The following is a 72,089-nucleotide window of genomic DNA, read 5'->3' as shown; positions in this document are numbered from 1 at the left end:
GTAAATGCAATTAACATGCAGTTAGGTCTCCAGAAACATTAAATTCAATTTACAATTAAAAAAATATATTATTTGCGTAAAAGTAAGCGTCTTTTTTTCACAAAGGTTAAGTAGCTACTTTTTCATTTAGCAGCACCAAAATTACTACACCTTCTTGTCAAATGCACAAACAGAGCTCTTGGCCTGAAGTCATCTTCTGCAGCCACTTCCTGTAGTTTCCAGTCAATATTTACGCGGTTAAACGGTCTTCGTTCTTGTGTATGTTGGCGTACCGTTTGCTTGTTAAAGGTTCCAAATTCCAAAACAAGCAACAGAACATCAATATTTCACTCCATTTACACAGACTCATGCCAATACCGTCATTTTTGACAAATGTTTGTTCTGCCATTGCCATTAAAGTGCTCATCCCTAAATCACTCCAAAGGCAGGAATGGAAAAGAGCAAAAATCTCAGAGTATTTTTCACTCAGCAGCCCGTCTGGAGGCACTAATAGCAGTGGGAAATGAAACGCTCCACACAAATAAACATTTATGTGCTCTGTAAACTCTTCTGAGGGAACAGCGAGGAAAATCACTCCTTTGTATCATTGTTCTCCGAGCGATCAGACGGCTGCTTTATTTTCTCTGAGCTAAAGCTGCTTTTCAGTCCTTTTTATTCTGCCTGAGAAAAGACCAAAGACATTGATTCCGACTTCTCAACAAAATCAGTACATTCTCGCTCTGAACCGGATCGATAATTTTGAACTCTTTTATAGATTCCACTGATGACAAAAAGTGTACACTAGAGTTTCAAAACTCTGGGTTCAGTCTTCACCCGTCATTCAGATGAAAGCTGCCTCTTTATTCACAACGCTTTCGAAATTGAAGTGACTTTAGAAGAAAAGGTCATTTGTGTTTTAGACTTTGTTACAAAACTTTTCTTCATGCTCTGAGGTAGACATATTTGTGAGCAATGCTTAATTCTCTTTTTCTGAGCATTCCATAAAGTGATGTATTTCCAGATGAAACAGAATATTAATAACTGGATTTGCTGATTTTGGAGGTCTACTCCCTCAGAAACACCAGCTGCACTCACTTTTAAACTGAGATGTGAAGGGTGAAGGTCAAGTTTACTCTCAAGAACATCTTCACATATCCCAATTGTGATGGTTCTTACCATAACCTTTATTACATTAACATAAATCTGCATTATAACAATAACGTGGCCATTGGTTCATATTAGGTGCTCTTTGAAGTCTTGATGACATCAGATGAAATTTGATTTGTTTCAGAAGTAGAGTTAGTTTTTAGAATCCAATGGAAGATTATGCAGACAAGCATTTTCTTTATTATTAAATACAAAAAAAATGTAAACAATGTTTATGAAAAACATCAAGAATGTGTACTTTAAAGGAGTCAAACTGGATTTCAAGATATGTTAATTGTTCCAGTTCTATTAAATTTGAAGAAAGTGGATAAATCAGATACAGTGCAAATGCTGTCCATAAAACACAATTTTAGATTGCAGTTCTGTCATGCTCTAGTGTGGTTTGAATGTAATGCTGCTGTATAATCTCAGTAATAGAAGCCAAATAAAACTTACAAAATTTGGTTTATTAATTCACTTCAATTTTGTATTCAATGGGGGCCAAACAAATACAGATGTGTTACCTGTTAAATATGTTCATATATTATAATATTATTATTTAGACCACATTTAGGCATCTCATATTTAAATATGATTTATCCACTTCTTTTACATCTGGCAGCACAAATGCATCCCTGTCTGATTGCATTCATCTTGCTTTACTTGCTTCAAATGCAAATGTAGGACGATTCATTTTCTGGTGTCTCATTGCAATCAGGCACATCAGATGAGTTTATGTTTGAATATTTCAAATATTTCGTCAGGTTCAACGCCTCTTGTTTACTTTGAATGGAGTGATTCAAGCATTGCTGAAATGAATTGTGGGTCCATCGTGTCGCGTTGGATCCGTTGCTCATGGCAGAAGTGGAAAACTTTTCAGGCATCAGCCAATCAGATCACCTTATGCAAATACCCTGGTGCAGATGCTACCCAATGGCGCTCATTGGGAACCCCCAACTTTGGGGGTCGAAAGCAATTGAACCCCAGGTGCCCTTGAGCAAGGTAATCGAACCCCCAACTGCTCCCCGGGCGCCGCAGCATAAATGGCTGCCCACTGCTCCGGGTGTGTGTTAACAGTGTGTGTGTGTGTGTGTGTGTGTGTGTTCACTGCTCTGTGTGTGTGCACTTTGGATGGGTTAAATGCAGAGCACGGATTCTGAGTATGGGTCACCATGCTTGGCTGAATGTAACGTCACTTTTTTTTTTTTCATGCAACACCAAAAAAACTAATGTGACTGGCTGCTGTCACTATGATTGTCGGGTCAGTACAAAGCTTCAGAAATGCCCTGCATCAAATCTCAACGCGACTCCCCATATGAATGTACCATTAGGGCTTCAACAACTGAGAGCAAGGCAGTCTTAGTTGAATGTCCACTTCTGAAACCAGACTGGTTGAGGTACAAGGTAGAGACTTGGTTGAACACAACTCGTTCAAGTGTTTTTGCAAAGAAAAGAAAGGAAACTGGTCTGTAGTTCTCTAAATGAGATATTTAAATATTGAAAGAACTGTATCTATTTTCTGGGCAATAAAAGTGAAAAATAGTGGAAACGTTCAATGAACAGAGAACACCAGGGGAGGTTGTGTGTAGCTCTCACATTGTAATCATATTTATATTTTCAGTGTGAGAAAGACTTGAATCATCATTTAGCTGTAAGTGATTCAAGCAGTGACGTGTCCATCACCGTCATTACACACACATATCTCCAGTCACACCTAATGCTTCCAGAGAAAACATTAATTCCAAACAATTTATTCAACAGCTTTGTTATACACTTCACATAATTAAGCACAAGTTCAGCTTGATAAGCCTAAAGTACTTAATCGCTAAACCAAGCACGTAGTCAGCTCTGTGGTGAAATTCAGCTCTTGCTAGCAGTGGTTCCTTTGCACATTAAAGCAGTCTTAATTTCAAAGAGCTACTTAATTATTTCATGTGACAAGGGGGGTATTAAAATCATAACTCCATCAATTATAGATCTGATCATTTACTGTTGAGGTTAACTACTGTATGCAGTGATGTGTGTTGAGAGAGAAGCTTTTAAAATGGAACTGGGTTAAATTGAACAGAGAGCAATGAACAGTGACAAGTGCGCTAACAATGCAATTCAACAATACTTACTTAATAGTTATTTTCTTCAGAGACTATGATATTACAATACAGAGCAAACTGTAACCCTATAAAGCACATAATAATAATAACACACACATGTACTAAGCTTGGAAACTAGTGTCACACACTGATACTGTAGCATACATATGTGTAATTAATGCTGTCATTAGCCTAAGAGACACCAGAAGACACAAGTTAAATGTCAGAGGTTAAGCAGACCAACACATCAGAGTAAACAAACCGCTAAGAGAGCAAGTGGTTTCCAATCACATCAAAATATTGATTCAGATTTGTATTCAATTTATTTGTTTAGTTACACAGCTAAATATTTGTATATTTCAAACATTCTGAAGTATTTCTATTAATTTAAAATTTTTATCATTTAGATTTTTGATATGTAGAAAAAAACAATAGACTCTAAATGTTTATATACAAGTGCATCTCAATAAATTAGAATGTCGTGGACAAGTGCATTTAGTTCAGTAATTCAACTCAAATTGTGAAACTTGTGTATTAAATAAATTCAGTGCACACAGACTGAAGCAGTTTAAGTCTTTAGTTCTTTTAATTGTGACGATTTTGGCTCAGATTTAACAAAAACCCACCAATTCACGATCTCAACAAATTAGAAAATGGTGACATGCAGTCAGCTAATCAACTCAAAAAACCTGCAAAGGTTTCCTGAGCCTTCAAAATGATCTCTCAGTTTGGTTCACTAGACTACACAATCATGGGGAAGACTGCTGATCTGACAGTTGTCCAGAAGATAATCATTGACACCCTTCACAAGGAGGGAAAGCCACAAACATTCATGTCCAAAGAAGCTGTTCACAGAGTGCTGTATCCAAGTGTAGCGGGACCTTGGCCCTTCACACTTGGGGCAAATATAGAAACACTGCCTCTAGCGTCACATGACTATGCCACCCTACTTAATAGGGAACTATAGATGTTACTAAGAATTGGTAAAAGATACACAGGAACGTAATTAGCAAGAATGGGCTAGAGACGTGGATACCAATAATACAAAAGTTTTTATTTAAATACAATCATTTGTAAAATATATAAAAGCTGAGAATCATCAACAGACACATGCAAAGGAGACCATAATCCAAAGGAGGCCGAGGCTTGATGGCAGACACATGCCCAAGGCTTCAATATCACTCTCCACACCCCGTGTACAAGTAACAGCACCCACACTGCAATAAACTCAAGAAATAATCACACAGCACTCTGTAATGAGCTCTCTACCACCACGTACGGGCCTACTAGTGGTCTGCCCCCAAAGCCTCAGCTCCTGTAATAAGAGTGTAAAAGTATTTATGGTCTCAATAAACACGCTCACTCAAACATGCACAAATAATAAACATTTAGATCAACAAACAAGAAAATACTACAGAAAATGAAAATATGAAAAAACAAAATTTGGTGCTGGCATTGGGTATTACTCTCACTGACCTTCTACCAGCACCCTTCGAAGGAACTCACGAATCAAAATAAATACAACACTGCAAAACACTCAAAATAAACAAATCAAATCACTCAATACACACAAACCATTATAAATGAAAATACTGCTAAATTTGAATGTACATAGTGTGGAAGACACGCATCGTTTAGAGTGGTTAATACTGGAGAACGGGCGTCACGTTAGGCTGCGCAGTGCGCACACACATACACGCACACACACGTGTGTTGGAGAGAGAGTTGTTGTAAGGAACGTGGGCTAACTTATATTTAAAGCAGCAGCGTCAAGTCAGTGTTGCTCACCAGGCATCACAGAACATCTATTCGTCCTTTCATTCACAAACTCGGCGTATAGAGGACACGGGACACAACATCCCTCTACCAGTGTCCTTACCGACTCTGCTCTTTATCAGTGAATGGTGCACGTTCCTGGTCTTGGAAAGGTCATCTACAGGCGCAATCGTGTATACTACACCACCCTCTTTGGGTGCCCTTGTCACTTGATAAACCACCGGGCTCCACAGGTCCTGGATTTTATGACGGCGGTACACCAGCTGACCCTCCACCAGTGGTTCATCTCGGACCTGCTGATCGTGGTGGGCCTTGCGCCTGTCGGCCATTACCTGCAACCGTTCCCGTGCACCGGCGAAGGCTACCTGCAGCTTGGTTTGATGCTCCACGACCCAGTCATGCACACTACCCTCTCTTGGCTGGGGGTCCCTACCCAACAGGAAATCCACGGGTAATCGCGGCTCTTGACCGAACATCAAGAAATGTGGCGATTCTCCAGTGGCCTGATGGGGAGTGCTATTATAGCTGAACACAACCTGGGGGAGACAAGCCACCCAATCCCGTTTCCTGGAGACTGGCAGTGTGCGCAACAGATTGTGTAAAGTGCGATTAAAACGTTCACACTGACCGTTTCCAGCCGGGTTGTTACGGGGTCGTACGAGACTTCTCCACACCATATAAGTCACACAGCTGGTGGATCAGTGAGGATTCAAAATTTCGACCCTGGTCAGAATGGAGACGGCCCGGAACACCGAACCGATAAAACCATTCTGTCACCAGGACTTGGGCCACCGTCTCGGCTCTCTAATCCCTGGTTGAAACGGCCAAGGTATACTTACTAAAAACGTCGGTCATAACCAAGACGTTTTCAATTAACAGAGCGTGTGGGCTCCAAAACAGTGAAATCCACCGCAAGGATGTCATTTGGCCTAGATGACAGTATCCGCCCCATAAACCCCTGAGCCAGTGGTCGGGTGTCCTTGGCTGCCTGGCACCGATCACATTCTTGACACCAACTTGCCACATCAGCGGATAATCCCGGCCAATAGCACCTCTGTCTCACCAACTCCAGGGTGCGCTCTCTGCCCTGATGTCCGTGTTGCTGATGTAGCAGTCTTAGCACCTCGGACTTCAGGGCCGCGGGCAATACTAATTGCAACATCTCTTCCTTACCCTCAGGGCAGTGAACCCAGCAATGAAGTATACCATCTTGCTCAACCAGACGGTCCCATTGCTTGAGCAATGTTAGGGCTGCCCTGGAAAGTCGACGCCGTTCATCCGACCGTGGGCGTGTACCTCGCCTCCAGAATGGCAACACCTCCTGAATAACAGAATCAACTGCCTGCAACGAACCCAACTCGCCAACAGAGTACCCAGGAAGCGTAGACACAACACATTGGGTCACTACTTGAGCTGGATCTGACCTGACCAATGACCGCAGTGACTCAGGGATTTCCAAGCCTGGAGCCAACCCATCCAACACACCTGGGTCCGAAAGGTCCCGCCGGGATAGTGCATCTGCGTTTCTATTACTCTTACCTGAATGATACTTAATGTCAAAATCAAAAGCCGCCAGTTGAGAGGCCCAACGCTGCTCGGTTGCACCAAGCTTTGCAGAGGCCAGGTGGCTAAGGGGGTTATTATCTGTAAATACCACACACTTACTACCCAACAAGTACTCGCGGAATTTCTCGGTCATGGCCCACTTGAGCGCAACAAACTCCAGCTTCATAGAGCTATAGTTGGACATGTTGCGCTCAGTGGGCCGTAGACTACGGCTGGCATATGCCACCGGTCTCACCTTACCTTCATATTCCTGGGAGAGGACAGCCCCCAGACCTTGGTAGCTAGCGTCCACCTCCAAAATGAAGGGCTTGGAAAAATCTGCATATGCAAGGACTGGAGTGGTAGTAAGCTTCTCTTTTAACCCCTCAAAGCTCACCTGACACCCTTCACTCCTGGCGTTCTCAAAGTTCCTTGCTGTCTGCTTACCCTTTAAACTGGCAAACTCCCCGACCAGCTTGTACCCACTAGCTAAATCCATAGTAGAGAACCAACAGGCCCCGGTCAACGCATCCAGCGACTCCTCAATACGGGGTAAGGGAAATGCGTCTCGTCTAGTCTTGGCATTTAACTGACGATAGTCCACGCACAGACGAAGACTACCGTCCTTTTTTTTTACCAACACAATTGGAGAGGCATACGGGCTACAACTCTCCCTGATTACCTGAGACTCCAACAGCTGATTAATGTGGGATCTAACAACCTCATACTCTGAAGGAGGTACACGGCGATGTCGCTGCCGTACGGGGATGTCATCTAACAGTGGGATATCGTGCGAGATAAGACTGGTACAACACAACTCACCATTGTGCTCAGAAAACACTGTCTGATACTTATTAAGCAACGTCCTAACCTTGTCCTGTTCTGACTCTGGCAATGCGGACAAATTCAATGCTGCAATCTGCTCCGAAACAGTAAAACGGGCCACTTGAGTACCTTGGGAATAGGCGCTAACTGTAATGGGTCTAACTTCAGTTATACCCGTAGGTAAACTGACAACATGTACTCTAACCAGGGTACCCAGTCCTCGGCGGCGGAAAAGCAGGACATCGGAAGTGCCTATATTGATCACCGGCACATAAACTGAGCCTCCAATCACTCTCACTAAGGCGGGAGAAGCTAACAGCCCCTCAGGCAACCCCGATTCAGAGGGCTCAAACAGCACTGTACTACCTGCTAGCTGTTCTCCACAAGTTGCCGCAACAAACTTAATGGTACCGCCGGTAACGCGACATGCCCGGGGACCCCGCACCCTTACCCTAGTCATGTCGACGGATGCCCGCTCGCTGCCTTGGTGGCAGTGTTGTAAGGCTTGAAGAACTGAAAGTGGTGCACTAGAAACAGGAGGGAAATTAAACAAAGCAGGGCCATGGTGTCCAAAGAGCTCCTGGTAGCATCGCCCGAGTACGTTCATCCCCAACACACCAGGGACTCGAGAGCGCAAACCACCAGGAGGAACCCTGACCACCAGCACCCCACATCGTGTCACCTTCCTACCACAGAGCTCGACGTCCAACTCCATATAACCAATATACGGGATGGAAAGACCGTTGGCGGCCCTCAGCTGCAACCATGAACATGACCTCAACTGCTCTTGACCCCGTGACTCAAAATACTTAACAAAACAACTTTCCGTAATGGTTGATACCATCGAACCCGTATCGATTAGACAAGGGACTAACACACCCCCAATTGAAACATCCAAATGTGGACAAGGGGACATTAAATTTGGACTAGAATCAAACGTCTTACCGTCGGAGCCGAACTTTTCCCCAACCGAGCTTTGACTCTTCAGCACGGTGGGAATTAGTTTCCCGACGCATCAGATCGAAGTTGCCTACCCTTCCCAACGGCCGGGAACGCAACGGCGATCGGGACGTAACACGTTCCCCCTCACATTCCCGTGCAAAGTGTCCTGGCTTTTGACACCGCCTACAGATAACGGGCCCACCACGGAAAGGCTGGGTGCGAGAATTGGGGCCCTGCAACCGGGCAAAACTCTGGGTGAGCTGATTTAACTGCTCCTGTTGTAACTTTAACATTTCTCTCAGCTCTCTCATTTCGAAGTTTCTAGGCGAGCTATTACCTCCTTGCACTTCGTACTGAAACCCGTGTGCCACAGGGATGGAAAGACTTCGACCCCTTGCCCCCCCCGGCATTCCCTCCCGCTCCCATCGGATTGCTTCCCCTCGCACTTCTAAGAGCGTGGGGCTGGCGGCGAACTAACTGTTTCAGTTCACGGCGAAGGGGAAACGTCGCACACATATTCTACAAATTGATCTCTCAATAGAATTTCCGCATTTGACATGACAGTAGGGGACTTCTGCTTGACTTTTTCTAGGAGACCCATCAGGGCCAGGGAAAATTCCAGCAAAGTTTCCCCATCCCGCTGTCTCCTAGAGAAAAAGGCCTCCTGTAGGGCAACATAGGACTGGGAGCAACCGTACAGCTCTTGCAAAATTAAATAAATTTTCTCGGGGTCTCCACGCTCAGCTACAGGGCGATGCCGAATCTCGTCACGCGCCTCTCCTGCTAGATGATCAAACTGAAAAAACGCTGATCAGCCACAGACAGATGACGTGTTCTTATACAGGCTTTCGCCTTCTCTATCCAATCATTTATGCCGATACCCGGCCTACCGTCAAATATTGGACATTTTCGATTCTTTGGGATAACCACAAGCCGCTCAGTTAATGTGGCACTACCACTTACTGGTTGATCAGCAGAGGGCACAGAAGATTCCCTAGAAGGGCCAGCTATTGGACTCGAAGGGGCAGCTCGGCTCTGGTCTTGACGCAATTTCTCATTATCTGCCCTAAGCTGAGCAACTAGATCCCTCAATTCCCGCATTTCCTCCTCCATTTTATAATTTTTTTTTTTTTTAATGAGACTTACCAGAGCAACCTCTGTAAGTAAATGACACAGAGACGGAAAAATCGCTGTTGAACCGCTCCAAATCCTCTGAAATGACGCTGCTGCTTTGTCTTCAACACTAAACTTAAACAAAAAGAAAGAAAAACAAAAAACAAAAAAAACTAATACACAATCACACAGTGTACACGTTCACACAATTACAATAAGCATCCACGTCTTCAGCCCAAAAGGGAAACTAACCCTGCCGACTACGCCAGGATGTAGCGGGACCTTGGCCCTTCACACTTGGGGCAAATATAGAAACACTGCCTCTAGCGTCACATGACTACGCCACCCTATTTAATAGGGAACTATAGATGTTACTAAGAATTGGTAAAAGATACACAGGAACGTAATTAGCAAGAATGGGCTAGAGAGGTGGATACCAATAATACAAAAGTTTTTATTTAAATACAATCATTTGTAAAATATATAAAAGCTGAGAATCATCAACAGACACATGCAAAGGAGACCATAATCCAAAGGAGGCCGAGGCTTGATGGCAGACACACGCCCAAGGCTTCAATATCACTCTCCACACCCCGTGTACAAGTAACAGCACCCACACTGCAATAAACTCAAGAAATAATCACACAGCACTCTGTAATGAGCTCTCTACCACCACGTACGGGCCTACTAGTGGTCTGCCCCCAAAGCCTCAGCTCCTGTAATAAGAGTGTAAAAGTATTTATGGTCTAAATAAACACGCTCACTCAAACATGCACAAATAATAAACATTTAGATCAACAAACAAGAAAATACTACAGAAAATGAAAATATGAAAAAACAAAATTTGGTGCTGGCATTGGGTATTATTCTCACTGACCTTCTACCAGCACCTCTTGAAGGAACGCACGAATCAAAATAAATACAACACTGCAAAACACTCAAAATAAACAAATCAAATCACTCAATACACACAAACCATTATAAATGAAAATACTGCAAAATTTGAATGTACATAGTGTGGAAGACACGCATCGTTTAGAGTGGTTAATACTGGAGAACGGGCGTCACGTTAGGCTGCGCAGTGCGCACACACATACACGCACACACACGTGTGTTGGAGAGAGAGTTGTTGTAAGGAACGTGGGCTAACTTATATTTAAAGCAGCAGCGTCAAGTCAGCGTTGCTCACCAGGCGTCACAGAACATCTATTCGTCCTTTCATTCACAAACTCGGCGTATAGAGGACACGGGACACAACATCCCTCCGAAGCACGGGAATGCCAGAGAGGCAGGCGAAGAAGAGCAGCCGCCACTTAAGGCTCATACAGCGAACGATCCCCGCAACTCTCAAAGTATCATGAGACACGGGACTGCAGTAAAGGCATGTAACAGGAGAGCCGGAGCTGCCAACGGCCGCAAAGAATTCTGAAAGCGCAAGCGCTAGGAGAAAGAGGGGCGGTCCCACGGGCAATGACGCGACACCAAACCGGCAAACACACACACACAAGAGTGACTACAGGTTCTCTTTTATACGGCACTACCCAGCCTGTGATTGGACTCGCACTACCCCACGCACATTAATCTAATTACAGTGGGCTATATACGTCTCACTACACAAGCATGTTAACAGAAAGCTGGGGTCAAGGCATCAAGAGCCACCACACACAGACGTGTGAAGGAATTTGGCTACAGTTGTCGTATTCCTCTTGTTAAGCCACTTCTGAACCACAGACAATGTCAGAGGCGTCTTACCTGGGATAAGAAGAAGAAGAATTTGACTGTAGCCCAGTGGTCCAAAGTCTTCTTTTCAGATGAGAGAAAATGTTGTATGTCATTTGGAAAGCAAGGTCCTAGAGTTTGGAGGAAGGGTGGAGAAGCTCGTGGCTCAAGTTGCTTGAAGTCCAGTGTTAAGTTTTCACAGTCTGTGATGATTTGGGGTGCAATGTTGGTCCATTGTGTTTTTTGGAAACCAAAGTCACTGACATTCACTTGCAGAACGCAAGCTTCTAGAGGCACATAAGTCTGAAGTAATACATTTAAGGGTGCAGAGCCAGTGGTGGTTTTGTAGACAAACATCAATGTCTTGAATTTTATGCGAGCAGCTATTGGAAGCCAGTGCAAATTGATAAACAGAGGTGTGACGTGTATTATTTTCGGTTCATTAAAAACCGAAGAGAGCATTGCAATAGTCCAGCCTGGACAGAAAAAGAGCTTGAACAAGGAGTTGTGCAGCATGTTCCGAAAGAAAGGGCTTGATCTTCTTGATGTTGAATAAAGCAAATCTGCAGGACCGGACAGTTTTAGCAATGTGGTCTGAGAAAGTCAGCTGATCATCAATCATATCTCCAAGGTTTCTGGCAGTTTTTGAAGGATTTACGGTTGATGTGTCTAAATTGATGGTGAAAATGTGATGAAACGATGGGTTTGATGGAACCACAAGCAGTTAAAGGAATTAAAGGTGATGGTCCTTCATCCAGCAAGAAATGTCTGTTAGACATTTAGACATTAGACATTAGTGGAGAAGCTCGTGGCTCAAGTTGCTTGAAGTCCAGTGTTAAGTTTCCACAGTCTGTGATGATTTGGGGTGCAATGTTGGTCCATTGTGTTTTTTGGAAACCAAAGTCACTGCACCGATTTACCAAGAAATCCTGGAGCACTTCATGCTTTCTTCTGCTGACCAGCTTTTTGAAGATGCTGATTTCATTTTCCAGCAGGATTGGCACCTGCCTATACAGTGCCAAAAGCACCAAAGGTTGGTTAAAAGACCATGGTGTTGGTGTGCTTGAGTGGCCAGCAAACTCACCAGACCTGAACCCCAGAGAGAAACTATGGGCTATTGTCAAGAGGAAGATGAGAAACAAGAGACCAAACAATGCAGATGATCTGAAGGTCACTGTCAAAGAAACCTGGGCTTCCAGACCACCTCAGCAGAGCCACAAACTGATCACCTCCATGCCCCGCCGAATTGAGGCAGTAATTAAAGCAAAAGGAGCCCCTACCAAGTATTGAGTACATGTACAGTAAATGAACATACTTTCTAGAAGGCCAACAGTTCACTAAATGTTCTTTTTTTTTATTGGTCTTATGAAGTATTCTAATATGTTGAGATAGTGAATTGGTGGGTTTTTGTTAAATGTGAGCCAAAATCATCACAATTAAAAGAACCAAAGACTTAAACTACTTCAGTCTGTGTGCACTGAATTTATTTAGTACATGAATTTCACAATTTGAGTTGAATTACTGAAAGAAATGAACTTTTCCACGACATTCTAATTTATTGAGATGCATCTGTATGTATATGTATATCATATGTACTGAAATAATTACTTGTACTTAATTCAATTAATTATAATTGTCACTAAATATTTCATGTTAATTTAATTTTGTTGGTGCACTATATTTAATTGATTTAATTGATTAATTAATAATCTTAATATAATCATTTTTACACATTTACTAGGTTTAATTAATTTTCATAAGTTACTTTTAATAAATCAGTCGACTCAATATTTTTGTATTATACATAAATTCAAGAAAGTGGAGAACTCAAATTCAACAGATGACACAATATTTGCCAACACATTAACTTGTACTTCTAAATATAAATGTTTAAACCTGATACATTGTTTTTGTTAGCATTTTCAAAAACAACAACAACAAAAAAAAACGCTGATAAAGGTATTACATTATTTTCCTAGTTTATAACATTGATTCACAAATAAACCAACAATACAAAAAGAGGGAATGAAAACTGATGGAGCAGAATATAAATGGAAAGCTTGTTGCATATGAGCACAAACATGCTTGAAATTGCTGTAAAATCATATATTTTAAGTTGAGAAAGATGTAATGGAGGGTCAGAAATGACCAGTGCTTCCTCCTCCTCAGATCAGGAGCAGAAGTGGGTTTTCCCGGGAATCCACCTCCCGGATCACAAATCAGTCGACATGTTTAACTCTTCTCTGGTTCTTAGAGGTCATGAACGTGCCTTCAGCAAACCATAATCCAGTACTGTTAGAGAATCAGTCAGGATCATACAGAGCTCAGAATCACCATGGCAGGGATAATGGCACTGAATAACCCAGGGCCAGTCTGCACAGCCGCTCCATCCTCCACTCCAGAAAGGTCATGTGTTTTATTGAGCTCCCACACGGTCTTCCCTGTTTGGGGGAAATTTTCCCTGTGTATCCAATCTATGAGTCAACTGACATAATGGCCCACTTCATAAAGGCCCAATTTAGTGTTTGACAACATATTACATCTTACCTGATCTCTCTCTCTTTCTCTCTTATAGAGCTATTTTATGATCATATAAGACAAGTTTGGTCAGATTATAGAGACTAACCAGGTTATTTGGTGGCTACTTGCTACTTTTCTGGAAAGTTTTCTTCAGTGATTATATCTGACATAAAATCTTACATAGCTACTACAATTTATTACCAAGACAGCTTATTGTGGTAAATGTATTCAGGGTTTTATTCACCATACTGAAATTACTGTTTTAGGACTGTTTAGATTTATTAAATTAAATTAAATTAAAATCTAATTTAAACTTTTGAACCCTTCTCTGTTTCTTATTATTGTTACGATCAGAACCCAGGGAAACACAGGGGACGAGAGATCCAAACGCAGTGTGGTTTATTTAATGGGTAATCCAAATCAGAATCCAACAAGCAGGGGTCAAAACCATAAATCCATCCAAAAACAAACAACAGGGAAAGGAACAGGAACAGGAACTCGGAAGACGAGGAAACTCGGAAGGCGAGGAAACTGGTTGATGGAATGAAAGGACTCCATGAAGACAAACAAACAAAAAAAACGGTTAATATAGGCAGGGTAATGACTATCAAGTGAAGACACCTGAGTGCAATTAACAGGAGTGCAATTACTGTGATGAAGGGACAAGGCTTTGTGGGAATTGTAGTGCCTACGGTGAGGTGCCTATGGGGAAGTGAGACCACTAGTGGAGACTCAGGGAAACAGAGACCAGACAGCGTGACAATTATTTACATGGCAAAGTATTTAGGCTTTTGAAAAAGGTAGAATTTCTGTAATGCCTTTAGTTTATGTTTATATTTAAAATATTAAATATAATACATATTATTTAAATATAGCCTACTAAATAAATAATTTAAATAATAATAAACATTGTATTAGCATGTACTATATATTAGCCTATTAAAGCAATTTGACAATTTGAATGGGTTTATTGTCATGAACACTCTCTAAATGATCCTTAAACAGGCTTAATTTGATTTAATTGTTAATTTACATGCCACTTTAAGGTGCTTGTTTCGCCATTTATAATCACGTGGTTCTTTATTTTAAAACTTGATGTAATTTATTTGTGTTATTATCTTTTTTTTTTTTTTTTTACTTTTTTTGTACAAAACAATCATCCTCAATAAGGTAAAGCACCTTGATATCTTTAAGACCGATTGAGTAAGGCAAAAATTATGTGAAAGATTGAAATCATAGTGAAATTAATGGTTAAAATCAAACTTTTGAAGCTTGTTATCTCAATTAGATTTTGAGACTTTAGCCTGGATATCACAGAGAGGATCACATTTATTCTATTTGTTTTCACTGTGCTATTTAAATGCTACGCGAAAATATATAACATTTTAAAAACACCAAACATAGAGGTACCGTTGAGAGCCCAGCGGTGCTGCTGTCAAATCTGGTGCTGCTTCGATGAGAAAAACAACGCCGTGAGATTTTCTCCAATGGCGTTAACGAGCGTAAGCACGTGGGTAAACAAGGAAGTACTCTCGGCATTTGGCGGGTTGAGTGGAGAAGACGCGCAAAAATGGCGGGTGAGTGTGAAACCTCTCTAAAATAGCGGCTCATTGTTTATTGCTGCTGCTGTTGTGAAGCGTATGTGTGTTTATGTGATGTTAGAGCTCGAGCGGTGCTGTGTGCTGATGCCTGCGAGCAGATAGATGAGAGAAGAGAGACTGTAGAGTTTTAGCCGCGGCTAAATGCTAATCATCACACCGATGAGCAGCACATGTTTGTTTACATTCTGTGAGCTGTCAGTGTGACGAGCATTAGATATGTTCATGTCTGTGTATCTGAGATTATTAAGAGTAATTTATATATTTGCCAAATAACCGTAAAGATACAAGATGTGCTAAAAGATGTATTCATGGCTAGATAGTGATATACTCGCATACACTTGGGTCCAATACAGATGCTGCTATTTAGCATTTTAGTACATTTTTGTCAGGGCAGATGATCACTATAGGAAGTCTGAGTTGTATAGCTAATGAAATGATAGATGTGTTTCTCTTTGTCTTTCCTCCAGCTGTGAATGACATGGAGAAGAAGCTTGCGGAGTATAAATGTGATACCAATGAAGCTGTGTGTCTGAAATTAGGTAAATCATCACTTTAAAAAGAAAAATGTAATCTAACACTCTAAATTAAGCAGTAGACTGAATCTTTTGTTGTATGATCATTTGTTTATATTCAGAATGCTTTTATCCTGCTCAACAATAGAAATCAGCATGAAGTGAAGTGTTTTTATTTATTTTATTATTGAGAGTGAGGAGTTGTCGTCATAGTACAGAGCCCCTCCCCTCGATATCACAGTCTCCGCCATGTTGGCAGGACACCGGTGGCCAAACAGGATTGTTTACGTGTGTTGTTAACTCTGTAGTAGAGGAGGTTCTCGCAATTCTGCACTGTTTTACCATGCCTGGAAGTTACTGTTGCGTTAAAAACTGCTCCAGTACCTCACACGATACATATGGAACACAAAGGAACAATCGAATACAGTTTTTTTAGGTTACACCAAGCGGGACAAACAGCGGTATTTGGAGAAGCTCTCAGGCATCCAAAATATCGACCCATACGAGCTCCCTGCAGCGGAATGGCACAGAGACCTGGACCATACCTCCACGCACACATGTGGACATTGTGAATTATCTTGTTTTTGGTGTAAGTTACTACACAATACAGGAGTTTAGAAGCCACAAGTCTTTGGAAAGTTAAGATTCTTTCTGCTGTGGCTGGGTCCATCTACAAGCCTCCAGGTGGTGAAAACAGCGTTGTACTGGCCAAAGTAAGTTTATTCACATGCGTTTTAGCGTGTTGTAATTACACATTGCATTTAGCTGACACTTATTGACCAAAATGACAAAGTAACTTAAATAACCAATAAAAAATATAATAAAATATTATATTATAGTGTTCCTGTAGCTCAATTGGTAGAGCATTGCGTTACCAAGCGCAAGGTTGGGGGTTCGATTCCCTGGGAACACATGATAGGTAAAAATTGATAGCCTGAATGCCCTGTAAGTCGCTTTGGATAAAAGCGTCTGCTAAATGCATACATTTCTAATTTTTTAACTGCGACCGTTTCGTAAAGACTAGATTGTAATGAGATGTTCAATGTACACAAATGTTTGCAACATGTTTTGATGTAGGCTAAAGCTGTGTATGTTTAGTTATAATTTGATTTTAGCCCAATGACACGTATTGTACCAGGTTTTTGTGTTGGGGGCTGCAAAGTGGACAAACCAGTTGTGGGTTGGCCAGGGTAGTTAAATGTGTGATTGCAAGATGTAAATGTCCTGGTTAGATTAAAGCCATTAACAGTGTGAATGCAAGGTGACTTACATCGTAAACAATAATTCACAATGTCCATATGTGTGCATGGAGGTAAATGGTCCAGGTCTCTGTGCCGCTGCAGGGAGCTCGTATGGGTCAATATTTTGGATGCCTGAGAGCTTCTCCAAATACCGCTGTTTCGCGCTTGGTGTGAGCTTGTTCCTGTAAGGTCCCCTTTCTTTCGCCTTAACTTTTTGCATTGCTTTACTTTCTCCCTTTTCTTTCTCGTATTCGTAGATCCGTCTCTGTTCCGCCGACATAATAAATGCGCAAAAATGAAAGAGCTCTGGAATGTTTAGTCGCGCCTCTGTGAAGTTCTGAAGGCGTTGCCCCTGGCAACCGATAGAGTGTCCTACCATCATGGCCGACCGGCTCAGACCCCTCCCAAATCGGCACGTGACTCCTCACTCTCAATTACTAGTGCTGTCAAACGATTAATCGTTAACGACTCATCCATGATAAAAGTTTTAGTTTACATAATATATGTGTTTGTGTGTGTGTGTTGTGTTTCTTTATTATTTATATATAAATACACATGCATGTATACATTTAATAAAAAATATGTTATGTTCATATATTAAATATGATTATATATTAATATAAATATACATGGAAATATTTTCAAAATAAATACTGTATGTGTGTGTATTTGTGTATGAATAATACATATACACCGTACACACACACACACACACACACACACACACACACACACACATATATTATGTAAACTAAATATTTTATTTTGGATGCAATTAATCATTTGACAGCACTAATTATTACATATTATTGGTCGCAGTTGTAAACGATTTGTCAACAGATGTTATTCCAAATCTGGAAAATGTTTGTCTTTGTCATCTCACATCAGATATGAGCTTGTTTTTCTACTGATGTCACTCTGATGCTTGTGAATGGGTAATAATTAGGCTCCATGTAAAATGTAGTTCCCACCTTCTGTTCAGTCCCTAATGACTACCTAATATGATGATTTTGTCTGATGTAGTGCGGTTCCCGGAGGATATAGATGATGAAAGCACAACGTTTCACCCCGAGTACACTCATCAGCTGTATGGAGATGAGTATGTATCAAATGATATATGTTACAGTTGTGACTGTGTTTTCACTATTTTGACCCATTTCTTCGATCCTTGTGCTTTGTTCTTGTACAGCGAAGTGGCGTTTGGCTACAAAGGTCTTCAGATCCAGCTGTACTACAGCGCAGGGAACCTGAGCACCCTGTTCAAAGTCAAGTACACGGCCAGGGTCACAGACACCTTTGACTGTGTGGAGGTACAACTCCTTCATTTGATGACTGTGGACATGCACAGCTTTCATATGCATACAGTCCAGTGAAAATATTCAAATCAATTCAAGTTTATTTGTATAGCGCTTTTTACGATACAAATCATTACAAAGCAACTTTGCAAAAAATTTAAGTTTCTGCAATATTTAGTAGTAGCTTATCAGTGGTGCTCAGTTTATGTGCAAATGACAGGAATTTTCAGAAAGAAATGAACACAAGACGTAGTCAACCAGACGATGAACATTATTAACTGCAATTATTATGTGATTGCATATTAAGTAGCAATATTTGTTAGTTCTGTATGTTGTTTCAGGGTTAGCATCATCTGAGGTCATCTGAGGGTCAGCATCATCTCTTCTCAGGTGTTCTGGATCCAGACTGGAGCTTGTGTAAATGTAAATCCCTTGGCAAAACAGAGAAACATCATTAGAGATAGAAATAGAGACATCATTAGAATAGCTGCTGATTCAACAAAGTCAAATTAATTAGTTTAACCCAAGCTAAAGAATAAGAATGCGCATTTGATCAGATGCAATTACATTCACAATTTAAGATACATTATTGAATGCTTGGCGAAAGAGTTGTGTGTTTAATCTAGATTTAAACAGAGAGAGTGTGTCTGAACCCCGAACATTATCAGGAAGGCTATTCCAGAGTTTGGGAGCCAAATGTAAAAAAGCTCTACCTCCTTTAGTGGACTTTGCTATCCTAGGAACTACCAAAAGTCCAGTGTTTTGTAACCTTAGGGAGCGTGATGGGTTGTAACGTGGTATAAGGCTAGTTAGGTACACAGGAGCTAAATCATTTAGGGCCTTACAGGTAAGTAATAATAATTTGTAACTGATACGGAACTTAATAGGTAGCCAGTGCAGAGACTGTAAAATTGGGGTAATATGATCATATTTTCTTGACCTGGTAAGGACTCTAGCTGCTGCATTTTGGTCTACCTGTAGCTTGTTTATTGAAGATGCAGGACAACCACCTAGAAGTGCATTACAATAGTCCAGTCTATTGTACAGTCCAATATACATTTGCATCACATTGTGAACAAGATCTGCACAGGTGAAGAGCAGCATGTAGTGTCATAACAGAGAGGAATGCTGTCAGAGAGTCGGCTGACTATAGTATCATCCAGTTATACATCACACTCCATACATGCACACCATGTGGCTTTCCAACATACACAGGACTCAAGAGTAAGCATGGGAAGGAGCCAGTCAACGCAGACTTGATACAAACTCTAATTCTGATCATTTAAACATGTCAAGTCGAGAATGTTATCCTGCTGGCTAACATAGATTTCATGTATAGATTGATATTGGTATTTTTTAAAAATAGTGAGAATGATTTGTGATAGTCTTTAATTAATTACAGCTGATTATTATGATATAATTGTAGGCCAGTCAATAATGCTTTGCATTGTTTTTGTTATTTAGATGTTATTACAAATTAAAAATTATTTTACAGTACAAAAACTGTCCATTGTGCTGCTTGATATTGCAAAAAAAAAGTTTATTTCAGTAATCATAAAAACACTGGTTTGTTGCACAAATCGTTTTGCAGTTTAGTATATTTAATATTTCAAGCTGCAACAGTAGAAACATATTTTTTTCTATATTGTGATGTACATCAGGGTTGTTGAAGTTATTTGCATCTAAAAAAAAAGCATTAAAATAAATATTAACTAAAATAAAATAGAAAAGCGTAAAAACATTCCTTTTTTTTTTTTTTTTTTGCTTGTAGTTGCTTAGGCAGAATTCCTCATTTTGATTTATTTACACCAAAGTAACTACATATGAAATACAAATAAACGAAAACAATATACAAATGCTAAAAAAGGTAAATGACAAAAACATACCACTAAATTACTGAAACTTTATTACAAAAAATAAAATGAAAATTGAAATTCTTAAAACAAAGACTAATTAAAATACTCATAAAAACTATAATAGCATCTCAATGAATGCTCATCAGATTACAGAATATCAGATAATAATAATAATAATAATAAAACATGGATGGGGCTCAGTTCTGTCTAAATGTAAATGGCAGCCGATTTCAACAGTCAAGCCTCAGATAAAGGTTTGTCATTTCACCAGAAGCTTGAATTAGGGGCTTTTGATTAAAAAATTACAAGATAAAAGAAAAACAAAACATGCATAAATGAATAGTTTACAGACCATTAAAATACATTTAGAAAATGTAAAATGATGCTGAAAATGAAAGCTATAATTGTGATTATTGTTGTTATTATTATTAGACCCGGCATGTAACTATATTCTGTAGGCCTATTATGATTTGTTGCCATTGGAAGCAAGCTTAGGCTTGTTCTCTGTGGTCCTTCAGAAAAACATGTCAGGAGTGCTTGTGCTGCGGTAATCCAGCAAAAGGCAAAACTGACATTTACATGGATTTATGATAAACATCTCTCAGTAAATGAAAAGCTCTCTTTAGGATTTTTTTTAACAGTATTGGCATCTTTTATTAGCATTAGTTTTAGCAGTGCCGTGAGTGTGTTCTTATTGTTTGCATGTTAATGACACGATAGGTCTGCCACGGCAAGCTAAACTCATTTACAGAGAGGGAGTCATTTGATGAATTCATTTAAACATGAGAAATAATGTCCAAATGTTGCACAAAACCTGTTGTGTGGATACATTTTCTAGTGCTTCTTAAATAGATTTAAAATTTTGTCACAATTCCATCATGCCTCCAAACCCATATGACTTTTTCTTGTGTCTGATAACGAAGGAGAAATGCTCTGGCTGCCGCTTTGTTGTAGGAACAGACCAAAATTGATGTTTTGGCACATTGGTGCTATTTTATGGCAAAAACAAAAATTGTTTTTTATTTGATGTCATTGCTTATTTCATCTTAATTCAACCACAAGGGGGGGGAAATGTATTTGATTTATGTTCTTCACACAAATCTATCATATGACTTAGCAGTGATTCCCAGCCCTTTTCACTCCAGGTCCACAGAAATATCTGAAAGCCTGACACTCCTAGTTTCTGGAAATTAAATTTCAGGGTATGAAATCTTTCAAGATCTGAATATTCAACACTTTTTAACCAAAAAATGTTCCAGTCATTTATAAAAAAAAATAGACTGTCTTATATATCCAGGTTGTTTTTCACAGTGGGAACAGTGTAAAAAATTAAGTTTTTGAGGGATGGATTTAAATAAGAAATATATTGATTCTTAGTTGTTTTAGCTCATTTTTAATGCTTGTTTTTTTGTCTTATTTTAAGTCATGCAAGTAATCTTTGGCACCGTATAAGAGGCTCCATTTTTGAGAACCGGTGGTTTAGAGGCATGGGATACACATTTACATTTATGCATTTGGCAGATGCTTTTATCCAAAGCAACTTCATAGGCACACATTTGACATTTGATCAGTTCTTGCTCTCCTTGCGAATCGAACACATCTACTCTTTGAGCTACAGGAAAGCCCTTGTGACACAAACTGGTTGATTTTACTATCAAGAGAATAATTGGATTCCACAGAAGAGAGGAAGTTTGTGTTTGAGTTTTTTTATGAGTACTATTCCCTTAATGTCAATGTCAATGTCACCTTTATTTATATAGCGCTTTAAACAAAATACATTGCGTCAAAGCAACTGAACAACATTCATTAGGAAAACAGTGTCAATAATGCAAAAATGAGAGTTAAAGGCAGTTCATCATTGAATTCAGTGATGTCATCTCTGTTCAGTTAAATAGTGTCTGTGCATTTATTTGCAATCAAGTCAACGATATCGCTGTAGATGAAGTGTCCCCAACTAAGCAAGCCAGAGGCGACAGCGGCAAGGAACCGAAACTCCATCGGTGACAGAATGGAGAAAAAAACCTTGGGAGAAACCAGGCTCAGTTGGGGGGCCAGTTCTCCTCTGACCAGACGAAACCAGTAGTTCAATTCCAGGCTGCAGCAAAGTCAGATTGTGCAGAAGAATCATCTGTTTCCTGTGGTCTTGTCCTGGTGCTCCTCTGAGACAAGGTCTTTACAGGGGATCTGTATCTGGGGCTCTAGTTGTCCTGGTCTCCGCTGTCTTTCAGGGATATAGAGGTCCTTTCTAGGTGCTGATCCACCATCTGGTCTGGATACGTACTGGATCCGGGTGACTGCAGTGACCCTCTGATCTGGACACAGACTGGATCTGGTGGCCACGGTGACCTCGGAACAAGAGAGAAACAGACAAATATTAGCATAGATGCCATTCTTCTAATGATGTAGCAAGTACATAGGTTGTTATGGGAAGTGTTTCCGGTTCCGGTTTACCTAATTAATGCAGCCTAAAAATCCTTTAACGGATTTGGATAATAAAAGCATATAAGTATGTTATGTGTATGCCAGGTTAAAGAGATTGGTCTTTAATCTAGATTTAAACTGCAAGAGTGTGTCTGCCTCCCGAACAATGTTAGGTAGGTTATTCCAGAGTTTGGGCGCCAAATAGGAAAAGGATCTGCCGCCTGCAGTTGATTTTGATATTCTAGGTATTATCAAATTGCCTGAGTTTTGAGAACGTAGCGGACGTAGAGGATTATAATGTAAAAGGAGCTCATTCAAATACTGAGGTGCTAAACCATTCAGGGCTTTATAAGTAATAAGCAATATTTTAAAATCTATGCGATGCTTGATAGGGAGCCAGTGCAGTGTTGACAGGACCGGGCTAATATGGTCATACTTCCTGGTTCTAGTAAGAACTCTTGCTGCTGCATTTTGGACTAGCTGTAGTTTGTTTACTAAGCGTGCAGAACAACCACCCAATAAAGCATTACAATAATCTAACCTTGAGGTCATAAATGCATGGATTAACATTTCTGCATTTGACATTGAGAGCATAGGCCGTAATTTAGATATATTTTTGAGATGGAAAAATGCAGTTTTACAAATGCTAGAAACGTGGCTTTCTAAGGAAAGATTGCGATCAAATAGCACACCTAGGTTCCTAACTGATGACGAAGAATTGACAGAGCAACCATCAAGTCTTAGACAGTGTTCTAGGTTATTACAAGCAGAGTTTTTAGGTCCTATAATTAACACCTCTGTTTTTTCAGAATTTAGCAGTAAGAAATTACTCGTCATCCAGTTTTTTATATCGACTATGCAATCCATTAGTTTTTCAAATTGGTGTGTTTCACCGGGCTGCGAAGAAATATAGAGCTGAGTATCATCAGCATAACAGTGAGAGCTAACACCATGTTTCCTGATGATATCTCCCAAGGGTAACATATAAAGCGTGAAGAGTAGCGGCCCTAGTACTGAGCCTTGAGGTACTCCATACTGCACTTGTGATCGATAGGATACATCTTCATTCACTGCTACGAACTGATGGCGGTCATATAAGTACAATTTAAACCATGCTAATGCACTTCCACTGATGCCAACAAAGTATTCAACTCTATGCAAAAGAATGTTGTGGTCAATTGTGTCAAACGCAGCACTAAGATCCAATAAAACTAATAGAGAGATACACCCACGATCAGATGATAAGAGCAGATCATTTGTAACTCTAAGAAGAGCAGTCTCAGTACTATGATACGGTCTAAATCCTGACTGGAAATCCTCACATATACCATTTTTCTCTAAGAAGGAATATAATTGTGTGGATACCACCTTTTCTAGTATCTTGGACAGAAAAGGGAGATTCGAGATTGGTCTATAATTAACTAGTTCTTTGGGGTCAAGTTGTGGTTTTTTGATGAGAGGCTTAATAACAGCCAGTTTGAAGGTTTTGGGGACATATCCTAATGACAATGAGGAATTAATAATAGTCAGAAGAGGATCTATGACTTCTGGAAGCACCTCTTTCAGGAGCTTAGATGGTATAGGGTCTAACATACATGTTGTTGGTTTAGATGGTTTAACAAGTTTATACAATTCTTCCTCTCCTATGGTAGAGAATGAGTGGAACTGTTCCTCAGGGGGTCTATAGTGCACTGTCTGATGTGATACTGTAGCTGACGGCTGAATGGTTGCAATTTTATCTCTAATAGTATCGATTTTAGAAGTAAAGTAGTTCATAAAGTCATTACTGCTGTGGTGTTGGGAAATGTCAACACTTGTTGAGGCTTTATTTTTCGTTAATTTAGCCACTGTATTGAATAAATACCTGGGGTTATGTTTGTTTTCTTCTAAAAGAGAAGAAAAGTAATCGGATCTAGCAGTTTTTAATGCTTTTCTGTAGGATATGTTACTTTCCCGCCAAGCAATACGAAATACCTCTAGTTTTGTTTTCCTCCAGCTGCGCTCCATTTTTCGGGCTGATCTCTTTAGGGTGCGAGTATGCTCATTATACCATGGTGTCAAACTGTTTTCCTTAACCTTCCTTAAGCGTAAAGGAGCAACTTTATTTAAAGTGCTAGAAAAGAGAGAGTCCATAGTTACATCATCAAGTTGTTCTGAGGTTTTGGATATGCTAAGGAATTTGGATACATCAGGAAGATAACTTAAAAAGCAGTCTTTTGTGGTAGAAGTGATGGTTCTTCCATACTTGTAACAAGAAGTAGAATTTACAATTTTGGCTATATGAATTTTGCAAAGAACTAAATAATGATCTGAGATATCATCACTTGGCTGAATAATTTCAACACCATCAACATCAATTCCATGTGACAGTATTAAATCTAGAGTATGATTTCGACAATGAGTAGGTCCTGAAATGTGTTGTCTAACACCAATAGAGTTCAGAATGTCTATAAATGCTGATCCCAATGCATCGTTTTCATTATCAACATGGATATTAAAATCACCAACTATTAAAACATTTTTATTTGTTGAACCTCAATTAAATTGTTAATCTTAACTTGGTTTGGACGTTTTTTGTATTTTCTAGTTCGGGGAACAGACACAGTCTCTATAGTGTGATATCTAGGTGAAAGAGTCTCTATGTGCTGAGAATTAACTGACCTCTGTGACGGGAGGCAGCTAGCAGACGGTCGGTTTAGCCAGTCTGTCTGCTTCCTGACCTGGGCCCCAGTTAGTCAAGTATAAACACTAAGACTATTTGCCATATTTCTAGAGAGAAGAGTGGCGCCACCCCAGGAGGGATGAAGACCATCTCTTTTAAACAGGTCAGGTCTGCCCCAAAAGCTCGTCCAATTGTCTATGAAACCTATGTTATTCTGTGGGCAACCACTTAGACATCCAGCCATTGAGTGATGACAATCTGCTATGCATCTCATCACCACGGTAAGCAGGGAAGGGACCAGAGCATATTACAGTGTCTGACATCGTGCTTGCAAGTTCACACACCTCTTTAATGTTATTTTTAGTGATCTCCGACTGGCGAAGTCGAACATCATTAGCGCCGGCATGAATAACAATCTTACTGTATTTACGTTTAGCATTAGCCAGCACTTTTAAATTTGCCAAGATGTCAGGCGCTCTGGCTCCCGGTAAACATTTGACTATGGTGGCTGTTGTCTCTATATTCACGTTCCGTACAATAGAATCACCAATAACTAGAGCACTTTCATCAGGTTTCTCAGTGGGTGCATCACTGAGTGGGGAGAACCTGTTTAATGTCTTGATCGGAACAGAAGAGCGGTGTTTTGACCCACGACTACGCTGCCTCACCATCACCCAGTTGCCCTGCTGCTGGGGCTCTGTTTCCGGAACCGAACAATGTACAGGAATCCCTGAGCTAGACGCATCCAAAGCCGTATCTAGAGCCCTAACATTCTTACTGTACTCAATTAAAGTTTGGATGCGTGTCTCTAATTCTGAAATCTTCTCTGTCAGCCTAACTATTTCCCTACATTTATCACATGTGAATCCCTCATCAGCGACAGAGATAGATAAACTGTACATGTGGCAAGAGGTGCAAGAAACAATGATAGGAGAAGCCATTACTCACCGTGCTTGATGAAAATTCTTACTGCGGTTGTTTGATGAACTTAAATGCCATTCACCTGTGCTGAGCAGCATTAGTTGCTAGATATCTGTTCTACTACTGCACACACACACACACACACACACACACACACACACACACACACACACACACACACACACACACACACACACACACACAGTTTATAGGCCTAACTCACACCATCCCAGACTCTCAATCCATAATAAAGCCCTTTACAGAGAGCAAATGTGTTTAACCAACACAATGATCTATATCGCAGCTCATCCTTTCCACAGGATTAGAACAAGCTTTCTTGTCTGTGTGAATTATTTAGGTTGTAGAATAAAATCAGACCTGAACTTATTAGTGTTAGACCTAATTCTATATTGTGCGGACACCACGTGACTGTGTTCAGTGGCATTTCTGAATGTTTTACACCTTTAAGTGTGGCATGCAATTATAGCCGCTAAACATACTTAAGGTGTTTATTGTGTGTGGATAGTTGATTTTATTATGTCTTTTATTTACAGCGCTTCACCGCTGCTCATATTGGGTTCTTTTTTCATCTTTTTACATGAAGATGTCTTCGATTAAAAGGTTTTTTTTCAGTGTAATTGGATTCAATGCTGCTGTTGAACCCCGTTGTATAAAGAAGACGCATTCTCGAAACCCTGAAGAGTCTGGGATCCTTAAGCGCCTTTAGTTAATACGGTAACGCCACAATGGCGTGCTTTCATTCGTGCAGTTTTCCTGAGAATCTCTGTTTTTACCGTTTTCTCTGTGCACGGTTCTTGTCGTCTTGTCTCTTCGCTCCCATAATGCAGTGGGACAATAGTGAGTGTTACTGAGCTGCAGGTGCACCGATCCCCTTCTGATATTAGCTGATGTCTGAATGAGCAGGAATTAGCGGCGTGTTGCATTAGCCTTTTGTCGTGTGTTTTGTGGCTGTTGTGAATGAAGAGTCCCGCGACACAAGCGCAGTCCATCACGCGGCCAAAGGGCCCTGCTTAGCAACTTAATACAAAGTGTTCTCATGTCAGCCCCGCTGGAAATGGATACAATGCAAACATGGGTGTGCATTCTGCTGGGTAAAAAATCCCAGAGAGGCTGGAGAAGGGGGGCGGCACTATTGTCTGCCCCAGAGCCTGTGAATGGACAGGGCAAACTCGTTTGATTGAGTTCACTCACCAGCCTCCGAACACAGGAGCCTATTATACATGTCCGGGCTTTTATTTTTTTTAAGTCGAGATCAATTCATTGAATTTTATTGCCCCGTGAGAAGCTGGGACACATTTCGGTGGGGGGAACTTCATCTGATATTCATGGTTTAAGATAAGTAGTAAATGTATTCAATTAAGTGGTCTTTCAGAGGACGTACAGGAGGAGGGGGGCTGGAAACTCCTCAGCTGACATTGCTAATTGCCTAATGGGTCTCCTTTTTGTGCCACAAAAATATGTATTTTTTTCCTTTAATTCCTTTTTGCACCGTGCCAATCACAGCTGAAGTATAGCTTAATGACAGAACAATAGGGAATTACTCTGTTAGGGCTCTTTTGTGATTATATGTAAGGCCGAGCACCGGGGGATTAGACGCGTAACTCATAAATGTGCCACTTGAGTTTATATGATTAAATTCAGCTGCTTTCACTGTACACTAGACACAGCTGAGTTAACCGCTCTCGCTCTGAGGGAGGAAGCTTGAAACCTGCTTTAGATTAAGATGAATGCATGTTAGCTCTTTAGAGATGCACACGTTCTGTCTCGTGTGCTGCTGATCTTTGTCTTTAAACGGGTAGTTCAGCGCAATATTCGGCTGTTTTCTAACCCTCATACTGTGCCATGTACTAAAAAGTGAGGAGTTTAGCAGAATGTTCAAGTCGCTCTTTTATGTGCAACAAAATCTGACAGTGACCAGTGGCTGTTTAGCTCCTAAAAGGACAAAAAACACTATTAAAGTAACCCGGATTGCCATATTCTATGTAAATCATACATCAAAATAGATGTACTTTATTCAACAAGGGTGCATTAAAATTGGCAGTAAAAACACAATTTCTAAACAAGATTATTATTTCAAATAAATGCTCAAAAAAAAAAAGAATGCATCAGTTTTCACAAAAATATGAAGCAGCACTAATGTTTTCATTGTTAATAATCAGACATATTTCTTTAGCAGCAAATCAGCTTATTAGAGTAATTTCTGAACGATCATGTGTCACTGAAGAGTAATGATGCTAAACAAAATTCAGAAATAAATTACGTTTTGCAATATATTTAAATAGAAAACAGTTATTTTTAACTAATAATATCACAATATTGCGATTTTTATTTTTGATCAAATAAATGCAGCCTTGGAGGACAAAATAAATCAGTTAATGTTAACAGTTGTTTTGCACATGTACACTCTTTTTTTTCTTTAAACTGAGTAAATTCAGTCTGACTTCAAATTCACACGGTTCTTTTCTTGTGATTCTTAGAAGTTTAAATATTGACTTTGCTTGATTTCTCTTGTTTGACGTGTAATATACACTCTGGTCTGTTACATAAATGCCGTTCTCTCGTTGCAAATGTTGGTAGTTAGTCATTTAAAGGCAGCTCGCTCTTTCTGTGTGTTTGCGCTCAGCCAGATGATGTGGAGGGCAAGATCAGAGAGATCATTCCTGCTGGGTTCTGCTGTAACACAGATGACTTCATCTCTCTCCTGGAGAAAGAGGCCAACTTCAAACCCTTCGGCAGCCTGCTGCACACCTACAAAGTTCACAATGTGGAGGCGGGAGAGGATCTCACCTACCAGATACACAAGGTACAGAGTTTCCCGCAGCACGTCGAGTCACCGCTTCGACAGCTGGCAATGTCAAACTTCTCAAGCATTTGTGCCAGCTTTGGCAGTGTGGATCATGCATATTGTGAAAAATAGTGTTTTTTTTTTCTTTCTCACATAGACATTGTTACCTGTGTTTCAGAAGTGGAGAAAGTTGAATGAAAGATTATTAGGGGCCAAGCCCCGAAGGTGCGTAGGCACCTATTGAAATCGGTATTATTTCTCTTCTTCTTCCGTTTATTACGCCGCAAGTCTATGGTGGGAAAGTTGATAGAGGACAGTCCCAACATTAACTATAGCAAATTTGAAGTCTCTAACTCTCTAGCGCCACCACTTGTCCAAAGTTTCAATATTTTTATGCTAATAACTTTTGAACCCTAAGCCAGAAAATGTAAATAATTTTTTCCTCTGATCCTTGGCTCATACCAAGTCGAATGAACTGCTGCTTGCAGCTATATTTGTATTTATAACTGTATACCGTCGCTTATGGTTTACTTATTTTATTAATAAATCTTCTTGCTGCATCCTATTAGACTGACTTTTACAATGAATCATGTTATGCCAAAGTGTTGTTAGGAAATGTTGCCCCTGCACATTATAATTACATTCTAGCATAACTCCTTGTGAACACACCATGGATTTCGCCTTCTGTTCATCGTTTCAGGTGGATGTCTCGTGTCCAGGGTTCAGGGAGTACCACGAGCGCTTGCAGACGTTTCTCATGTGGTTCATTGAGACGGCCAGTTTCATTGATGTGGATGACGATCGCTGGGATTTCTTCCTCGTGTGAGTGTCTAATCCAGATCAGATTCAGTCTGCATCAGCATTGAAGGATTCTTGTATTTCTCTCATTTCTTCATAATAAACGAACAGTTTAGATTCAGGGGAGACTACTGACATTACCAGGTTCATTACCACAGAAAATAATTCTGCGTTTCTCAGTTTGAGAACATTTGCAAATACTGATTTTTGTTTTTGCTTTGTAATGCTCTTCTGTCTAAAAGGCAAGACACAAACCGAAAGTCTTCTTATGTAAAAAAAAAAAATACTTAAAAGGTTGCATCAGACATGCAAGGATGTCAGAACATGTTTAGAAAGGCCCACAGAAATGTCTGTCTGTAACTCATAAGCATAAGTGTATAGTCCCTCTTAAATCTAAAATTACTGGCTGTGCTAATCGACAGCATGTCACAGATACACAGAGGGCTGTCCACTTACAGAGATAGTTTGTCTCAAAAAGAAAATCTTGTCATCATTTGCTCAACATGTTATTCCAAATGCATGACTTACTTTCTTCTAAGTCATACTGGTAAAAAAAAATCAGTATAGCCTTAATGCACTGTAAGTCGCTTTGGATTAAAGGGTCTGCTAAATGCATAAAAGTCACTGGTTACTAGAATGATTTGGTTACCAACATTATTCAAAATATCTTTTGTGTTCTGCTGCAGAAAGTCATAGAGTTAATGATGCCAAACTTTCCATTTTTGGATGAACTGTCCCTTGTATTGGACCCCAGATAATACTTTTAATTAGATTTGTTAAATATAAAAATGCAGTATGCTATTGTTTGGCTCAGTATCCAATGTTTTTAAGCCTATGGCATGTTAATAACATACGTTTTACATATTGTTAGTCCACGCAGACCATGGTAAGACTAATAAAGTCTTTTAAGTTTTTTTAAGGACCCTTTTGTTAACCACTTCACTTGAATGTAAAATCTGTGTCCAGAAACAAAACCAGTTGACAACCACCGACAGACAAATGCTAGTGTCTCAGATATTTGTGAGCATTTGAACAAATGTAACTCATGACTCGTGTTGATAACTTCAGCAGGTAAAATAGAAATTTAGTGCTCTCACAAAGCCAGCGAGCGCTGATAAGAGAGTAGAGCCGATTAATAGTGAACAGTAACTTTCTGAACAGTCTCTCTCTCACACACGCGCACACACACGTGTAAAGTGTCCGAACGGGACGTCTCTCCTGCCTTTGTGGGGCCAATTATCAGACCGCTTTAATTATATTTTCTCCTGCATTGAGGCAAATTGTTGATCTGGCAAGAGTTTCCTTTGTGCTGTTTGTCTGGTTTCTTTGCTCTTGTGTTTCTTTCTTTCTTGAGTCAGGCCAAGAGGCTGAATTGAATGTTGTTGTCTTTTGAAACGCTGAATAATGAAGTCTCCAGCGGTAGTGAAGGGGACTCTGCCTCTGTTTTCTTTGCTTTGGCACCTATTAAAACAGACAATGGGCAAATGGACTGGAGAGATGTGAAGAGGCTAGATGCCTGCCTCTCTGCTCTAAGTTGCAGTGCACCAATTAAGTGCATAATGCATTCAGTGTCTCCAGCAGGTGCATCGACGGCCCACTGGCCCTCTGCAGTGACGACGGGTCGAGGGGGGGGTCCGGTGCATGGGAGCGTGCCTACGATTGACCTGCCTGCCTTTGTCATCTCTCTCTATCTCTCTGTCTTTCTTACAGATTCGAGAAGTACAATAAGGATGGAGAGACCCTCTACGCGACGGTTGGCTACATGACAGTGTATAATTACTACGTATACCCAGACAAAACCAGACCACGTGTCAGGTAATTACTACGGAAGCACGTGCCCACTATCTGCTTTATTCTGCGGAAAAAAAGGAAAAGAAAATTACACATCTCTCTCTCTCCCTTGTCCCTAAAACTCCCAAATTACCGCCTCGCGTCTCTTGTGCGCCAGCCTCTCTCTGGGTATTATAAGACCCACGAATTCAGCATCACCCGCCCGAACGCTGGTTTTGAAAACGAGTCTAATGTATTGATTGGCAAGACGCGCTAACATTTCATTATGTTGGTCTCTGCTGAATGAACACGTATAACCTTTCGGAGACGGATGATATCATTGCTTACTGTATTTGAGAATTATTTTATTTTTTTTAAACGATTTTAGGATTGCTTTATTATCCATACACTTATCATTGCATTGTATGTTTTGTCCCGACGATAAAAGCCACACAGCTTTGATCATAAAACTAAGCATTATCAAATTACTAAGACATTATTGGGAGATATCAAGTGACAATTTTTATATGCATTAATATAATTTATATGCAGGTCATGTAAGTAGTGTTATGTTGTTAAAAAGATTTTATTGATTTACATGACAAGCAGAATTTGAACTTTTTGGCCATGTAGATATAAGAAACTGCACCAAAATGCATATATCTGCTAAGTTTAGGCCTCTGAATAAAATGAAGGGGGTTTTTCCCTCCTTAAGTAAGAGCTCCATATTCTCCTTTCCATTTTATGGGATTAACAATTTTGTTACAGTGTTGTGCCTCACTTGATGTTGAATGTAAAATGTTGGTCTTTAAGCAAAACCTCAGGCCTGTAGTGTCAGTTTGAGTAGATTCTGTCAGTCAGTAGTGTAGCATGAGTCTGAAGGGTGCTGGAGGTGTAACTGGCCTCTGTGTTTGCAGAACCATTGCTCAAGGCTCAAGAGCTCTAACCTTAAATTGGTATTGTGCTTAAGCATCTTCTCCTCTGTCCAGCATCACTAAAGCTTTTGTACTGTGTGTGTGTGTGTGTGTGTGTGTGTGTATGTAGCCAGACGCTGATCTTGCCACCATTTCAGGGAGAAGGACACGGGGCTCAGCTCTTAGAGACAGTCCACCGATACTACTGCACTTCTCCTAAAGTACAGGACATCACAGGTATGAGATTAAACAGTTACGAGTCCTATTTTTTAGAATTTATAATTATAAACTAATTATAAACTAATCGAATCTATCAAATTATTTTCTGATTCTGACTTAATTTAAATATCCATTATATATTAAATTTATGCGTTTAGCAGATGTGATATATGATATATGATCTACATCATGTAATAAGTGGGATAATGTAAAGTCAGCTTTCACTTTGCATCAGTGTTCTCGTCACACTTTCGGATTTATTTTGCAATAATATGCAAAATAACATTCTAATATAAAAACCTTTGCATGTATTAATGCAGCGAAAAATGACAACATGAAAGTTCTACTACAGCCAATTATAATTTGGCTTGTTGCTTTCTTGATTTTGATCTTGGAAATCTTTTTCAAATGGTTTTATCTGAAATATCATTGCCTTGCACCATTAGAGAGTGTGTTCAGAAATCCAACCTGTTTGATCACACATCCATTCTAATGATATTCTTTGTGTGAAAGGGAGAGAGGGCAAAGTGTTGTGAATTTCCTGTGGTAAGGCAGTTGTTGCTGTTGAGTTGCTCTGCCTTCAGTTTTTGGGGAGATGAAGGGATGTGATGTTAATTGCTTGCAGTTTGCTGCTGAAATGTGCTGGCCACATGCAGCCACTCACTCACCCCCTCAACAAAGACACAATTATTCATAGAGAGAGAGACCACACTCTACCAGATCTAGCCAGCACTCACTGTTTTCTGTTTGTTTCTCTCTCTCTTTCTCTCCATATATAGAGAAATAAATATAAAATGAAACTACTTTTTTATCCCCCAAAGTGTGTAATTCAAGAAGTATTCAAGAACACAGTCAAAATGTATTTATTGTGATAATGAAATAAATCAAACTTAACAATTCTATCAAATCTTTTTGGCTACTGAAGGTTACATTATTAGACACTTTTAAAACATATTTTTCTTAACACTCTCGTGTTTGCGAGGCAGTGTGTACAAATTTAGTTACTTTTTAAGTGCATTAAAATCATGAAATTAGCTTATTGCCACCATTTTTTTTATATCGCCACTGATATAAGCACAACAGCAATATATTGTAAATATCAAATATATCGCCCAGGCCCAAACTAGGTATTTTCTTTTCTGTCTCTCTCTCTGTCTACAGTCATTGACTAACTACTAGTCAGTACTTTTGCCAGGATTTGTTTCCCCTGATTACCAGAGTAAACTGTAGTTGTTTCTATTTCTGTTTTATCATGTGGTAGAAGTCTACGGCTGACTCGTATAATCTGCGGCCTATGATGCATCAAACAAATATTGCTGTTTAGACAAAACTCAATGCCATCAAGTTAGCATTTTTAAACATTCGCTCACTAAAAAATAAATAATCTCTGATCAATGACTTAATAACCACAAGCAACCTGTATTTTATGTTTCTAAACGAAACATGGCAAGAAGACAGCTGCAGTGCAACAGTCCTCAATGAAGCAGCCCCTCCTAACTTCACTTACATGAGTGTCTGCAGGACTGTTAGGAGAGGTGGAGGTGTAGCTGCTCTATTTAAAGATGTCTATCAATGCAAGCAAGTGTCATTTGGTCAGTACTTGTCTTTTGAATATCTAGGGATTGTGTTGAAAGGTGCTCCACACATTCTGTTTATCATTATTTACAGGCCGCCAAAATACTCTCCAGCCTTTGTTGAAGAGGTCACAGAAATGCAATCTATGATTTCCTCAGAGTTTGACTGTTCTGGTATTGCAGGGGATTTTAATATTCACATATATATAATGCAGAAATCAAAACTACAAAATAAATTATAACGGTTCTAAACACTTTTGAGCTGATTCAGCATGTGCATGGACCCACACACAAAGGTGGACACACTCTAGACTTAATCATCAGTAGAGGTCTGAACATTTCATCCATTGTTATTAAGGACATAGCTGATCACTTCTAGAGATGTAACGATTCACTCTACTCACGATTTGATTCGATTCACAATTTTGATTTAACGATTCGATACACAATAATGTTTTTTAAACAAAATGATTTTTAAGACAAATTATGAATGAAAGGTTTCCTTTTATTATTGCTTAAACAAAATTCTGTACATTTCTTTGTGAAATTGAAATATAACTATAATAATATATTAATGAATCGTGATTTGTTTAGCATCTCAACTGATTTGAATTGTCACATATTTGAATCAATTTTCAACCAGCTTACGGTTAATCATTACATACCTAGTATTTTTTTTTATATATTGATCTCTGCCACACTGAATCGAGATCTGTCTCTGCTAGAAGGAGATGCATTAGCGAAAACACCAGTGTGCTATTTATGGAGGCTATATCTCTAACACCAATCATTTCTGCAGATTCTGCTGTTCTTCTCTTTGATTCCTTTAACTCAAAAGTTAAAAATGTTGATTACCTAGCTCCTGTGAAAGTCAGCAAGAAGACTGGCAGACAGAAATCAGCTTGGAGAAAATCAGCTGCAGTATAGAGTATGAAAACAAATGCAGAAAAGCTGCGAGAATGTGGCAGAAGACGAAACTTGAAATTCACTATAGCATCTATAAAGACAGCCTTTATGCTCTTAATGTGGAACTTGCCACGGCTAGACAAACTTTCTTCTCAAACCTCATAAAAATTAACTTAAACTACCCTTGCACTCTTTTTGCTACTGAAGAGAGACTAACAAACCCCCCAAAGTCAGATTGCCAGTGAAATGCTCTCCGACAGTAAATACAATTAGTTTGCTTCCTTCTTTTCTGAGAAAATCAATAATAACTGAGGGTGATTAGTACATCCTCAAGTAATGCAGAGTTCAGACAGATTCAACTGCAATATCAAAAAGAAAGTACTATATCTCCATTTGAAGAAATTAATAGCTACATTTTGGAGGAAATAGGACCAGCACCTTAAATTGTCAACCTGCTATCTTGACAAACTTCCCACATATTTTTTTCAAAAGGGTGCTTAAATGTTTAGAAGCAAATCTCTTAGAAGTGGTTTCCGACTGCATCACAGCACAGAGACAGAGCTCATTAAGATAATAAACGATGTTTGCTTAAATTCTGATTCTGTTAAAATTATCAGTGCTGGTAATACTAGATCTCAGTGTTGCGTTTGACACTGTCGATCATAACATACTTCTAAAGAGACTGGAAAACTGCGTCAGGCTTTCTAGGATGATAATCAAATGGTTCAGGTCACACTTATAAAGGAGAGGTTATTATGTGAGTATAGGAGAGCATAAGTCTAAGTGGACGTCCATGACATGCGGAGTCCCACAAGGCTCAAGTCTTGCACCGTTCTTGTTTAGCCTGTATATGCTCCCACAAAGTCAAATAATGAGAGAACCAAATTGCCTATTACAGCGTGGAAATGTCGCCACAAAAACAGACCGGTGTGTAAAACTCGCAGGCATATTTGAAAAATTAAATGCCGCAAACTTTAAATATTTGACATACTTTTGAAACTCCAGTTTTTAGTTGATCCTGATAAGTGCTCCTCGTCACAGTTGTAAACTCTATGGCTTTCTTTCGTCAGGGGGATTGGCGTCAACGGCATCTTTGTTTCTGGACAGAAAGTTAAAGACCGCGACACACACGTCTCAGAGAAATCCTGTAGAATTCATCCAATCTGATGACGACTTCTACACTCCTGAAGTGTTTCCACTTTTGTGTCCCATATGCATCAGACATTTAGCCAATGGTCTGTGGCGTGACGTATGAGGCTGAGACTACTAGGGATTTAACAACAAAAAATCAAGTCAGGAATCTTGGTGTGATTCTGGAGACAGACCTTAGTTTCAGTAGTCCTGTCAAAGCAGTAACTAAATCAGCATACTAACATCTCTTAAAACATTGCAAGAATTAGATGTTTTGTGTCCAGTCAAGATTTGGAGAAACTTGTTTCCTGCTTTTACCTCCAGCAGGGTGGACTATTGTAATTGTCTTCTCACTGGTCTTCACAAGAAGACCATTAGACAGCTGCAGCTCATCCAGAACACTGCTGACTAGAACCAGAAAATCTGAGCATATCACACCAGTCCTCAGGTCCTTACACTGGCTTCCAGTTACATTTAGGATTGATTTTAAAGTACTTTTACTCGTTTATAAATCACTCAATGGCCTAGGAGCTACATACATAGCAGATATGTTCACTGAATATAAACCTAACAGAGCACTCAGATCATTAGGATCGAGTCAGTTAGAAATACCAAGGGTTCACTCAAAACAAGTTGGAATCAGCTTCCAGAAGAGATCAGATGTGCTAAAACAATAGTCAAATTTAAATCTAGACTGTGTGTCAAACTTTGCAATGTCCGAACTGATTGCACTATATTTTATATAACTGTTTTAAACTCATTTTAATCCTCTTAAATAATTTTTTTTTATCATTTTCGAAGTTTATTTTTTATTATTATTATTTTCTTTTTTTTATGTAAAGCACTTTGAATTACCATTGTGTATAAAATGTGCTATATAAATAAATGTGCCTTGCCTTGCCTAAACATACATTTAGCTTAATTTTCACCACTGATGCGTTCAGCATATGTAATCAGTGTTTTCATGAAGGTTTGTCTGGCATCAGTGCCTTCATACTGTATTTTACCAACTGAAAACGTTCAAGACTCTAATGAGTTGACTTTTTGTAATTGTCTGCTCTGCAGCGGAGGACCCGTCTGAAAACTATGTGAAGCTGAGAGATTTTGTGCTGGTGAAGCTGTGCTTGACTCTGCCGTCCTTCTCCAGTGAGAAACTCTCACAGGGCTTCAGTGAAGAGATGGTGTCTGAGGCCAGAGAGAAACTCAAGATCAACAAGGTAACATCTCTTGCAGGTTTACTTGCTTTATTATTTGTGTCTTTTTTTATTAATTAATTTTATTGATTAGGAGAACAGATGGGAATGAAATTGCTCTAGGAGTTAAAAGTCACAAGCTGGATTCAAACCTGCATTGCCCACGTGGTCACTATAGCTCAGTGTGTTATACTCTGAATAAATATTTATTGGTTATATTGGTTATATTAAATTATTATTTTTTTTTTTTATATATATTTTTCAGCTTTTTTACCCAGCCCTATTTTTGCTTTGTTTCTTTGAAGCTTAACTGTTGCTGTGTACTGTAGATAAAAAGCCAAGTAATTAAACAGTCAATTCTTCAAAGAGTGTGTGCATTTAAATATAGAGGTAATGATCTTGTTTTCAACTTGTAATGCCCCTAAAGGTAGGAGCGAACATCCGTTTCCGCTGGCCATTAGCAGGTAGTGAGTGGGAGTGGGCCTAACAGTGACCCCTGTGGGACTCCTCTCTCTCGCCACTCAATCCGCTCTTTAACGGTTCCAATTATAACCCAGCATCCCCTTTTATGCCCCACAGTCCCCTCTGTTCATGTTGTTTGTGAGTGATTATCCCAGGGTGGTGCCTATGGCATGGCCAGGCAAAATGCTTGGCTCTCCATACTACCCTAGTGGGAACTGCGTGAGGTATGGTGGACCTCTCGGAGTCATGGTTACTGAAGGAGTCATGGTTACACATTCCCAGATCCCAGAGCAAGATGCTTTTAACCCAGAACAATGGACCAGGTTAAAGAGTCAGTCTGTAATTGCTGCTCTTTGCGGTTACAAAATGCATTATTCTCCATTGAGAGCTAGCATATGGAAATTTGACTTTACACCTTATTGTAATGTTATATGCAACATAAAAAAATTCATGTTTGATCAGTTAGAAACAAATAATTTCTAAAAGTATTCCAACGAAACGAAGGGAAGTTACCTACATAACACAGTGAAGATTATTTCATGTGATTATTGAATGTTACAGCTTATTTTTTTTGGATAGCATTTGTGGCACACTAACAGTTTTACGCTTTTCTTATGTAGCTGCGCTAGTTTAGATCTTGTATCACTCAGTGCTCTCTTTATTTTCACATGAAATCATAAAAAAAAAAATATTTCATGTCCATGTTTTATTTATTTGTTTGGGAAAACAGTGTAATTGAATGGATTATGCACATTCGGCTGGTCATTATCATAAAGTAAACCCCCTCAGGGTGATAGAAGGCCCCTCAGCTTTGTATCCTTATCGCCCTATCTGTGTTTATTTTGCAAAAATGTGGGGCTTCCTAAACTCTACTCCCTGGAATTACATTGGTAGCAGATAACCAGACTTTTAGCTGAAAATAGTCCCACTTTTAAATACAATACATTGACAAAGTTCACAATTTGAATAAAACATTTTTACTAAAGAATCCATGCAAGTGCAATAAAATCCGAACCTCAAATTCTCTGCTCAAGATGCCACCGATGCTGTCCCTAAACTTCAGCTTGAAAAAGCTAGAATATTTATTAAAGGAACAAAGCTTTACAATATGTCTCTTGTATGCTGTCTAACTTTCAGAAACATGCACGCCGTGTTTATGAAATCCTGCGTCTCAGAAACACAGACATGAGCGATGAAGAGAAAGCCAGAGAATTTCGTCTGGAGGTGAAAAAAAGACTCTATGGACCCTACAGAGTAAGTGTGTGTTTCATCTACTCATGTTCGCTGTAGGGCCGTCACTGTTTGTCTGCACTGACGGACTGCAATCTGACCATTAGGCATAAATGCTACAGCTCCCATGCAATGATTAGTCATAGTGCCTGAGCTTCGTGCGCTGAACATGGATTTCAAGAAACAACCAAACAAGTGAAGTCTTGCCAAAACAAACCCCGGTCACGACTGCCAAGATCGGCCTGCTTGTATAACGTTCTCCAAACCGCACAGCTCAAACTACAACATGTGAAATGAAGCATTTCTGGACTTCAAAGAGAGCTGCACATTTCTAGCTGTGTTTATATATGTGCTGTATAAAAATGAACAGAAACAAAACTCTTTCAGTGCTGCTGTTCTGATATTCAGCAGGCTTTGTCTGGTATAATTTATTCATTGACTGGCTTGAATAGTTTGCGCCGTTTCCTGTGTGATCCTCTCAGGCGGTGTTAAGAGCGAGAGGGACCCGAGGCCTTGCTCTGGGTTTGTTTGAGGGTATAATGGTTCACACCGGGCGGCAGCCGCAGTCTTTACATCCACACCACGAGCTCCATTCACAAGTGTCATTATTACAGATTTGCATCTGATTTAAGCGGAGCCATTTAGCAGGGAGAGCGCAGCACCCAGTCACCTGTGCACGGACGGACTCTCTCTAATCCACTCTCTCTGCATGAAGACATCTCTGCATGCTGCAGTTGTGTGTCTCAGGACTGGAGCTGTGCAGTATTTGACCTCAATAGTCATCTTTCTGCAGGCTTGTGTATGTGTTATAGTTTTATAGTAATTTGGCATGCAGTATTTAAATGTCTTAAGTAGTAATCCTTAAGCTCACACAACCTCTGCACTGGGTATCAGGGAAACAAAATCTGTGCATTATCTTACTAGCCAAAACAGTTAAAGAAATACACTACTGTTTAAAAGTGTGGCCTCTTTTACTCAGCAACAGTGCATCAAATGATCTGAAGTGACAGTGAGGACTTCAGTAGTTAAAAAAAATGTATGTATTTCAAATAAATGTTGTTTTCATATATTTTTTAATAATAAACTATTCATCAGTAAAAAAAGAAAGGAAAAAAAAACAGCACAACTGTTTTCAACTGAAAAAAACCTGTTTCCGTGGTGCTGTAGTAAAAAAAGAAAAGAGAGAATTCTCATTGATCAAAGTTTGAATTTCTTCCATTTTTGTATATTTTTCAGAATTTTTCTATAGTGAAAGCATATTGTGGCTAGTAGCTGTCATGTCAGAAAAAAAAAGCGATTTATGACAATTGTTTCTACTTTGGAACTCAAAATGAGAAAGAAAAAAATAGACCATTATTCTCCCACCAAACTGTCATGTGTATCATGTCTTCAGAAGTCTTGGAATATAGTATATGACATACTTCTAGAATTATTTTGACATTTTTATTGTTATTATTTGAATATGTTGTAGTTACAGTATGTTTTCATTGAATGGAAAAGAGCAGCGTGAACATAGTGCCGAATTTCTCTTTTTGAGTTCCACAGTAGAATGAATGTCAGATGGGTTTTGGAACTTTCCAGTTCTCTGGAGGATTTAAAAAAATTCTGCTGCCAAAGATTTTGTGCAATGCTCTTTATCTTTTCATCTTATTTCTTTTATATTCTATTCTAACCGCACGTGTCATAATTCTCCTGGGATGTTGCGGTGACATTAGTTGATATGTTGCAGATAATGTGGATTGATATGATATGAAGCTCCAGCAGCAGTAATGTACTGGATCAGAGCCACTCTCGTGATGACACTGTCCAGGACAGAGAACTCTGACAGCAGAATAACCACATACACACCAGACGAAAGAGACAGAGCCAAAGAAAGAGTGAAAAACATGGGGCTGGAAAGGAAAAGAGCAGGATCTGCAGACCACATGCCTCTAGAGGTCTCTTTACTCTGAATGTGTTGCAGACTTTCCAGTCTTCACCACATCGTGTGTGTGTGTGTGTGTAGGTAGGGATGTAGGAGGCCAACATTTCAATACACACTTGCTTGAAGGTCTCAGAATATCAGTAATTTGTTGTTTAATTAATATTATTGATATAAAATGGATTCACATTGCAGTTTTGCTTGTTAACCTTAACTTTAGACATTAATATCTTTAAAATAGGCAATTTAGACTAAGCACATTTGAACACTGACTGCATACACACAGCGTGAAGGCAGATGCTCATGGCCGGTAGACATGTAGAGTGGTTTTATTTTTACTTAAAGTACGAGATTCATGAAAATCCTCTTAAAAATTAAAGACGTTTAAAATCAATTCTGAGAAATGTATAAGAATGTGCTATTCCTGAAAAAGAAATGTTCATTTATTTATTTGGCTCTTTTTTTTTTTTTAAGGAAATGTCTCTTTTGTTATTGTACGGTGGTTCTTCTACAATGGTTTATAAAAACGAACAACCCTAAGGAAAAAGATGGAACATTCTTGAAAATGTTTTGGGAAACACAAAATATTCTTAACTTTATCTTACAAGAAAAATGAAGAAGAATTTTGTTCTGAAGAATTTCTCGTGAATCCAGCCCCGATACTTTTGACATCCCTAGATTTGTGCGTGCGTGCGTTTTTGAATTCATGGATTGAAGTTGTGGTTCAGTGCCAAAGCCTCTCAACAACCTTACAGACTCATTTTAGTTCATGGCTCTTTTATTTCTCCTCTCTCTCTCTCGCTGTGTTTTTATGCATGAAGTTTAGCTGTGATGTAATCACATGTGCCCTGGGGTTCTTGTTCAATGGCAGGTTTTGGATGGGATCTGGTGAGCTGCTTTGCATCTTATTTTTTCTCCTGCGCCGTACTGACACCTGTGTGTTTTCTCCCAACACTTTTGCCTTGTGTCTAGAAAAATCAGCGTGAGCTGACTAAGATGCAGAAATGTCTGAGGCCAGAGGAGTTGGCGTCCCACATCAGCCAGATGGACACGAGACTGCAACACGAGGAGCTGGAGAAAAGCTACCAGGACGTTCTGGCGGAGTATCGCAGAATCCTGGAGCGACTGGCTCAGGCTTGAACACGCGAGACTTCTTCTGGAAAGATCTGGAAAAGACTGGCCCACACACTCACACACACACACACACACACACACACTGTTCTATTACATTGTATCCAGTGTTAATAAGGGTTTAACCTGACACATCTGCATTTGTTACTTGTGTGATTGACAGACTATGGACAGTTATTCACATAATTAGAGATGAGTGCATTGGTCTACTGCGAAGATGAACTCTGAAGATTTGTTGATATTGTTATTGGTTTTTTCCATCAGACATTTTCCTTAAAATGTAAAAATGTAGATTTTGAAACACTTCCTATGAAAAACAAATAAAATGTTTTGTATATTGCTCCAATGCATCTCTTTGGTGATGGGTCTAAAATAAAAAAACATCTTCATTTTACTTCTCAGACTGTAACCCCGCACTGTTTGATGTTACAGTGTTTAAAACTTGCATAATAATGTGTTTGAAATGCACAGCTGTTTAAAAGTTTGGGGTACGTTTTTTGGTAACGTTTTATTTAAAGGTGTCCTTGTTTTTAATTACATGTTTAATGTAATTACTAATATAATAACTAATTGTGCATAATTTTATACAAGTAACCCTAAGCCAAATCCTAGCCCTAACCATATAGTAAGTAGTCAATTATTATGACTCAGTACTTAAATGTTTAAGTACAGTGTAACAAGAACACCTTAAAATAAAGTGTAACTGTTTTTTTAAAGAAAGGAATGCTTTTATTCAGAAAATATGCATTAAACTGATCAAACTTGACAGTAAGAAGTATTTTTGTCAAGATTTTTTATTTCAAAATAAATGCTCTTCTTTTGAACTTTCTATTCCAAGAAATCAATTTCTAAATTATTTATTGTTTTTACACTTTGGTTTCAAGTAGTTGAATGCTACTTCATTTGCGGACTCTAAATGCAATGGTTAATTCCAGAAAAGAGGTAGACAAGAGCATCTCTGAAACTGCCAAGTGCACTAATGTCAAGACAGTCACTGATCTATGGGCTGAGATCTGAAGATTAGCTGGCGATACACTGGATGAAACGCGTAGAAGAGTTTTAGCTGACATTACTGCACAATGATACAGAATTTAAACCTCTGATCATTCACTAATTTCAAGTCAAATCAATTTGCAAGCAGAAATGTGCTGTGGAAATTTCTCCCTCCCTTTTGCAGCTAATGCATCTTCTGATTGCATTTAGCATTGAGTGCTTCATTAATGACCGTAAAGCTGAAGCCCTTCCTGTCGCCACACCGACCACTCACACTGATTCCATGGATGAATTACCATCTCTTCCCTTTTACTCTACGCGGTAAAAAAAAGGTCTTGAGGTTAATTTTCATTTGTCATCCACTTCAAATGTGAGAAGTTCAGCACAGAACTCTTGACCATGTCAGATATTAATTGTATCCTCTCATGTTCCTCAGTATCCTGAGTTCATATCAAGGCCTCTCGTCTAAATCCAAATAGAGAGGAATAATTAATGTGGCTGGAGTGTTAAATAGAATTTACATTGTAGGGTGGAAAGATTTTGACAGTAGATATTGTGGTGGAGCTCATAAAGATGCTCCACCTTTGAGATTTTGAGAGAGATTTGACCCAGAAAACCCAAGTGTTCTGAAGACGTTTGCTTTTCAGCTGGTGACCAGATTATAAATAACAAATTAAAGTGATATACACTCTTAAAAATAAAGGTTCTTTACTGGCATCTACAGTTCAATGAATCTTTAACATACATGGAACCTTTCCATTCTTTGTAGACCTTGTACTTCAGAGAAATAAAAGTGGCGCCATCTTTAGAATTCTGTCTTTGAACTTCCGTTTTTGCGTTTTTTCTGTTGCATCACTGTTGAAGAAGTGGGTTTATTTCTTGTAGAGTTAATGAAAGTTATAATGTGCATTGTAATTTTTAAAGCAGATGTCATAACAAACGAGAAGATTTTAAAATGAGCAGTTCATTCATAAATTAGAGTGACTGAAATACAAACGGAAGACAGAAGACAAGTAAATAAAATGGTTGGAGCTACATAAGATCTGTAGAGATAAGACAGTAGTTCAAAGACTAAATTCTAAAGATGGCTGCTTGCTTGCAAAATAAACTTATCACTTCATCTAAACCAACAACATGTTTATTAGATCCTGTACCCACTAAATTACTGAAAGAGTTGTTACCTGTAGCCGAAGAAACGCTTCTCAACATTATTAAATCATTATCTTAGATTCACGCTGGCGGTTATTAACCCTCTTATTAAGAAACCACAACTAGATCCTAGTGAACTGGCAAATCAACAGTCCCATTTCAAATCTTCTGTTTATGTCTAAAACTTTACAAAAAGTTGTGTCTTAGAAACATTGCCAAGCTACGAAACATGTTACCTGTTTCTGTTGCAGAAAAGCTAGTTCATGCATTCATGACCTCTAGACTGGACTATTGTAATGCACTTCTAGGTGGTTGTCCTGCATCTTCAATAAACAAGCTACAGGTAGTCCAAAATGCAGCAGCTAGAGTCCTAACCAGGTCAAGAAAATATGATCATATTACCCCAATTTTACAGTCTCTGCACTGGCTACCTATTAAGTTCCGTATCAGTTACAAATTATCATTACTTACCTATAAGGCCCTAAATGGTTTAGCTCCTGCGTACCTAACTAGCCTTCTACCACGCTACAATCCATCACGCACCCTAAGGTCACAAAACGCTGGACTTTTGGTAGTTCCTAGGATAGCAAAGTCCACTAAAGGAGGTAGAGCTTTTTCGCATTTGGCTCCCAAACTCTGGAATAGCCTTCCTGATAATGTTTGGGGTTCAGAGACACTCTCTCTGTTTAAATACAGATAGAATACTCTTTGGCCGATCTCATAATCTTGTACTGCATTTATATCTGATCAAATGCACATTATTATTCTTTATCTTGGGTTAAATAAATTAATTTTGCTTGGTTGGAACAGCAGCTATGCTAATTATGTCTCTGTTTGTTTCTCTGTTCCTGACTAAGGATGGTAACTAGGATGTACACAAGCTCCAGTCTGGATCCAAAACACCTGAGAACAGATGATGCTGACCCCCTCAGAGGACCTCAGATGATGCCAACCCTGAAACAACATACAGAACTAACAAATGATGCTTTAAGACTGACTGCAACATATTAAAAAAATTGTTAATAGTGTTCATCATGTTTCATTACATCTTTAATTGATTTTCCATGAATTTCTGACAAACCACTGTTAAGCATATTACAACACAAAGGAAACAAGTCACAACACAATGTAAACAAGTCACACAAGCTGCAACACAACGGAAACAAGCCATTCAATTTAATTCAACTCAAGTTTATTTGTATAGCGCTTTTTACGATACAAATCATTGCAAAGCAACTTTACAAAAAATTCAGTTTCTACAATATTTAGTAGAAGCGTATAAGTGGTGACTGTCAGTTTATGTGCATATGACAGGATTTTTCAGAAAAACGTATACAAGACGTAGTCAACCAGACGAGGAACATTATTAACAGCAATTATAATATGATGCTATCACATTTGTAGCTATATTTGTTAGTTCTGTATGTTGTTTCAGGGTTAGCATCATCTGGGGTCCTCTGAGGGTCAGCATCATCTCTTCTCAGGTGTTCTGGATCCAGACTGGAGCTTGTGTAAATGTAAATCCCTTGGCAAAACAGAGAAACATCATTAGAGATAGAAATAGAGACATCATTAGCGTAGCTGCTGTTCCAACAAAGTAAAATTAATTAGTTTAACCAAAGATAAAGAATTAGAAGGCACATTTGATCAGATGCAACTATAGTCACAAATTATGAGATGCATTATTGAATGCTTGGCGAAAGAGTTGTGTGTTTAATCTAGATTTAAACAGAGAAAGTGTGTCTGAACCCCGAACATTACCAGGAAGGCTATTCCAGAGTTTGGGAGCCAATTGTGAAAAAGCTCTACCTCCTTTAGTGGACTTTGCTATCCTAGGAACTACCAAAAGTCCAGCGTTTTGTGAACTTAGGGAGCGTGATGGATTTTAATGTGGTATAATGTGGTATAAGGCTATGCAGGAGCAAAACCATTTAGGTAAGTAATGATAATTTGTAACTGATACAGAACTTAATAGGTAGCCAGTGCAGAGACTGTAAAATAAGGTAAGGTAAGGACTCTAGCTGCTGCATTTTGGACTACCTGTAGCTTGTTTACCGAAGATGCAGGACAGCCACCTAGAATTGATGTGACATTCAGCCAAGTATGGTAACCCATACTCAGAATTTGTGCTCTGCATTTAACCCATCCGAACTGCACACACACAGAGCAGTGAACACACACACACTGTGAGCACACACCCTGAGCAGTGGGCAGCCATTTATGCTGCGGCGCCTGGGGAGCAGTTGGGGATTCAGTGCCTTGCTCAAGGGCACCTAAGTCGTGGTATTGCCAGCCGAGACTCGAATCCACAACCCTAGGGTTAGGAGTCAAACTCTCTTCACTAGGAGTCAAACTCTCTAACCACTAGGCCACGACTTCCCCCGCATTATAATAGTCTAAAGGTCATGAATGCATGAACTAGCTTTTCTGCACCAGAAACAGGTAACATGTTTTGTAGCTTGGCAATGTTTCTAAGACAGAAGAATGCAGTTTTTGTAACGTAGGAAATATGTTTTTCAAAAGACAAGTTGCTGTCTAATATAACACCCAGATTTTTGACTGTAGAGGAAGTAACAGTACATCCGCCTAGTTGCAAACTGTAGTCTACTAGATTCTGTGTACTGTTTTTTGGTCCAATAATTAATATCACTGTCTTATTGGTCATCCAATCTTTTACATTTTTAACACACTCTGTTAGCTTAGGTAATTTAGAATTTTCATCTGGTGTTGTTGAGATATATAGCTGATTATCATAAGCATAACAGGAAACTAATCCCGTATTTTTTAATAATATTACCAAGGGGCAACATGTATATTGAAAATAGAAGGGGACCTATGACGGATCCTTGTGGCTCTCCATATTTTACTGGTGATAAATGAGATGACTCCCCATTTAAATAAACAATATGGTAGCGTTTCGGACAGGTAGGATCTAAACCATCTTAGAGCCTGCCCTTGAATACCTGTATAGTTTTGTAATCGATCTATGTGTATGTCATGATCTATGGTGTCAAACGCAGCACTGAGATCAAGTAAAACTAGCAATGAGATGCAGCCTTGATCTGACGCAAGAAGCAAGTCATTTGTAATTTTAACAAGTGCAGTTTCTGTGCTATGGTGGGGCCTGAAACCTGACTGAAATTCTTCATACAGATCATTTTTGTGCAGGAAGATGCTCAATTGAGCAGACACAACTTTTTCTAAAATTTTAGACATAAATGGAAGATTTGAAATAGGCCTATAATTTGCCAGGTCACTAGGATCTAGTTGTGGTTTCTTAATAAGAGGCTTAATAACAGCCAGCTTAAATGGTTTTGGGGCGTGACCTAAAGATAACGACGATTTAATAATGTTGAGAAGAGTTTCTTCGGCTACAGGTAACTACTTTTTTCAGTAATTTATTGGGTACAGGATCTAATAAACATGTTGTTGGTTTAGATGCAGTGATAAGTTTATTTAGCTCTTCCTGTCTTCCAGTTGTAAAGCACTGCAGTTTGTCTTTGGGTGCGATGGATGAAACTGAAGTATTAGAAACTGTAGAATCTACATTTGCTATTGTGTTTCTGATGTTATCTATTTTATCAGTGAAGACAGTCATAAAGTCATTACTACTAAACGTTGAATCAGGAGGCATCTGGTTATTTGTCAATTTAGCCACTGTGCTAAATAAAAACCTTGGATTGTTTTGGTTATTTTCTATGAGTTTGTGAAAATGCTCGGCCCTGGCAGTTTTTAGAGCCTGTCTATAGCTGGACATACTGTGTTTCCATGCAATTCTAAAAACTTCCAAGTTAGTTTTTCTCCATTTGCGTTCAAGACTACGAGTTTCTTTCTTGCGAGAGTGAGTATTACTGCTATACCATGGCATAGAATGTTTTTCTCTAACCTTTTTCAATTTGATGGGGGCAACAACTTCTGTCTTTGGTGGCTGGAACAATAGTTCTGCCCAGACGGTAAAGCTGAGCCGTATAGTTAATATCAGTGATACGCAGCATCTCAATACAAGGACAGGGTCTGTAACATCATCACTTTGAGGTACGATATCTATATCAGTAAGATCAATTCCATGCAATATACTGTAATTGAATATAGTGTATGATTAAAACAATGAGTGGGCCCGGTGACATTTTGCTTGACTCAAAAAGAGTTTATTAGGTCAGTAAACGCAAGTCCTAATGCATCATTTGTATTATCAACATGAATATTAAAATCTGCCACGATTAGTGCTTTATCAACTGTAACAAAAAGGTCTGGGAGGAAATCTGCAAATTCTTTTAGGAATTCTGTATACGGCCCTGGTGGTCTATACACAGTAGCCAGAGCAAGAGACACAATAGATTTCTTTTGCATATCTGACAGTGTAACATTAAAGGGTTAGTTCACCCAGATAGCAAATTTATGTAATTAATAACTTACCCTAATGTTGTTTCAAACCCGTAAAACCTCCATTTATCTTCTGAACACAGTTTAAGATATTTTAGATTTAGTCCGAGAGCTCTCAGTCCCTCCATTGAAGCTGTGTGAACGGTATACTGTCCATGTCCAGAAAGGTAAGAAAAACATCATCAAAGTAGTCCATGTGACATCAGAGGGTCAGTTAGAATTTTTTGAAACATCGAAAATACATTTTGGTCCAAAAATAGCAAAAACAACGACTTTATTCAGCATTGTCTTCTCTTCCGTTTCTGTTGTGAGAGAGAGTTCAAATCAAAGCAGTCTGGATATCCGGTTCGCGAACGAATCATTCAGTTCACCAAATCGAACTGAATCGTTTTAAACGGTTCGCATCTCTAATACGCATTAATCCACAAATGACTTAAGCTGTTAACTTTTTCAATGTGGCTGACACTCCCTCTGAGTCCAAACAAACCAATATCCCAGAGTAATGCATGCACTCAAACAGTACACTGACTGAACTGATGTGAAGAGAGAACTGAAGATGAACACCGAGCCGAGCCAGATAATGACTTGTTCTTGAGTCAAGAACCGTTTCTGTCAGACGTGTCCGAGGAGCTGATGATACTGCGCATGTATGATTCAGTGTGAAGCAGACCGACACACAGAGCGTCTGAACTGAATTGATTCTGAACTGATGTTATGGTAAGCTAATGTTATGAGCCCAGGTAAACCGAAGGCTTGCAATCATCGCCAATGACGCCATTACGTCGAGCGCAAAAGAACCGGTGAACCGTTTTCTTCAACCGGTTTATTGAATCGAACTGTCCGAAAGAACTACTGGTGATCCGAAAACCGATGCAACCGGTTCTTCACTCGTAAACGAGTCAGTCTATTGTTCGCTATCTGGCTCGGCTCGGTGTTCATCTTCAGTTCTCTCTAGTCTTCACAGCAGTTCAGTCAGTGTAATGTTTGAGTGAAGTCCTGAAGTCCCTCTTCAGTGTCTCCGTCTGCCGCAGAGTGGTGTCGTTAACCCTGGTGTGAAGCACGACCACTCTGGGGCTCTCGTCGGCCTTCAGGATCACGGGTATCTGCACAGAAACATCGAGAACACGAGCACCAGGGAAACAGAGAGTGTGCACTTTACCTTCGGCTAACGTAGCACGGATGTCTTGGACGATGGAGTCTCCGACAATCACAGCGTCGCGCTCCGTCTCGCAGAGGGGAGCGAATCGGTTCCGGGTGGAGATCTCGAAGACCGGAGGGGGAGAAATCGTCGCCCAGGGCCTGGGTCCCGTCCTCTGCTCTGGATGCACCCAGTGTCCGTGGTGTCCCGGTGCCGGAGTGAAGGACATCTGGGAGGATAGCATCCTGGGTGCACCGGGCCTGTGCAGAAAAACACATGAAGTAGAAGTAGTGGGACTGTTAGCAGCATGCTGTATACTTGTCCCCGGACTTGTGAGCATCAGTCCGGAAGGTTTCCAGCGTGGCTCTCCACTCTCTCAGTTGGGCCTGCCTCACCTCCAGGTCGTGAATCTGCTTCTCCATGGCCTCCAGCTCTAGCTGCACCGAATGCAGTTTGAATGTGTCCTCACCTGCTATCAAAGGTAGACATACATCTGCCATTAAAGAAAGTAACAGTGAGTAAAGCAATGGTAATGTGTGTGAATAGAGTATTAGCAATGCAAGCAGGCTTTGCGGCTACCACGCTGCAGATGCTAATGGGCTATAAGCTAAATAGCGGGCTGGGAAATCAAAATAAAACTAGTGATAACGAGGCGCTCTGATTGTTTTTGTTGAAGAATACGATAGAGGATATATTTACTCATTATAGAAATGAAAATTATGGTGTATAAAAAAGATTGTTAAGATAAAAAGTAGTCAATAAAAAATATAGTGATGGGGTTCTAGACTAGAACACTTTGTTGGCATTAATGGAAGTGCATTTGTAAAACTGAATTTTTCCATCTCAGAAATGTATCTAAATTGCGGTCTATGCTCTCAGTGTCGATTGCAGAAATATTAATCCATGCATTTATGACCTCAAGGTTAGATTATTGTAATGCTTTATTGGGTGGTTGTTCTGCACGCTTAGTAAACAAACTCCATTTAGTCCAAAATGCAGCAGCAAGAGTTCTTACTAGAACCAGGAACTATGACCATATTAGCCCGGACCTGTCAACACTGCACTGGCTCCCTATCAAACATCGTATAGATTTTAAAATATTGCTTATTACTTATAAAGCCCTGAATGGTTTAGCACCTCAGTATTTGAATGAGCTCTTGTTACATTATAATCCACCACGTCCAGTGCGTTCTCAAAACTCAGGCAATTCGATAAATCAAAATCAACTGCGGGCGGCAGATCCTTTTCCTATTTGGCGCCTAAACTCTGGAATAACCTACCTACCATTGTTCGGGAGGCAGACACACTCTTTCAGTTTGAATCTAGATTAAAGACCCATCTCTTTAACCTGGCTTACACATAACACACTAATATGCTTCTAATATCCAAATCTGTTAAAGGATTTTTAGACTGCATTAATTAGGTAAACCTGAACAGGGAACTCTTCCCATAACACCCGATGTTCTTGCTACATCATTAGAAAGAATGGCATCTACGCTAATATTTGTCTGTTCTCTCTTATTCTGAGGTCACCGTAGCTACCAGATCCAGTCTGTATCCAGATCAGAGGGTCACTGCAGTCACCCGGATCCAGTACTTATCCAGACCAGATGGTGGATCAGCACCTAGAAAGGACCTCAACAGCCCTGAAAGACAGCGGAGACCCGGACAACTAGAGCCGCAGATACAGATCCCCTGTAAAGACCTTGTCTGAGACGACCCCCGGGACAAGACCACAGGATACAGATGATTCTTCTGCACAATCTGACTTTGCTGCAGCCTGGAATTGAACTGCTGGTTTCGTCTGGTCAGAGGAGAACTGGCCCCGCAACTGAGCCTGGTTTCTCCCAAGGTTTTTTTCTCCATTCTGTCACCGATGGAGTCTTGGTTCCTTGCCGCTGTCACCTCTGGCTTGCTTAGTTGGGGTCACTTCATTTACAGCGATATCGTTGACTTGATTGCAAATGAATGCACAGACACTATTTAAACTGAAACAGATGACATCACTGAATTCAATGATAAACTGCCTTTAACTGTCATTTAGCATTATTGACACACTGTTTTCCTAATGAATGTTGTTCAGTTGCTTTGACGCAATGTATTTTGTTTAAAGCGCTATATAAATAAAGGTGACTTGACTTGACTCAAACGCAATACAAACGGCAGCAACAATCAAGGCCATAACACAACAGAAAAAAGCCGCAAAACACAATGGAAACAAGCCACAACACAATGGAAACAAGCCACAACACAACAGAAACAAGCCACAACACAACATAAAAAAGCCATAATACAATGGCAACAAGCCACAACACAATGGAAACATGCCACAACACAACGGAAACAAGCCACACAAGCTGCAACAACAAAAACATGCTGCAACACAATGGAAACAAGTCACACAAGCTGCAACAAAATGGAAACAAGCCACAACACAAAGGAAACAAGCCACAACACAATGGAAACAAGCTACAATACAATGGAAACAAGCTACATCACAATGGAAACAAGCTGCAACAACAGAAACAAGCTGAAACACAATGGAAAAAAGCCATAAACATAATGGAAACAAGCCGCAACACAAGGGAAATAAGCCACAACAAAACGGAAACAAGCATCAATACAACAGAAACAAGCCACAACACAACAGAAACAATCTACAACACAACGGAAACAAGCCACAATACAACGGAAACAAGCTGCAACACAAAGGAAACAAGCCACAACACAAAGGAAACAAGCCACAACACAACGGAAACAAGATGCAACACAATGGAAACAAGTCACACAAGCCGCAATACAACAGAAACAACCCACAATACAACAGAAACAAGCCGCAACACACCAGAAAGAAGCCGCAACACAATGGAAACAAGCCACAGCACAATGGAAACAAGCTGCAACACAAAGGAAACAAGCCACAACACAAAGGAAACAAGCCACAACACAACGGAAACAAGATGCAACACAATGGAAACAAGTCACACAAGCCGCAATACAACAGAAACAACCCACAACACAACAGAAACAAGCCGCAACACACCAGAAAGAAGCCGCAACACAATGGAAACAAGCCACAACACAATGGAAACAAGCCACAACACAATCGAAACAAGTCACAACATAACGGATATAAGCATCAATACAACAGAAACAAGCCACAACACAATGGAAACAAGCCACAATACAACGGAAACAAGCTGCAACACAAAGGAAACAAGCCACAACACAAAGGAAACAAGCCACAACACAACGGAAACAAGATGCAACACAACGGAAACAAGATGCAACACAATGGAAACAAGTCACACAAGCCGCAATACAACAGAAAAAACCCACAACACAACAGAAACAAGCCGCAACACACCAGAAAGATGCCGCAACACAATGGAAACAAGCCACAGCACAATGGAAACAAGCTGCAACATAATGGAAAAAATGGAAATAAGCCGCAACACAACGGAAACAAGCCACAGCACAATGGAAACAAGCTGCAACACAAAGGAAACAAGCCACAACACAAAGGAAACAAGCCACAACACAACAGAAACAAGATGCAACACAATGGAAACAAGTCACACAAGCCGCAATACAACAGAAACAACCCACAACACAACAGAAACAAGCCGCAACACACCAGAAAGAAGTTGCAACACAATGGAAACAAGCCACAGCACAATGGAAACAAGCTGCAACATAATGGAAAAAAATGGAAATAAGCCGCAACACAACGGAAACAAGCCACAGCACAATGGAAACAAGTCACAACATAATGGAAACAAGCCACAACACAATCGAAACAAGTCACAACATAACGGATATAAGCATCAATACAACAGAAACAAGCCACAACACAAAGGAAACAAGCCACATCACAACGGAAACAAGCCACAACACAATGGAAACAAGCTGCAACGCAATAGAAACAAGCCGCAAAACAAAGGAAACAAGCCGCAACACAACGGAAACAAGCTGCAACACAACAAAAACAAGCCACAACACAACGGAAACAAGCTACGACACAATGTAAACAAGTCACACAAGCTGCAACACAATAAAAACAAATTAGTCCTTTGTTCTGTGTTGTGCACTACTGGGGCACCATAGGAAAAAGGTTCTTTAGATTATTAAAATGCTCTTTACAATACAACATTATGATTCTTTGAAGAATTTTTACTGAAACTTTCTTTGAGGAATCAAATTGCTGCAAAAGAACCATAAATCTTTTATTTTTAGGAGTAATTGACAATATATTATAATATTTGGGCACTTTCACCCATCTTATCTACACTACTTGGGCTGGTTTTCCTGCAGCAATAAATAGCTTAACTAGCTTTGTAAGTAGCTTTTTGTTGCAATAAAAAGCTTGACTAGCTTTACCAGTTTCCATATAAACTGGTTAAGACCATCCTGAACTTTAAAGTTGTCTAACCTGACCTAAGCAGGTTTTTCATTATATGTCTTGGTTTCACAAAATGAATTCGAAACGTTGTATTTAACCCACAAGCATTTATTTCCACTGGCCTGCTTGTCACATTTTAAGTGTGTGTTATAAAATATGACACTAAAGTTCTTACATTAGTACACGGTCTATAACGATCACAGGTGAAATGTCTTGAAAGTGAAAATCGTGACATTTGCCAAGTATGGTAACCCATACTCTGAATTGCTGCTCTGCATTTAACCCATCCAAGTGCACACACACAGCAGTGAGAAGTGAACACACCATGAAAACACACCCGGAGCAGTGGGCAGCTATATACCCTTATGAAACAAAATATATTGCAGTATATTGGAAAATATCATGTAATATATTAGGCATATATTCTTATATATATTTATTTTTTCTCTTGGAGAAAGATCTTGGAGCTTGGCTCACCAAGGTTGATAAGTCCGGTCTGCCTGGTAGATTTAAAGACTGGATCTACCAGCATTCCATCCTGCCCCGAGCTCTGTGGCCCCTGCTGGTCTATGCAGTGCCGATGACAACAGTTGAGTACCTAGAAAGGAAGAACAGTGGCTTTCTTCGGAAATGGCTAGGGCTTCCACGCAGTCTTATCAGCGCTGCACTGTATGGGAAAAGTAACATCCTGCAGCTGCCCTTCAGTGGCCTCACTGAAGAATTTATGGTCGTACGCACCAGAGAAGTCCTACAGTACAGGGATTCCAGAGACTGCAAAGTGTCATCAGTCGGCATTGAGGTGAGGACAGGAAGGAAGTGGAAGGCTGGGAAAGCAGTGGAGGTGGCAGAGTCACACCTAAGACAAAAGGCATTGGTGGGCACCGTGGCAACAGGCAGAGTGGGCTTGGGCTACATCCTGAAGACTTTGGTCAGCCAGGTCCGTGGCAAGGAAAGACACCATCTACTCCAGGAAGAGGTCCGAGCATGCGTAGAGGAAGAGCGAGTGAGCAGGGTTGTGGGACTCCGGCAGCAGGGAGCATGGACAAGGTGGGAGAGTACACTGCAGCGCAGGATTACCTGGGCAAACATCTTGCAGGCAGATTTCCATCGGGTCCGTTTCCTGGTACAAGCAGTCTACGATGCCCTGCCAAGCCCAGCGAACCTCCATGTCTGGGGGAAGAGTGAAACACCTTTCTGCCTTCTTTGCTCTGGAAGAGGCTCCCTAGAACATCTCCTCAGCAGCTGCCCAAAGGCTCTGGCAGATGGTCGCTATCGCTGGCGCCACGACCAGGTGATTAAGGCAAATGCTGAGAGTGTAGCCTCAGCCATTAGCACCAGCAAACACCATCATGCTCCAAAGAAAGCAGTCCTCTTCATCAAAGCTGGAGAGAAACCCCTGGCGCGTCCACAATTAACAACAGGCGTCCTCAACAAAGCCTCTGACTGGCAGCTGCAGGTTGACCTTGGAAGACAGCTGAGGTTCCCTCAGCATATTGCAACCACAAGTCTCCGCCCAGACATGATAATTAGGCTTCAAAACATCTGATCATGCTGGAACTTATGGTGCCATGGGAAGAGCGTATTGAGTAAGCCAATGAGAGGAAACACGCTAAGTACCAGGAACTGGTGGAGGAGTGCAGGGAGAGAGGCTGGAAAACCTTCTATGAGCCTATAGAAGTCGGCTGTAGAGGCTTTGCAGGGCGTTCACTTTGCAAAGTCCATAGCCGTTTGGGTCTGACAGGGGCGGCCAAGAAGAGGGCCATTCAATCTGCAAGCGAAGCCGCAGAAAAAGCTACAAGGTGGCTTTGGATTAAGAGGGCTGATCCGTGGTCTGCTACTGGGACGCAAGTCTGGGCTTGATCAACCCCGGCTGGGTCGCCTGGGCGAGGGTGTATGATGTTGCGAGACCCGAAACACCCAATGATCCCAGGATACATCACTGAAGATGTGTCCCAGTGCATCCATGAGATGTTTCTTGCATAGGTAAAGCGGCAATCATTTGTATATTTTGCAATATATTATAAAATATATGTATCATCAATATATTATTAAATGTATTCAAATATATAAAATATTAGAAAATAAAAAGGGAAAATAATATATTACAATATATTACAATATATTTTAAGAAATATATTGGTAAATATATTTTCCTTTCGTAAGGGTATCCAGCACTCGGGGAGCAACTGGGGGTCCAGTGCCTTGCTCAAGGGTACTTGGGTATTGAGGGTGGAAGAGAGCACTGTTCATTCACTCGCTCCTACCTACAACTCCTACCAGCACCGAGACTCAAACCGGCAACCTTTGGGTAACCAGTCCAAGTCTCTAACCATTAGGCCACAACTGCCCGCCAAAATGTCTTAAAGCAACTGATGGTTTATATGTGTGTGTTTTGGGGAAAATGACTGTGTTCTTGGCGCCATCACTCAGAGAGCTGTGTAAACCATAATATGTGCTTGTATTGCAGGGTTTCCCTTGACTGCAGTCACTCAAACCACTGAGCAACTCAGAGCTGAACACAGGCATCAGAGCTAACACACACTGGAGACAAAGCCTTTTGTGTTTTATTCTAGAGGATCCATCATCACCAGCATCAGAATGGCTGTCAGTCAGTGATCTGAGTTCAGTGCTGAGTGTAGAAAAGGTTAGATTACAGGAATCTCACTGTCTGCACCTCTTTTTTTTTAGATTTACAGGATTTATCTCATTGCTTTCCTAAACCGAGACAGCTATGAATGCATCCATAAATTGGATTGTAAATGGTTAAAGTAAGTATCCATGCTGTAAAAAATTAAGGTTCTTTATTGGCATCTATGTGTTTTATTGAAGAACCTTTATCACTTCCATAGAATCTTTCCATTCCCCAATAGGTTCTTCATAATGAAGTACAGTTCAGCTTCCATTACCATATTTGATTTGCTCTATGTCTGTTGAGCAATGTTTATATATAAATAAAAGCTGTTTAGCATACAAAACAATTGTCTCTTCATAAGATTTTTTATATGTTACATTTGATTGTATGTTTTATGAACTTTATGAAATGTGATTTTTTTTATAGCATTTACTTTTAATGGAGTAACAAAAGTCTAATGTATTTGGGACTACATAATTAATGTTGTCCCAATTGTAATTGATGACAGCTTTAATTTTGGTGTGAACTAACCCCTATAACGCTGTTTTAATTTACCACGGGAAATCATTTTAAATAGTTGTGAAAATCAACAATTTCACTTACAATGGAAGCATAAGAGGACTGCACTGTGGATAAATATTAAAATATGCAGTTTCAAAATGTTGAAACATTACGTGTACTAGCATGAGATGTGGTATGGTTTGCCAGCCTTGTCAAGTAAAAGACCAGTAAGAAAGCAAACCTAGTTACTTTCGTTTTCTGTTGACACAGAGAGGATATGACTGACAGTGATGTTTATATGGAGTGACATCCACCTCTAGGAATTACAGTGGTGAAGCATAACCAGAGGTTATTCCATCTAGACAGGTATTCCTGATTACAAATGATGATTTAAACAGCTTAAATAAAGCGTTTCACTGAAGAACAACTACAAAAACACAAGCTTCACATTTCTGCTTGTAAAGCCAGTGGAACACTTGGCTGCTTATTGGCTTATTGTAGTATTGTAAACACGCTTCCTGTCCGTTTATACAAACCGTGTGAATATAGATCCAGCGTTTTCCTAAAGAAAGGGGATTTGTGCAGTAGAGTTCTGGATACTGTATATGTTGAGTTGGATATTCCAGCAACAGCAGTGTCCCTCTGTAATTATGATGGACTGGAGGTTTCAATCTGGGATTTTGGATCTCCAGTTACGCTTGTTGGCACGTCGACTCCGTGCCTCTCGTTTCCTGGTGGCGCCTCCACATCCCTGGCCTTGGAACTCATCCCAGCCGTCCGCAGCAGCCTTTCAAACCTGATACCTCTCCTTTGGAATCCCAGCGTCTCAGTCCCAGAATTCCCAGAGGGCGGGAGAGACATGCCGTCCTTATAATGTTCCCAGACCATTGTCTCTCTGTGCATCGTCTCATGCCTGAGGGACAGCAGTTCTCCTTCGACTCACTTTTCCAGCCCTCTCTTATTCTGCCTTAATTGAGACCTTCTTTAGATACCCTTTGACATGCTGACAAGCCAAACCCAAACACAGTTAAAGAAACCTGGTTTGACATCTTTTAATTGTGTGTGCCAACAGATTTTTTTTGGGGGGGGGGGGGTCAGGTGGGCAGGTTGGGCTGTAAACCTGAGCACTCAGATGTTTGTGTGTGTGTGTGTGTGTGTGTGAGTGTGAGTGTGTGTGTATGTTACAGAGCAAGGTTCTCTAGGGGCTTGTGGCAAAGCGTCACGCTATGCAAACACACACAAACACACACGCACCTCTCTCTACCTCAGACAGGTGTTTCTCCTGCTCGAGATTCACGTGAGATTGAAAGATCTACCTCTTTGTATCACAGCTGGAATTTCAAAGCCAGATCATTCTTGAGATGATATTTAACGTTATACAGGATCGATGTCAGAAAAAGGTCTTTATTGAAGAATTTCATTGGAATTCCATCATATTAAGCTGTATTTATATTAATTATTAGTGGTGTTATAAAACAAGCATCATTATTACTGTTGCTCATGTGTGAACAAACCCCTAATCCTACTAAACATCCTATATATCAGACTTTGTGTGACTTTTATAAGTGATCTACTTCCTAAGTATTTTAGCCTTATGGACTTTCCGGACTTAATTATGTTGAAGGAGAGGCCAGAGTCACATCTATGGGGCTATAGTAAAAATTACAGCCTTGACATCACTGAATTTCTGTCAGAGTTGTGCAACAAAAATGTTCTTGATTTTTTTATAAAACAGCATTTATTTATTTATTCATAAATAGATCAATCCGATACAATTGTTTTATGGCAAACATTGTGAAGATAAGCCGATTGGCTGCTGATCTCATTAAATGATAAGATGTTTTCTCACGATAGCAGTTTATTCGGCATACTGAAGCCTCTCCTCCACTGAAATCTATTTTTAAAAACAGCATCTGGTCTCTTTCCCTGCGTACCACATACACTATTTTTGCTAACCTTGGAGTTGAGATGTCTTGAGGCCAGAATACACAATATGCAACTTTCGTCTAGATTGTTGCCTCAATTTGTAGCCTGGCTTATTCTGCAGATTTTGAGAAGAATTGACAGACTTACCCAGAAAGTGTTGTAGTGTATATCAGACAGAGTTGATATTTCAGCCGGATTGAGAACACATTGTTTTCATTTATGTCTTCTAGCAACGAGGAACATGCTTCTGTGAGGTTGTTGTTTTCTAACTGACTTGAGTCAAAATGAATTATAAAAAGGTAATGTGCGATTCTCAGTTGTTTAGTGTATGATATGTAGCGTTTTAAAAGCATTATGATCGACATCATCTTTTACATTGTGTTCAAGTCATCATTTAGCTATAGAAACAGGCAGATGGAACAATACTCCAGTGAAAGAAAGAATCTGCAATTATTGCAAATTAACATCAGATATTTTTGTGATAGAAGATGAGAGGCATTTCTTGTATGATTGCTCTTTGTGGATTTGCGTAAGCAATATAGAGGTGATCTTGTTCTTGTTGGTGATGTCTGTATTGGTGTGTCAAATCTTTGTGATTTGGAGTATGCATTGAGATTGGCATTGTATACAGTATATACCATAGAATGAAGAAAAGAGTATCCGGTGTGTCATTGTGATCTTGTGGATCTATAGCCATATATTCCTGAAAATAAACTTGAAACTGAAACTCTACGACATGCATGTTCAAAATAGATTGCACTTTATTGGCTGACTGATTGCAAAAGACTTGTTTTAAGCTGCTAGTATAATTCCCAGAATAATTCTACATAGGCGATTACGTGTGTTTTGAATCCGCTATGTTATGAAAATGGCTTAGCTGAGGCAAAGTCATAGTGAACTGGAATACTACATGGTGGGTTTGATTTATTCGATTTTTACAATTTGATGTGCATTTAAAAGCAGTATGAAAGCACTTGTTCAGTGCGCATCAGGTTATAATGATTGACGTTGATTGAACAGTTCCAGTCCTGTGCTTGTTGTTTTCTGTCACTGGTGATGTATGTCGGTAGAGCTGAGACTATAAACAGTTCGTCCTGAATGGTGGCTCGGTAACGCTAAGGTCTGCAGCCCTGAAGCCTCTTCCTGCCAGAGCCACGTAGGAAAACATTTCAACTTTTTTGTCGCCCTCGTCTGATGAGCTCATTTGTTACATCGCATTTCTCTCTCTCGCTTGTTTAACGTTTTGTTTTTTTAATTGACTTGAACAAACGCTAATGGGCAGATGTCATTAGGCTGAACAAGCCGTGCTGAGTGACCTCCGCTCATGGCGACTGAAGGCTTTTGTTTCTCCTTCACAGAAAGTGAACATGTCACACTTTCTTAGCTCAGACAGTTAAAGAGATTTCTATTTGAGCTCCTCGGGAGGGGGCTGTCTCGCTACACAGAGCACAATTCAAACAGCAGCACAATGCCAATGTGCTGAAACAAAACCAGTTTCCCTTTAACGCCAATTAAGTCGCGAGGCTGGCTTCGCTATAAATTCATAGCTGAGATTCACTCACCATGCAGCAAACCTACATTTGCATGATTTTTAAACAAGTGACTTTCTTTCTGAAAAGGAAAAGAAACCTTTGAAGGAAACTGGAGCTGCTTGGAGAGATTGTTTGTAAATGGTGCAAAGGAATAAATCAGGTCTCACTGTGGTCCAGAGAGGAGACATTAATCTCTGAATCTAACGAGCGGCGGGTGCAGATGATGTCTGGTGTATAGTGCAATTAAGATCAGGAGTGTGACCAAACACACACACACACACACACACACACACACACACAGTGGGAAATGAGGGGCTGGACAGAAGCGGTATGGTCAGATGAAGATGGAAACAGAGAGATGGAGAGATATGGTATCAGGGCAGGCAGACAGGAAGTCTATGATGTTGTGAGGTGATGGATCTGTTCGGAGTCTGACTCCTCCACTAATTCAGTTTAAACCTGCAACATATGTCTGTGTTTACTGACGAGCCCTTATTTAATTCATCATCAAAGTTATTATTTTCATATTCGTATTGTTTTGTTGAGGAACTCATCTGTCACTCATCTCTTTATCGACCCATTAACTGGTTATTTTATCACAGTATGTGTTACGTAATGGAACATGGCATTAAAAAGACTATTTTAGGCTTGAAACATCTGTAATGAAGGAATGGGGAAAAGGTATCTCTAGTGAAAAAAAATATATATACTTAAAAATATTGAAATATGCTTGAATGCATTTTGCATGCTAAGCATGCTACAAATAGATTTTCATATTTATGTACTTAATAAAATGCCCTGCAATTGTACTTTTAGCACACTAAACTGGTATGGCCTACTTAAAGTCTGCTAATTTGGAACAACTAATTTTGTGCTTAATGCACTTTAATTGTGCAGAAGTAGTGCTGAAGTCCAACTAAAGATATATATTTGATTGTGCTAAAGTGAAACTATTGCAAGGATACTTCAGATACATTTTAAATATTTAGCATTTAAAGAACAAGATTATTCAAAGATCATAGAATTCTTATCAAAAGTGAGATCAAAACAAATTTTAGACGTAATATTAAGAAATGTGCATATGAAAACAAATAAATAAATCAATAAATAAAGAGTGAATGTCTTCCTATAAGTGCAGCTAATCCAGGATCAGGCTTGAATGTTTCTAGTCGCGCTGACTGAAGACAGATTACAGATCTGTCTCATCTCGTCCGGTGGCCCGTGGGTCATGACCCTGAATACAGATTGGTTTCTGAGGAGAGAACGTGTTTGTGTTTTTGCTGCAGAGGCCATGTATACATTTGCTTAACAGCTTGAATTTATAAAACAATACATACGTACACATTACTAAGCCCAAATAAGATGTTTTATATGATCTGTATTATATGGCATTATATTAGATTAAACATATTTATTTTGTATTGTACTGTATATACAAAACAATCGAATATAATATACAGGAGATATACAATAATTAGGACATTCATCATTCATGCAGTTCTCAAAATCCTCCACCATGTACATGTTTGTTAAGTGATTATTAATGTGTATATGTTCTACCAATCGAAAGTTTGAGCACACATTTAAAAAAATATATATATATATATTATAATAAATGAAATAAAATAGTAATAAATCTAAAACCTGTTGAAATGTTTGCAATTTGGCAGATAAATGTAAGTGAATACATTTGAATTTCTTTACAAAAGTAAAATGTTATGTAAATAATGAACATACTAATAATTTTTGGTAATGGTTTCGTTGGAGTTGATAGTGAAGCAGTCAACAAGTTTCCATAATACATGCACAATATTATTTCAAAAGCATCCCAGGATGCACCTCTTAAAGATTGATAAGTGAATGATTGAATGAACTGGTTTTGATTTGTTAAACTATATTTGGTCACTACATAAATGTCTTTTTTTTTTTGATGATGATGACTATTATTTCATATTGTGGATAACAGCAATAATAAAGCACAAGTAGTTTAGACTGGGAGTTACTCTACTACATTTCACATGTATTTTTGGTCGGATTTTCGTTACCTTGAGTTGCCAGCAGAATGTATATTTTATACTTTTACCCTGCAGGATATTTTTGAAAACCAATAAACATATCGTGTATAGAAATCTCTGGGGTATCCTTTTTTAGTTTTGGTCATTTAAAAAAATTAAATCATAAATTACTTTGTAATGAAAGGATTTGAAGCATTAATTATTGGGTATTTTTCAGTTATTCACTGAGAAGTTTTAAGGTTTTTAGGCACCGGGATCTTACTAAGGGAATAGGAATGTTGCCAATGCCACGAGGAGACAAGCTGAAGTTTCCCAGAAGCAGAGAGCTAATTAGCCTTGAGTATTCCCATAATGCCGAGTGTGTGAGAAACCAGAGGAGTGTGTGTCGGTGAGAGGAAAATGCTAGCAGTACACTCCTGCACCTCAACCTTTAGGACCTGCCTTACAGGCCCACCGCTGTTTACATAATGCAAACAGCTCTTCAGTATTTGCTTTACAAGCCATCAGGGAGTTATTTCAGAGAGCGAGAAACTGTCATGCTATAATAGGGTTATTCCAGAAAGATGGTTTTGATGGTTTGTGAAAAGAAAAGTGAGATGAATGCCATGGGAACCTGTCGTCTGTGCGGGTGTGTGTGTCTGTTCTGTGGGAGTTTCATGTCGGAGGGCTTGATTTTTCATTGACATTTGTCAAACTTTTATTACAGCTACATTTAAATTCCTCTTTGTCCACTTCGGTCTTTTCCCGCCATCCTCCCTTTCTAAACCCATAGTCGTATGCTGTTTTTCTGAGGGGCTGTACTGTAATTACAGGTCTGTACGCTCTGGCATACACGCTCTCTCTCTCCCACACACCTCTGCCACTCTCCCTGCTGGGCTTTTGTGTTCTCCACAAACCCTACAGTATATGCACACCACTTTATTTACGAGCCATGGACGACTCCATCCATCCCGAGCTGTTTGGCTGTAGAGAGCCCTCTGTATTCTGCTCCAGCTGTTTAGAGCGACATCCTGCATCTGTACTCTACTCAACACAAGCTTGAAATGACATAGGCTACTACCACAGTATGCACATTTGTATGCATGAAAAACCTGAATGGCCTTCCATTTCCAGTGTGACGCCAGTTTGATTTTTTTTCCCCAGCAAAAAAAAGAATGAATGAATGAATGAGGCATTTATATTTAAGTTTGTAATTAAGTATAACATAACTGCATGTTCACTGTTTTCTCGTTGGATAATGGTCAATAAATGCAGCTTTGGTGAGCATAAGACTTTTTCTAATACATTAAAACTATATTGAACATGTAAAATAATAAGCTAATGTGACAATAATGTAGAATGCTACAATTTGAAACCTATAATGATGTATAATACACACTGACGTTTCAGACTAATGAAGCGTCTTCAATGTAACATTACTAGCATTTCCAAAATGACATCATCATCAGCACCAATTCAAGTTGTGTTGGGAGGGTTATTGTTGGGAACCATGCTACCTTGGAAAGGTCTCCTAGCAACAATCCCATCAGTTCTACACTGCAAAAATGTGATATTTGTGTATAAAGACAGTTCAGAAAAACAATCTTTTTAAAAAAATGTTATCAAAGTTTCCCATAAAATCCAATTGAACGCAGCAAGAATCATTGTCTCATAATTACCTCTCTATATTTGATTTTCTATATTCGCAAAAAACAAAAACATCTGAGTTTGTTAGGCCGATGGACCTTGCCTCAAACCGGCTGTAATGAGTGCCTCTCATGAGAAGGTGTCGTTGTTGAGGCCGCTTTGGGCTGTTTGTTCTGTTTATTTATAACAGGAAGGACAACACCGAACAGGAAGTGATGTGAACCCTGTGATCTGGTGGCTTGTATTCATGCTTTGACTGGTAACATTTCCTCTCTTTCTCTCTCTCCTGGCTCTGGCTCCTGTCCAGACCTCAGTGCTCTGATGGCGGGTCAAGGCAGGGCTGACCTGCTCTCTGTTCACTGAATGTAGTTGTTATTGGTGCGCTGTGCCCTCCAGGCAGCCTGTCGTCCCGAGCAGGAGAGGAAACGCAGAGGGCTGCTGGATCTCAGAGCTGGAGAGCAGCTGTGCTGATCTGGTGGTCTCTCCTTTCTGCTCCGCTCTCGAGGGAGAGACCTGCTCCAACCCAATCAGGAGGGAAACGCTCTAATCCTTAAAAACATCTCGCTCTGCTTTGAGCTCAAAGAATCTCAACACATGCTGCTATTCTGACCAGTGACTAAGAATAATCATCATTTTTAAAGGAACAGTTCACCCAAAAATAAAAAATTGCCTTACTAACAGATTTGGAGAAATGTAGCGTTACATCACTTGCTCAGCAATGGATGCTCTGCAGTGAATGGGTGCCGTCAGAATGAGAGTCAAAACAGCTGATAAAAACATCACAGTAATCTACAAGTGACCCACACCACTCCACTCCATCAGTTAATGTCTTGTGAAGCGAAAATCAGCATGTTTGTAAGAAACAAATTCATCATTAAGATGTTTTTAACTTTAATCCGTTGCTTTAAAATATGACTCTTCATTTTATAATATAGCTTTTTCCAGTGAAAAAAAAAGTTTTCTTGTCTGAACCAGGAACGAAATATACACAGATTAAACACTGTTTACAAATAAAAAAAAGTCCAAAATAGTTCTAAACAAATATTTGGATGGATTTTGATGTGAGACTTTTTTACTGAAGGAAGCATTATTATGGATTGGTGTCACAGTGTCTGGGTTGTGTTCTCTGGGGTTCCACTAGATGTCCTTCTTTCTCACGGTGTCTGTCACCTTATCACTTCCTGTTTCCTTATTTGGTCACCTTCCTCCTTGTTGAGTAATTGATTGTTCCCCACCTGTCTCCTGTTCCCTCATTATCCTTCTGTGTATTTATACCCGGTCTGTCTGAGTCTGTGTTACGGAGTCCTTGTTTAATGTTTGAAAGTTAATTCATGTCCGTCGCTTCTTGCCTTGCCTTGCCTTGTCTTGGTGTCTTGTTTATGTTAGATTTGGATATTCTGGTTTTGACCCTGCCTGGACTGTTTACCCCTTTTGGATTACCCTTTAATAGTGAAGTGACATTCAGCCAAGTATGGTGACCCATACTCAGAATTTGTGCTCTGCATTTAACCCATCCAAAGTGCACACACACAGAGCAGTGAACACACACACACACACTGTGAGCAGACACCCGGAGCAGTGGGCAGCCATTTATGCTGCGGCGCCCGGGGAGCAGTTGGGGGTTCAATGCCTTGCTCAAGGGCACCTAAGTCGTGGTATTGAAGGTGGAGAGAGAACTGTACATGCACTCCCCCCATCCACAGTTCCTGCTGGCCCGGGACTTGAACTCACAACCCTTCGATTGGGAGTCCGACTCTCTAACCATTAGGCCACGACTTCCCCTTAATAAATGACTTACCTGCAATTGGTTCCCTCTCCGTGTTTTCTGTAACACCGATCGTGACAGAAGTACTCTGTACCACTAGGAACCAGCGGTATGTCGTCTTTCCGTTCCCCAGCCAAGATGGCGGAGCGGCGAACCAAGTATCTTAGGTTGACCTCCCTCCGCCAAGAGGGAAATGATGTGGGTGCCCTGGCTCAGGTGTTCTGGTCCCTGGCCGAGGGCATGGGCTACAACGATGCGGCCCTCAAAGACTATTTCAATGGCGGGCTGGATGATCCAGTGTCTCAGGAGGAGATGGCGCAGTTAGAGACACTGGAATTCTGGGAATTTGTGCGCTACCTGCAGCATCGGCTTCGGTGGGATGCCCCAGCCACTCCTGTCTCTTCTGGTGGGGTGGTCGTCAGCCCAGCACCACTGCCCAGGATGGCAACCAGCCAAGCGCCACAGCACAAGATGGCCGCTAACCCAGCGCCAATGCCCAAATTGGCCACCAAAACAGCACCACAGCACAGGATGGCTGTCAGCCCACCGCCACAGCACAAGATGGCCGCTAACCCAGCGCCAATGCCCAAATTGGCCACCGGTCCAGCGCCACAGTACAAGATGGCCGCCTGTCCAGAGTCATGGCCCAAGATGGCTGCTTGCCCAGCGCCGCTGCACAGGATGACAGTCACAGCTGACCCCCTGGAGTCGAGTCAGGTTCCAGTGGACTCTCCAGAGTCGAGTCAGGTTCCAGTGAACTCTCCAGAGTCGAGTCAGGTTCCTGTTGACCCCCCAGAGTCGAGTCAGTTTCCAGTGAACTCTCCAGAGTCGAGTCAGGTTCCAGCGGAATCTCCAGAGTCGAGTCAGGTTCCAGCGGACTCTCCAGAGTCGAGTCAGGTTCCAGTGGACTCTCCAGAGTCGAGTCAGGTTTCAGCGGACTCTCCAGAGTCGAGTACACAGATTTTCACTTCACAAGATGTTAATTGATGGACTGGAGTGGATTACTTGTGGATGTTTTTGTATCGTGATGTTTTTATCAACTGTTTGGACTCTCAATCTGACGGCACCCATCCACTGCAGAGGATCCACTGGCGAGCAAGTGATGCAATGCTACAATTCTTCAAATCTGATGAAGAAACAAGCTCATCTACATATTGCATGGCCTAAGGATGAGTACATTTTCAGAAAATGTAAATTTTTAGGTGAACTATTCCTATAAACATGTTGCTGTGAAAATGTTCTGATTTAAAACTTTAAGTGGTGCACTGAAAGCCCCCGCGACTGCCTCAGACAGGTGTTGGGAGGATATTATACAGCAGGGGAAGCCTGTTTGCTGTTTAGGTGCCCTCATATGGATTCATCTGGAGACACCTGCGACTCGTGTGTGTTTGTCAACTCAAGCACAGTCACAGGAGCTCTTTAGCTGAACTCATCTGAGCTCCTGCTGTGACCACATCTTCAGAAAACCACTTGAAACTGAGTCCTTTGACTGATGTACATTCCCACATCTTTTGCATGTTCTTCAGCCGTAAAAGGGGTCATGAACTACCTTTTTCATTATCTTGTACTGTTCTCTGAGGTATACTTATAATGTTATCAAGATTTTTTACATAAAAACAATAATAATAATTTAGAAGTAAGTTTCTGTCCTGTTTTTGAGCCCCTCATCAGATCGCTCTGTTTGAATTGGTGTAGAGGATTGTAGACTCGGAAGTAAATGCCCACTGCTACATTGGCTAACACTTGTGTATGTTTGACAGCGTACATTCCTCATAGATGGTCGCTACTGTGATTTAGGTCATAAATAACTCAATACAAATCAAACAATCTGTAAGAAGAGAAAGCAATAGTGACCACGTAATGAAAAGAGTTACTCAAAATCATGCGACATTACTGTCGGATCAAATATAGTTGCACAGCATTCTTTTAGTTTAAATCTTTCTTAAATGCCTGCGTCGAGTTGTGCCTTGTTTGTAAACAAATCCATGGTAAAAGGATTCGAACAAAGGACCGAGTTTTTATTGATGGGGTCTGGATCTTCATTACTAATAAAGTTAATTCACTCTTTCCTAACTTTGGCAATGCAAATACTGTTTTTCCACAACTAGTACAGCATTTTGTTGTCTTCAGAGCCGTCTTTATCAGTTGTTTTCTGTGTCTCGTTATTTACACCACGTGCACGAATTGGTGAGCGGGGCTAAACAGGCAGTGATCTATAATCGGCGAGTGGGGCTAAACAGGCAGTGATGTAGAAAGGGTGGGCGAGGTTAAACAGGCAGTGATCTATAATCGGCGGGTGGGGCTAAACAGGCAGTGATGTAGAAAGGGTGGGCGGGGTTAAACAGGCAGTGATCTATAATCGGCGGGTGGGGCTAAACAGGCAGTGATGTAAAAAAGGGTGGGCGGGGTTAAACAGGCAGTGATGTAGAATTGGTGGGCGGGGTTAAACAGGCAGTGATGTATAATCGGCGGGTGGGGCTAAACAGGCAGTGATGTAGAATTGGTGGGCGGTGTTAAACAGGCCGTGATCTATAATCGGCGGGTGGGGCTAAACAGGCAGTGATAAAGAAAGGGTGGGCGGGGTTAAACAGGCAGTGATGTAGAATTGGTGGGCGGTGGGCGGGGTTAAACAGGCAGTGATGTAGAATTGGTGGGCGGTGGGCGGGGTTAAACAGGCTGTGATGTAGAATTGGTGGGCGGGGCTAAACAGGCAGTGCTCTAGAATCGGTGGGCGGGGCTTAACAGGCAGTGCTCTAGAATCGGTGGGTGGGGCTAAACAAGCAGTGATGTAGAAGCTGGTGTTTTTCTTCCGCAGAGGCGGTGTTCATCCACACTATTACATCATAGAGTCGTACATTCTAAAAACTGTTGTTTTGGCAGATTGGCATCAATACAAGCTGTTTTTAGACTAATGAGAAAGTTTTAAATTCTGAAACTTACAGAATGTTTTTATCATACAATGACCTCTTATATGGGAATTCTGGTTTCTTAGTTCATGACCCCTTTAATATTTCTTCAACCTTCTTCAATCTAATTTCCCCACTTCTCAAAAGACTCTTCTGTTTGAGGACTTATGACTTCCACTGAAACCGGGCCTGTGTTCATTTGAGAGCATCTGTATCGTCCGATCTTGATCTGTTCTATTCCTGGCAGGGTGGGAGGTACGTTCTCCGCTGTGTAAATAGGCTTGCAAACTGTGCATGCCCTTTGACTGAGTCTGTAATTGCATGCTTCTTGGAGTATTTTGCTTGGCGAACGTGTGGGTCAGCCCTTGAACTAGCCCTGCTCTGGGGGGGCTGTAAACACCTCAAACATCTTCTTCATCTTGGTTTGGTCCAGTGAAGGCTTTGACGAATCTGTCAGTGACATAATACCTGTCTACTAGATGGAAAATGGCTGTCCTGACAACTTGATCTTCATGTCATGTAGACATCTAGAAAGATAAGCTCAAATAATGCTTTGCACATGGCACAGAGTCAATAGAGGTTTTCCAATATTGTTTGATGGCATTGGGAGCTCAAACCTTAGCACTTTCTAAATGCCTCTCATCAGTGAGTTCAGCCTTGACTTCTCAGCAACTTTTACAGCCGTGGTGCCCAGCTCAGTCCACTTGTCTGGGTTATTTAGTATGATCAGACTTGTGCATGTGCAGAGTTCATATGTCCGTCTTGCAGCTGTATGATGAAATGTGGCTATTTTCAAAATGTTTGGATATACTGAATTTAGGATAATCTTTCTTTAGATCTCCATTGCCATATTTTGAGTTTAAGAGGCTTGTTAAGCAAAAAAATGACCTGCCATTCTCAAGAAACAGTCACATATTCCATATTTGAAAAGGTAACTGCTGATGTTTTAAAAATCATATTTCCATTTTCAATTTCTTTTGGACCTGTGATACTTTTTTCAGGACTGTTTGATGAATAACGTATTTTATTTATTTATTCATTTAAAATATAAATCTTTTGTAACAATATACTCTTCCATTCAAACGTTTTGGGGCAGTTTTATTTATTTATTTATTTTTAAAAGAAATTACTACTTTTATTCAGCAAGGCTGTGTTAGAATTATATATAAAAAGGTGGTAGTAAAGACTTTTATTGTTAGAAACGATGTATATTTTTATTAGATGCTGTTTGTTTATTTATTTATTTATTATTTTACTTTTTATTCATCAAAAGTGTCACAGGTTCAAAAACATAATACAAATAAAAATTTATAAAAAATACAAATAAGAAATATGCAGAATAACTGTTTCCAACATTGATAATAAATCATAAACCAGAATGAAGACTGGAGTAATGATGCTAAAAATGTAGGTTTTATAACGACTAAATTAAATTTTTAAAATATATTTAAAAGAAAACTATTGTTTTAAATTGTAATAACATGTGTTATGTTATTACAATTTAAAATAATAGTTTTCTTTTAAATATATTTTTAAAATGTAATTGAGTCACGTTATAAAACCTTTTTTGATCAAATGTACTTTTTTAATTAAAAATGTACAAAAATTATAATAATAAAAAAATGGTTCAAAAAATGGAAATGCTTTGACTTCTTGTAATAAAAAAAAAAAAAAGCAAATTGGCCATGTGTGTGTTCATAAAAATTTTGTAGTTCATACAACTTGAATATAAAAGAAAATTATGAAAAAATTAAAGAAAAAAGATTGCAGTGATTAATTTTCCATGACAGGGTTAAAATACTGAAATTGACAAAAGACTGCAAGTGAAACTTCTCTTTGATCCATGTGGTCAAAATACTTTTTTTTTTTAACATAATGATTTTTGTACTGTAACAGCGTACATTTTTACACAATAATATTAAGCATCCATAACATCATAAACATCCAAAAATGATTTAATATCTAACTGTTCTTTCCTATCAGAGCAGAACGCTGTTTTTGTGACTATAATCAGAGCTGATGGAGAGGCGAGCGAGCGTGATTGTGTAAGTGTTCTGCAGATAGGTCATCCACCCCACCCTCTCTGATGGTGGAGCTCTATGAAATGGTCTGTGAAGATGATGTTTGTTCTGGAGTCATGGCAAAAACAGAAAACACACACACACACACGCGCACACACACACACACACACAAAAGAAAGAAGCAAAAGAGCAACATGCGGTTTTCTCTCTGCTCTCGCTCTCTTGCAGACCACTTACTAACCTCTCGATTGACTCCATACAGAGAGGAATCACGATTTCAATCCAGTCCTTTGTGTATGAGGAGAAAGATTTATTTTAACAATGTCCATCCTTTCTGAAGCTTATTTGGAGATGAAAGCTTGCTTAGTCCTCCACATTAAGTGAGGTAGAAGGCTAAACACCATCATCGCTGAGCAACATCTTTCAAGTCACGGCTATATGAGTAACACAGTGACTGCATCCTGTATTACAGGAAAAACCATGAGTCAAATGCTCTGAACTAGAAAAAAAACACATTTTTGATCTAGATTTTTATCAATAATCTTTGTTAGGGCTGACTGATGGTTACTTGAAACTTTAGGTTCCTGAGTTTGATAGGACATATGCCATTTTTATAATATATATCTGTAAACTGATTCAAGTCTTTTAAATAAGCAAACCTTTTCAGTTTGACAAAACGTGATGATTGCTTAGGGTTTTAAAAGAATAGTCCATACTGAATCTCAAAGTCGGACATACAGTATTTGACTTACCTTTATGCCGATACAAACCTGCATGATTTTAATTCCTCTGTTAAATACAAGGATGGTGATCTCCCTATTCATTGAAAATATTCTGATATAGCTCTCTATATTCATTCACTTATTTTGACTTCAATGACG

General features: G+C 39.9%; 1 protein-coding gene across 2 annotated transcripts; it reads left to right on the top strand.

Moving 5' to 3' along the window:
* The first annotated feature begins 15,143 nt into the window (after nucleotides 1-15,143).
* Nucleotides 15,144-42,565, top strand: LOC132094853 (histone acetyltransferase type B catalytic subunit-like). Of its 2 annotated transcripts, none has more exons than XM_059499484.1 (11): nucleotides 15,144-15,232; nucleotides 15,724-15,795; nucleotides 18,033-18,108; nucleotides 18,199-18,319; nucleotides 28,809-28,988; nucleotides 29,671-29,792; nucleotides 31,479-31,583; nucleotides 32,583-32,689; nucleotides 37,348-37,499; nucleotides 39,075-39,191; nucleotides 42,061-42,565. In XM_059499484.1, exons 1-11 carry the CDS (start codon nucleotides 15,226-15,228, stop codon nucleotides 42,226-42,228), a joined length of 1,227 nt encoding a protein of 408 aa, XP_059355467.1. In that variant the 5' UTR covers nucleotides 15,144-15,225; the 3' UTR covers nucleotides 42,229-42,565. The 2 variants fall into 2 exon arrangements, with proteins under 2 accessions (XP_059355467.1, XP_059355468.1); XM_059499485.1 differs by having other exon boundaries at nucleotides 39,075-39,201; nucleotides 42,070-42,194.
* The last annotated feature ends 29,524 nt before the right edge of the window (nucleotides 42,566-72,089 follow it).

This window comes from Carassius carassius, chromosome 19, assembly GCF_963082965.1.
Source record: "Carassius carassius chromosome 19, fCarCar2.1, whole genome shotgun sequence".
NCBI lineage: Eukaryota > Metazoa > Chordata > Actinopteri > Cypriniformes > Cyprinidae > Carassius > Carassius carassius.
Note: the sequence above shows the minus strand (reverse complement) of the source record. Positions and strands in the feature narration are given on the sequence as shown.

Coding starts and splice junctions, on each gene's coding strand:
- LOC132094853 (XM_059499484.1), top strand. Junction 15,796..18,032: donor AGCTGTGTGTCTGAAATTAG/GTAAATCATCAC, acceptor TGTCTGATGTAG/TGCGGTTCCCGGAGGATATA. Junction 31,584..32,582: donor AAAACCAGACCACGTGTCAG/GTAATTACTACG, acceptor GTGTGTATGTAG/CCAGACGCTGATCTTGCCAC.